Source organism: Pinus tabuliformis, chromosome 1_2 (assembly GCF_031772625.1).
Source record: "Pinus tabuliformis cultivar Carrire ecotype Pingquan chromosome 1_2, CPIR1, whole genome shotgun sequence".
Taxonomy (NCBI): Eukaryota; Viridiplantae; Streptophyta; class Pinopsida; order Pinales; family Pinaceae; genus Pinus; species Pinus tabuliformis.
In genome coordinates, this window is record NC_142298.1 from 1,164,569,019 (window position 1) to 1,164,641,107 (window position 72,089).

The 72,089-nt window shown below is 39.1% G+C and overlaps 1 protein-coding gene across 1 annotated transcript; it reads right to left on the reverse strand.

Moving 5' to 3' along the window:
* Nucleotides 1–9,320: 9,320 nt before the first annotated feature.
* On the reverse strand, nucleotides 9,321–11,963 carry LOC149210362 (uncharacterized). Its single transcript, XM_089394416.1, has 2 exons — nucleotides 11,455–11,963; nucleotides 9,321–9,884 (listed from the first exon to the last, which is right to left on the reverse strand). Exons 1-2 carry the CDS (start codon nucleotides 11,876–11,878, stop codon nucleotides 9,520–9,522), a joined length of 789 nt encoding a protein of 262 aa, XP_089250542.1. The 5' UTR covers nucleotides 11,879–11,963; the 3' UTR covers nucleotides 9,321–9,519.
* Between the last annotated feature and the right edge of the window lie 60,126 nt (nucleotides 11,964–72,089).

Below are 72,089 nucleotides of genomic sequence, written 5' to 3' on the forward strand. Positions count from 1 at the left end.
AATCCACTTAGAAGAAAAAAAACGCAAAAATAAAAGAGAAGTAAAAAAGAAATATAAAAGGGGCATACCACCAGAAGCGTACCTCATGTACCCCTCCATGGACACACCTTCCACTCACTCCAATATCTATTCACCCTCCAAGCAAAAGAAAGGCCACAGAAATTCAAAAACGGCAGCTACAAGATTTCCTATAGTACTATAGGAAACCTTATAGCAGCAACAGGATCCAAGCGCAACCTTCAACACCCATGCATTGGAAAAGGAGAAACACAACTACAAGAACCATGGCACCTATCCAAAGCTCAACAGCAACAAAGGAAGCTAGCACCTTCACATCAACAAAAAGACAACCTATCAGCAGAATAAAATCAACAAAAAGAGAGCAGTAGAGAAGATGTACCTGAACCATGAGCAGCACAACAAACCCAACCTTTAGCATGCATCAATAGAGCAAGGGAAGCTATAGGTATGTCACCTCATCCACACTCTCTCATAAGTATGAATATGATTAAAAGTGTAGGAATATATAAAAAGTTGGTTATATAAGCGAAGGTGGCTAGTTAACTTGGCCACCCTCAACCTGCTAACAAAAAGTTAAAGTGCTAGTTAACTGGACACGTGGCAAGGTCACATCAAAGGGAATGAATCAGAAAGATGGTCAAGTTACGTTGAACATGAGTGGGTGATGATTACAAGGAAGGTTTGCATGATAACTAATAGTGGGACCACTGGTCCAAAAGGAGAAATACGTACCCAGCTACCCAACACATTGCTTAATGAAATCGACCATAAATAAAAATATTCCCTAACTCTCATGCAAGGTAATGTTCATTTTGATATTGTGAGAGTTGGGACCACCTGGAGGAGCCATCGAAGGGAAAATATAGTCTCAGCCATCCTACAATGAGCACCTATAGGAAACACAGGAAAACTACAGGAAACAATGAGGAAAGCTAGTCTCGGCATCCTACAGTGAGCACCTACAGGAAAACTACAAGAAATAGTGAGAATTGTTAGAAATGCTGTGAGGGGGTGCCTAGGGCCCAACTATTCAATAATTCTCCTCAACCAAGGAATTGCAGTGAAAGGTAGGTGCCATATCCTCTGTGCTTTCATTTGTAAAGAGAAAAAGAAAAGAAATTGTCATTTCTTTTAGTGATTACAGTGTGCATAGAGATAGGCAGAATTGTGTGGAGGATTGTGTAGAGTAAAGGGAGAATTGTAGTCATCACCCTCCTAAACTCTAAACCCTCATCACCTGGGAAATCTCTTAAGCTATAGCCACTAAAAATTCATATAATTTGATTGACAGAGAGAGAGGATGAGAGGGGGTTTCAACAGAAGGGAACCCATCAAAGCAACTAGAATACATCAACATCCTCTTGTGGTAGAAATTTTTACAAGGCATCAATGGTTGGGATTCTTTGAGCTACTTAGGGGATATGATGATGATATAGCTAGGTAATTTGAAATGTCACTCATACCTCTAGCTAGAGTCAGTTCCACTGCTGTAGTGAGGGGGTTGTTAGTAACAATTACCCCTGAAAGTATTAGCAGGATCACTGCACTTCCTCTAGGTTTACAATGGAGAAAAGAGGATAAAGCTAGCAGCACTCTGGCCAAGAAGAACTTTTTCTTCGAAAGAGAGGAACCAATTGAGGAAAAAAATGAGATTAGAAGGGGAGCATTCCATATCCTTGGGATGAAGTAAGCTATCACATTCTCAAGTATATTTCTTTTGAGGGCAGGCTCAATATAGTCTATGGTTACCAGTTTAGACTCCTCCATGAGTGGAGATTTGGAGAAGTGTTACCTTCTCATAGAAGACTTAGTTTGCCCTACTTTTTGCTACAATCAATAATAGACATGAGAATCAAAGTATAAGAAGGAAGCATCAACAACTGACACATCATGGACTGATCAATCTCATACTCGAAGATGACCTAAGCAACTTAAGAATCCCTATTATGTGGTCAAAACTTGCAGACATGAACATAGAAGATGTAATTCAAGCCATTGAGTATGAAAGATACCCTACTTCTAGTGGTGAATAAGAGGAGGAAGAGCCTGAAGAAGAGGAAGAAGAGTCTGAAGAAGAGCAAGAAGAGTCTGAAGAAGAGGAAGAATAGTCTGAAGAAGAGAAAGAAGAGCCTAAAGAAGAGGAAGAAGAGCCTGAAGAAGAGGAGCATGGAGAAGAAGAAGAAGAACCAAAGGAAGAAGAGGAGGCATAAATAAATGAGACAGAGGATGAAAAAGACAGTAGGGAAGAAGCACAAAAGGATGGATCAAGTCATGAAATACATAGTAAGGAAGGAGAGGAATCCCCAAGAGTGTCTCCTGAGCCTACAAAGAAGGAGGCAGTTGTTACCTTTACTGCTCTAAGCACACCTATAAAATCAACAGGAAAGAGGCAGAGGAAAACTCCCTGTACTTCAGAACAAGGAAGAGCACCAGGATAAAACAAGGGAGACCTCAAACACCTACCAAGACTCCTATAATCATTGAGGACTCACCAAGAGAACAAGAAAATTTAGTCCCTCTAGGAATGAGAGGTGAAGAGGGCACATCACAATAGGCTTCCCCAAGGTCACCAATCACCGATATTAGGAGGTATGTCACCAAGTCAACCTCAGAAGAACAAATTAAATAACATTTGACCCCTTTTCAAAAATGGAAAGGCCTCCTACAGGAAACACAGATAGACCTCCAGGAAGCACAGACATTCCTAAAGGAATCTCTATCAAAACTATAGGAAGCACAAAAACAATAGCAAGAAGGACATCAAAGAAAAAGGGAGGGAAAGGAAACAGAAACACAAGCATAGGGGGAGATAGATACTTCAAAGACAGTAAAGGGAGAGTCCCAAGAGCTGCAAGAACCTAGCCCACATCCAAATCTTAGTTCCTATTACAGATTCATTGAGGGAGGCAAAGTAATACCACAAAAATTTACCATCCCTCTATTCTTTGAGCTTGAGAATGAGAGAGCAATGACACATCGCTGGATGGATTGCTAAATCAAAAATTGTAGAGGATATGGGTCATATGGAGGAGAAGCTGCTAGTGTTGGACAAAGAGTTGAGTAGGATAAGAGACAAGGAAAGAGTGATGAAATCTCAGCTAGAGGCTGAGAACACATCGCTGAGGAGGAAAGTACAGGAAACAAAGAGCCAATTGGAAACTATGGCAAGTATCTCCATGGAGGCACTTTAGTGCAAGATGCTATCAAAATCATATTCCTTATACCTCAATGAACAATGGCTGCAGTTTCAGATAAAAACCCTAACACAACGAGGGACTATGCCTTTCCAAGAATATTGGCAGTTCATTAACCTTTGTGACAAAGGCACCTTGGAGGACAGTGCCAAGATATTTGAATTCTACTTACATAACTTGGCCTTAACATACTTGAATGTGTGGGACCCCAATCCAAAGTTTGGGGACTTACAGTTGATGGCCTTCGTACCATGGATGAGTCATGAGGAGGCCATGGCTAATGAAGTAAAAAGGGTATTAGAAAGAGAAGAAATAGAGCCCCTTTACATCAGAGCAGAACAAGGAAATTCTATCGCTATCATTAGCAGCCACAACCTCATCGCCAATGATCCCCAGCTTGCACCAAGATACCTAGATACATAAGAGAAAGCAGTCACTCATTTTGAGGACACTTTGATATTGTTAGGAAATGAAAACCATCAAGCATGCTAAAGGAGAAGGAACACCTTACCCTACAACCTAAATATCAGGGAGTATCATTCCCCTGAAAGAATGAGGGATGCACTAGAAAGGATCCCATTGTATAATAAGGCATTGCAGAGACTCAAGGTCAACTGGATTGGCTTGAAACTCAGTCTACCATTTCACTTGGGTATGTTAGAAGGGAGAAAGGAAGAAGAAGAAAGAAATCAGTGTGAGGAAATAGAGAAGCATGTTGGATTTTATCCACAAGAGGAGGATACAACAACAAAAGCCTGGAATGTCAAGAAGGCCACCAAAGAAATGAAAGACATGGACATCGATTGAATTGCTCAGGGGATGAGCAACACTTTTAGTAGGGGGGTGATGATGAGGCTCATCAATGGGTAAATTATATGGACCTTAATGCCTCTCTCCAGCTTATTAAAATCAAATTTTATCACATTTCTTTAAATGTTTCGTTATATTTTGCTTAATGAGAAGGGCAAAGATGAGATGTCATGTATTGTGGTCTAATGTGCATTGATTGTAGGTTTTGGAGAAAATTTTGGCTAATTAAGGTGCATGAACTCGAAGTAGGAAACCAAGAGGGATTTTAGGAGATGGGATCTCCCTCCTTAACTCCTTACTCACTCGAAGATTCATCCACCTGATCTCATCAGCTCAAAGTTACAAGCAGTTGAGCCATTAAGATAATTGGAAGCCAAGCAAGTGATAGTTGAAGACTAGTTGATCTCGAGTTTGGGAGCCAAGCCTCCCTAAATTTAAGGAAGTTGTTGGTAGCTTCAGTGGTATAAATAGGATGGCCTAGAGCATCATTAGGATTCTACTTTTTTGTTGTATCCAAGAGGAATTTTCGAGCTAAGACATTGTGATTGATGACTCTTATGTATTTTTTATATTTGAAAGAAAATGAGAAGCATTCCCTTGATCCATCACTAATTTACTCAAAGGGCTGAAGGTCTTGGGTTAGGGCCCAACCCTAGCAGTAGAGGTTCCTCTTTTTATACTTGTATGCTTAGATTACATTAATAGTTAGTTGTTGAAGTGATTTTGGTTTTGTTAATTTGCAAGTATTTGGATAATTAATCAGTTTTCTTCCATTTCTGGATAGTTAGATCAGCGATATCATAGTGACAGAAGACACTCCAGAAAAGAGTGTGATAGTGGCTTTCACCTCATCTCCCTTATGGGATAATGACTTAAGGGTTCCATTCACACAACCGAAAAACACATTTGTTGCTTTACTACATGATCTAGGGTCTCTTGATGAGTAGTTCATTGTCTTTGAGTTCCTTAGGATTATTTTCAATTTTCATTTTGATCTCTTAAGTTTTGTTATGGTTTCCAAGCACTTCCATTCATGAACTTAGCCATTAGCTAATAATAACTTTGTTTTCCTCCACTCAAAGAATCTCTTCCATGTGTAGATGAAATTGTGCATAAATGAAGACCAAAGTCTATGTTGTTGCAGGAGCTTCTAATTTGCAGGGAGACCTCATCTCATTTGCCTCATCCATATCCTATCCACCCATGCTGCCAAAGAACACTAAACCCTAAATCCAAGTTCTTGTTTTATAAGCAAAATTGCCAATTCCATTGAGCAAATCCAACCATCTTGAAGCATGTGACTGAGATTTAGATAGTGTTCACCCCTTCATGCCTTATTTCTCCATCAGATACCTTTCTGACACTTCATTCTACCTTTCCTCCCATTAGCTAAGCTTTTGACGTGTTTCCTATAGTAAAACAGGGTATACTGTAGTAGAACTAGGACATCCTGTAGTAGTACTATAGGAAACCCTATAGTAGGATGTTTTAAGCCCAAATTTAGAAAAAAAATCATCTGAGCTTGGAATAGGTCTCTCCCTGACTTCCATACCCTTGAGACAAATCCATACCTCTTCCTCCATACATGTCTCCCCTACCAAAGAACAAGTGAAGATTAGCATTTGCATTCATAAAATTAAAACATCAAAAAAGGTCTTTTTCTATAATTCCTAAATAAGCACACGCATGCAACAGTCATAATACTTCTTCGATCAGATTCCATACTAAGTTAATCTAGATCATCACAGGTTATAAGCAAGGTTAAGCTAGGTTTCTTTTCCAAGAAAAATGTGTCAATGAGTAGCTAGAGGATTTCATGTCACTTTACAAGCATCTTCCAATTCAATCTTTCATTCCTTAAAGTAGGAAGCATTCCTTTTCTTTCATTAAGGATAATTTTCCTTCTCCATTTGGTAGTCATACTTCTTCTAGTCAATAGAAGACTGGTTTGAGAAACCCTAATGGTCTATTGCCCCAGTTGAAAAGTGACAAGAGTATACCATTACATTTACCGTGTATACAACATTGTCACCTCCAAGTTTGTACGAACCCTGGGTTGATGAAGTAAAGTTGGTAGCCCTAGGAGTTGCAACATTCTTGCTGCAATACTAGCACTCATCAATGGAACTTACAAAATTTTCTCCAATTAATTATCGTTAAACCATGCATAAATGAAACACATAAAGAGAGATCAAAGCATTGAACACAAACCAAAAAACCATGAAAACATTAACACTAGGGACACAAGTATTTATAGCGGAAAACTCTCCTCCAGGCAAAAAAACACCCTTGTTGTTATGCTACTCACAATATTTTATTATGTTAATAAAATTATTTACATAGAGATTCAATTGGCTACTATCAAATGGAGATCTCTTTCCCACACGGATCTATGGACAACCATCCACTAAATTCCACCATGACCAACGATTCTTATCCAGTTACTCCTGAACTATCATACGACTCTATAGACTCTTATATGTTGGAAGCCAACATGGAAAACAAGTCTCACCCAATTTATTTTGAACTATCCAACCACCATTGGATGAAGAAAATTGCTCCCTATATTGATTTCGCCAGAGTCATCCAACTCCACTCCTCTATGTGGTTCTCAATTCATACATTTCAGACTGGAACCGAGAACTGCTCAACATGAACACCACAACAACATTCTATTCAAGGCATTTAAACGAAAGCTCCAAAATAAAATGAATCAATACAAACACTGCATAAAATGCTCTGATGAATGCACCAGCAAAATAAACCTCTCCACAATAGAAAAAGTTGCACATAAAACAATTGCTTCACATAAACAACAAATTGGAGATTATATAAGTTGTGACCAAACACCAAATGAATCTCCAATTAAAATCTACTTCATCTCCTCTCTCATTGCACAAAATGTTGGCTGAAACATACTCCTGCTACCTGCTTCTACACTTGCAATCTGCATTAGAAAATCTATAACAACCCTCACACAGCTTGCACACACTCTATTGCACTCTCAATCTCACTCAACACATAACTCATCCAACAACAAAAAAATCAACTCAATACTCACACACAAATATATAGCAAATTATCCTCATCAATATTGAATCCAATACCAAGGGAAAATACTAAGGTAATACCAATACCAAGTGTAAATACTAGGCGAGCCAAAATACCAAGTGCAAATACCATGGTAATATTTTACTTGTGCAATACCAAGGGCAAATACCATGGTAATATTTTACCCACGCAATACCAAGGGCAAATAGCATGGTAGTATTTTACTCATGCAATACCAAGGGAAAATACCATGCTAATATTTTACTCACGCAATACCAAGGGAAAATACCATGGTAATATTTTACTCATGCAATATCAAGGGAAAATACCATGGTAATATTTTACTCATGCTCAATCAAATACGAAGGTAAACCATTTAGCTACCATACCAAATACCATGGAAAACATCGTTTGTAACACTGTATAACCAAAAAATCATATGCATAACCAATCCATAGCCAACCACCTCCAACACTTGTAGCAACATCGTCAAACCATCAAACAGTCTCCAACACCTACAAAAACATCTCCAACACCTGCAGTAGCAACACCAAGTCATCCAACTTCCTGCAACACCTATAGAGGCACCTCCAATACTTGTAGCAATATCAACCTATAACAAGCCATCATAAACATGCCCTGAAACCATTTCTACTCAGCCTCCAAATCCTACACTATTTCTTGCACTAAGTCATACCACAACCAAGTTGACATCAATGCCAACCAACAAGATCAACAAGCTGACCACTGTTGCAACCTAACACTCATCACACTCATCATGAGGAGGACTACCAACATCATCAGATTGACATAAGACATATGACAATCAACGCCATGACCCTGTTGACATCAATGGCAATGCTACAATGCCAACAAAAAGTTATTATTTTCTTGGGTTCTTGATGGGTTCTACTTACCTACATTGGAAGAGCATTATATGAGAAGAAAACTCTTGAAGCACTATTTAGTAGAAAAATGAATTATCTTTCTTATGTTGTATGGGAAATGGATGAGGATGTCATGACTTTGATGATTGGATGAGCTTCTTAGAGTGTTGAGCTGTGAACAAATTGGTTGTGCTTGAAAAGAATTGGATTGGATTAAGTGAGCTACAATTTTATAACTAGTTTCTTTAAGTTGAGTGGCACCTACACTAAATTTTCATCAACATTTCTCCCAACCACCCAAACAATTGAAAAATGTGTGTGTGTGTGTGTGTGTGGGTCAAAGGTATTAGTCAATTAGATTTAATTTAGGTTGTTTAGGAGAAATGTTGTTATCCTCCACACTTGGTTTCAGTTACTACACGTAACATGTTAAACTCATAATGAATATTTCTTGTAATGACTTCCAACCTTGTTATTCAATTGGGTTTACCTAGGGTGGTTGGGAGCAACTATTGTTATCCTCTCCAACTAGGTTCAATTCTTGCAAGTGACATGTTGAGTATTATTGTTATATAACCTTGAGCCCTATAAAATATCTTATACTTACGAAAGAAGATGTTACAACTAACTTATATATTTTACTCAATAAATTTTATTATTTAATTTAATTAACCATACATAATTAGATTAAAGATTGTGCAGGGTATATTTTAAATTCAAGACTTTTCATATTGAAAAATAGAAAACATATATCCATGAGAAAAAAAATATTTTTTTTTTAATTATTAATATACATATTATTTTATTATTATTTTTACTATTATTTTTACTGACTCAATTAGAATCTCAAGTAATTTCATTTTGCCTATTTTAGTGATGCTTATTTGAAAAAAAATAAAAAGAAGTAACTTTTCTAAGATTTTTTTGTCGGAATAATATTTGTAGCGATATGAGACGCTCCTCCTTCTGAATTATAATTTTGTGAGCTCAAATATACAGTGGTTTCATAGTATACACAACCGAAATCCCATAATCATAATATTTTGACCGCTCTTATATCTCACCAAAATCTCACATTTATAATATTTTGACCGCTCTTATATCTCATTTCTGTACCACTAAAGATATATGCATCTAAACAATTTTATGATGATCCAGTCTGAATGTTCATTGTTTTATATAATATTGTCATGTGTTAGATATTATGACACTTCGATTTCTTCATGTGACACATCTATCCCTACCCCTACTATGTCTACCCACCCATCCATTGAAGTATCAAAAAAACCAATTTATGAAGTGGCAACCGCTGTGCCAACACCATGGGAGCCTTGCATTCACTACTTGTAGATGTGGAAAAATTGGAAAGAATCTTATTCTCAAGCAAGAAAGTGAGCTACACCAGTACATCAATAAAAAAATTGGAATTCCTAACTATGAATACACTTAGAAATCCACCCATCCACAATAAGTTGCTCTCTGCTCTATCTTATATGACTATTTATGCATCTAATATGCTTAAAGAATTATATGGAAAACATGCATGCAAGCATTTTCTAATGAATGAATATAGGCAGATCAGCCTTGTAAATGGAGACGGTGACAGTGGATGGCAGTGATAGTGGATCCACACTACACTTGTGCTCTTCAGTCTCCAATTCCTCCGGATGGCTTCTCAGGTAAGTGAAGAAATCAGAAGCTCCAGTAAATTCTTCTGTACTACTGTTAGCCACAATGCCTGTCCCTTTTCCCAGCATTCCTCTGTCCTTCAGCAGCAGAAAGTCTGACAAATAACACTGATGGGAGTGATCCATGAATATGAACTCAAAGTATGGAACTCTCTCTTCTTCTAAAATTTCATCCAGTTCCTCCAAATTGCTACCCAGTGTTCCTTCCATCACCTTCACCTTTGATGACAGACCTGCCACGAAATTAAAATAAAATATATAAATTCAGCATCTATTGCAATGCATAATCACTCATATACTGCTGTGCAATAATCACTTCTACATTGCTATCTAAGGGAAACATGGCCTAGAGAAGGCTTTATATTGATTTATTTTAATTTCACAAAGCATTACATGAATGCTTTTGTGATGAGTTTGAAATCAAATAAGTTTGGGTAAACCTTAACAACTGCTGTGTTCTAGGGTTATAGACTGTAAGTAGTGAGTGCAAGCCTCCGATGTCATGGTGAAAAAGTGGTTAATTATGCCGAATTTATTGTAATTTGTTTTATGTTGGCTATTATTTAATCAGTGTTAGGTTATTAACCAATCCAAAATACGCCCATATAGCAGACATATTTGCGGGGAAATTTTAAATTTCACAGAGATCTGTGTAATCTGATCCATTAACTTTCACTAAATTATACCAGATAATTTATTGTAGTGCTTGTAACTCATGTCAATAACACTATGTTGTTTTAATTTATTCAAACATTGATTCAGCTAATGTGAAAGAGCTCTCACAATAAATTATTAACTGAGGAAAATTGGTAAAAGCCATGGACTTTCATTGCTAAGATCCATATTCAGATTTCATGCCCTAGGTAACCTTCCAAACCTGACTATTTGATAAGAGGCATAATGCATTTACAGTCACATAAAATACCAGGGAAATTGCTAAATCTAAATACAGTAGAGCATAGGAATAACGATAAAGTGAAATTATGCCAAATCCCAAATGATGGGCAACCGCTATATTTAAATCCAATAGAGCAAGAGGAATATGGACAAAGAAAGATTATGCTAAATCCCTTGTTATATCTAATAAAAAATTTCCCATCAATGTCCTCTTAAAAATAAAATTTCAACAATTTAATTACTTGATTATTAAATTAACATGATCCCTTAACAAACAGATATATGAACCAGATGAAAATAAACCAATCTCAACTTTGAATTTTTCACCAAAGAGTGCAAAATGGACTTTGCATAAATCAAACTGTAAGACCTATGTGAATGAGGGCCATTTAAGGATCAACCTATCAGCCTTTCTAATTATTTTGTTGTGGGAGGAACTTAATTGATAATCCTTGACCTTCTAAGATTTTATCCTAAGATGGTCATTCAGGACAAAAGGAAGACACTCATTCAGTACTAAGGGGTTGACTGGGACTACCAATCTCAGCGTCTTTTACTCTCATCTAAGAGTCCGAGCAACATGACCCTTGGAGAGTAACACCTATTTGAACTAGGACCATTTAAGAACCAACATTTTTAGTTATTTTGTAACAGAGGATCTTAATTGATAAGCATGAAAGAGTTTTTTTGGGGTTATGTTTCCTTTACGATTCTTGTTTTCTGCATGTGATTCATAAAATTTCACGTATACTGCCTCTAGACCTATGTCTAAACCTGTGAAATAACAAAGTATATGACTTCTAAATTGTGTAGGATTCTCAGATCTTGGCACACACACCCTGGCCTGAAAGGTCCTCAACATAACCATATCTATGTCTAAAAACGAAACAAAGAAGTTACTCTTACCTGCATGTTCAATAATTGCTCTGGCAACACTACAATTCTGTGGATTCTTTTCTATAGAGACCAGCTTGCTGTCTGGCTTTGTCATCTTGGAGGCAATTCTTATGGCAGAATAGCCACAGTAAGTTCCAAGCTCTAAGACCACTTTGGGATCAAATTTCTGCACTGCACCATCCAGCACAGAGTTCTTCTCCTTGCCTAAATTCATCAGCCAAGTTTGCTGAGCATGACTCTCAATGGCACTCAGCACAGACTCTGCATTTCCCTTCTCTGAATTTTTTAGAACATAGTTTAGCAGGACTGCCTCTCTGTCATCCGGGGATTGGCCTGGCAGCCTTGCCCTTGGGCTACACAGAAGTGCAAAGAATGACCAGAACCTTGACATGATTTGTGGGAACGCTATTCTAACGCTTCTCATGAATCCCATTCTCAAACAATTATATAGCAACACTATATATCTCGAAACCTTCGAAAGTTGATGAGTAATTGCAATAGATGCTTGTAGAAATATATAATATGTATCTTGGGATTTGTCACTTGAAAAATATAGTTCTTTGTACTGTTTTTTTTTATATTGATTTGATTGTTGTTGAAAAAGAGAATAGATTATTTGTAGGAACAAGTTATTCTCTTCAGCCTGAACTTTTTCTTTTTGGACTTTTAAGGCCGACCGAGGAGTCTTGTTGTCCTGGGCAAACCAGGTTTAATTCTTTAGAATAAAGATTGTCACTTGGTTGTTGTTAGGTACTTGTACAATGTATTGAGAATGCAAGTATGTAACAGTGTCAAACTAGTTTGAATTTAGTATGAAAATAGTTTTGGTGAATTTCAGCTCAACGTTTAAAGCAACCAGTGGTAGTGGTACTTACAGGTAAAGTGGGCATCATGCCCTACCGGGAGAATGATTGAATTACACTCCTGTCGTAATGCAAAATTTGAATTTGGGACAATATCAATCCATTCCAGTAGCCCACCTCCAGCTTTTTAATGTCAAAAGTGAAAGGGCTATTCAGTGCAAGAGGCACGTCAAGAATCAATTCTATTTGGCTCCATCAATTGTCAAGACCGCTCACTGTACCTTCTTTGAGCACACAGATACTAGTAGGATTATTTTCTTCAATATTTCTGTGAGGTTTAAGCAGTCGGTTTCACGATATTTTGTTTACAAGGTTGAGTTTTTAAAAGATACCTTGAATTATTTAATATTTATCAGGATGGGAATAAAGACCCACATTTGTACATGTAACATTAATGGTTTAATTTGCTTTGATTTAGGTAAATATCTTTGATGGGTTTATTTTTGTTTTAGAGACTTGGGGGGTTGCTAAAGTAAGGAAATATATGCCATATATCCTATAAATACTTTGTGTGAAGCTTATGATAATTGATGGAATATTTTTATTTGAATCAAATATTTTATGTGTTAATTTAGTTGAGCTTATAATTGTATAGGTGTAAAGTAAAGTAAAGGTTATTGTCACTGTGTTTAAGTTTACATTATTTTTTTCCGTTATTAATTTTAAAATACAATAATCAAGTTTTTAATAAAAGATTGAAAGGTTATGAATAAATAAATTTGAGTAATTCCAAAAATGTTTAAGGATGAATGAAGTGGAGATATGGTGGACATTAATGTGTTCCTCTAGTTTAAAGTAATTAATTTGGAAGATAATTATCCAAGAGCATAAAAATCTAATTTAGGAGAGGAAAGAAGTTCAATGGATTTGTCAATAAAAGAAAATCTTTAAGAGTTGGAAAAGATAAGCAATAAACTTTTGGACAAAGCTTGTTTCAATTATGAATATTGAGATTGGCTTGTATGAGAAAGTTAGAAAGCAAAGAAAGTCACTTTTCATTTTTATATTCATTGAAATTTTGAAAGAATCAATCGAAATAAAAGATGGTGGTGGCACTTCTAAACAAAATATGTAGTGAAGTGACTTAATAAACCACATCTAATGCTATACTAGTTTCAATCAATTTGAAATGTGAAACTTGACATAAATATATTGAGTATGGGTCTTGGGAAGTGCTTGAAAACTTCCATTAGATAACTAGTATGTTGCAAGTGTTTAAATTCATTGACATTGAAAAATGCATATGAAGATAAATGATAAAGTGTCATATCCAATGTAAGATAAATCACATTATGGATCAATCAAATAGAGATTGAAGCAACTCTTACAAGATTTTCATCACTTGATATTCTCCAGTAACTGGTGGGCCTCTATTTTGACACATTTTTAGACACCCTTTTCCCCATGGTTACCTACATTCTACCTAGTTCTTATCATTATAACCTCTACTATGTACATCCTTGGACAACTACCATAACCGTGAGCATGAAAAGGTAAAACATAATTATTTTGTGCATTTCCTTTGTCTTCAATGTTTTAAGGATGCTTAAATAAGATTTTGATAATAATGGTGAATGTAGAGGACCAGTGCCTATGTTAGGTGAAGACTTCTTTTTTTCTTAGATTGGTTCTTATTCCTACCTCATAGTTTGTCATATGTCCAGAAGTCATTGTGAGAATCGAGCACATAGGTTTTGTAGAGTAGAGGCCCAAGATGGTTTTATGTTGTTTTATTTTTGCTCAAGTCCTCAAGAAGAAACATGAAGCTACGATAAAAGATCTGTGTTGTGGGGAAAAGTATCCGATGCGGATGACCCTATCCCTACTCTAAAGGTGACAGTCTTTAGCAACAACTGAAAGTAAAGTTTTGATGTTCCACTTTATGAAAATACAGAGAGAACGAAAAGAAGGTCAACCAACCTGGTGTCTTTCGCTTAGTCGATCCTTGTCTTCTCTCTCTTTGTCTCTTGTCCCCAGCTCCTTGCTCTCTTTGCCGGTCCAGCTACACACAGATCCTGCACAAAACGAGAGAGCAAACTACAAGATACATGTACTCATAACTGAAGCATGGATTAGGGTGCATCAAATATACATGTAAACACAAAACATCTATGAGATACAAGTATATAGGAGAACATGCAAAACTTTATTGATAGAAAGTAACAGGGTTCTGAGAAGGTTACAACCAATGATGATGGCTCCAATCCAGCAGCACCTCCCCAGCAGCAAGAACTCTCCTCTTCACCTCTAGTAAAACAATCACCCAATAGCTCTGACTGCAAACCACCAGCACTTCCTTGCTTTAACAAAATTCCAGCCTCCTTAGACCTCATAGAAGAGCTCTATATATAGGGTAGAAGAAGAGAGGATGAGTCAGCTTGAGACTGACATGAAGCTGCCTTGTGTCCTCTCCCTCTTCAGTTAATCTTTAGTTCTTGAGTCCACTTGGAGATCCTTGCTTACACATGGTGATCAAGTACCTCTTACTCATCACAGGGCGAATCTCATGAACCAGGTGTCAGTTTGGAAGCTTCCTGGGCAGTTGACACCTTGCAGGATGACTGTGCCACTTGGCCAATCTCGCCCAGCGCAGGTAGCCTTCATTAATCTTGACTTCCAGCGCAGGTACAAGGAGGAACAGTTGCATTCCAGCGCAGAAGCTCAGTGGAGCAGCTGACATGATCCAAAATAAGCCTGTTTTGAAGTGTTTTCAGGTGGAGAACTGATTGGAAGTGCTGTTGTTTGATGACCTTGTTCTTTTAGGGGTAAGAACAACATGTTTAGGGACTGAGGATCCCTGTAATTATTGACATTCCATGCTCCTTGACGCGAGGCACAAAAATGTCTATAACAGTTGCCCCCTAAAGTATGAGGCCGTTTATCGGGTGAAATGCTTTAGCTAGAGGGTCTGAAGTTCATTCCAGTGCTGAGGAGAGTGCCCTGTAATACAATACAATACAATACATTATTTTTCATTCAATTTTCATGGTCTAGCTGAGGCGGGCATTCCCATGCTCAGCTTTTATAAATACATTTTGGTACATATGACAGATGATCGTCTGATGATAGACTGATAATTTTCTGCTAAAATTATCATCCTTTGATAGGATGATCATCTGCTGCAATGATGTACATGGCAAATGTTTTTATATTTCCTGAATATATATCGCAGCCCGGATGGATGAAACTAGATCCGGGGTCTTCAAACTCGTTCGATCTTCACTCTAAGTACAAGTCGATCCATGTGAGAATTGCGCTGAAGTCGAACATGGAAAGACATCGCTTGATTACCGGTCAATAATGAAAACCGTTAACAAGCGCGAGAGGAATCACCAATAATGACAATGACCCTCAAGGTACTGCAGCACAATTCACGTGGCGTGAATAAAGGACTTGGCGTCGAACGCCACGCAAAATCTTCTGGTCGAAGGTCATTGATGTATACCTGTCGCCGGAAGTGAGAAACTTGCCATTGAGGCATGCAAGCTTCAAAGTACTGATGGGGGTGTTCCTAGATCAACTTCTTGGATAATGAGCTGAAGTCGACAAGAAGCGATCCGTCAAAGGAGGGCCTTAATGAATCCCACATCAATGACACGGAACGGAGCTAATGATTTTAGTGGAGGTGAAAACAAACTGTGACATATGATTCAGGGTGGCGATCATGAATGGATGAAGGATAATGTATGGCAGTGGATGGGACACGGTTGACACTTTCAGAATGACCCCTCTTGAACATATAACGACACTGATGCGATGGATCGGTAGCATTACCCCAAATGTGGATGGTTTGGCGAGGACCATGGTGATGAGACCGGTGAATGAAACAACCCAACCCGATATGGTACGGAGGAAAAGTGTCATGTTCAAGAGTGACTTGCTACCTTTAAACTTTGATGTTCTCCCAATTTTTCCCCAGTCATTTCTGACCAGTACCTCTTTATTTTTGTCAAGCTTGAGGAGGATAACATATGCTTGTTCTATAACCTGCCCTTCGGGCAAGCCCATCGCTAAGATTTAATGAGCCTAGCGATAGGGAAACTCGTTCTCGTCTAAAGACAAGTTTGTCGCTATTTAATCATTTTAACGAGTCTAACGACAAAGAAAACTCGGTCCTTTTCATTTTTAGAGAGTCTGAAAAGGTACAGAAAGTTAACTCCATAATTCCTTTTTCGTCAGCTAATCCCTTAAGTCCGAAAAAGTATAAAACAATACAGAAGGGATGGCTGTTCGGTACTTTTAACGAGCCGAACAAGACAAGCGCTCGATCCTTTTGTGCAATAATCCCTCAGGTCCAAAAAGATTAAAATCTAGAGGAGGGATAGCGTTCCGGTCGTTTAACGAGCTGGAAGGCCAAAACTCGGCAAACTTTTCATATTTTACGAGCCAGTGAAAAGAGCTCAAAGAAGACTCGTCTTTTGAGGAACGAGTGATAAACAGGGATAGCAGCAGATTCCAGGTACAGGTTGGAATTTTCCAATCACGGCAGTGTCACAAGGATGGCTAAGTGACATCACTCTTCGCAGATGTTCCTCAAAATGGGTAAACACACAAATGGAAGTGAATGATCGGCCACCACCAAGCAACCTGGTTGTATCCTTTGATTGGAATCAACTAGGCAGACCCCGGTTACCAGCCACTATACCATTCAGAATCATTGTCCAGATCTATAGAATGATTATGGCTAGTACTATCATTGATAAAGGGGCGTCTGTGAGTATCCTTTCCTCTATTGCTTGGAAAGCACTGGGTTCCCCAGCGCTTTTACCTGAGTTGAGAAATCTCTCAGGTTTTGATAAAGGAACCAGTCGACCATTAGGAATCCTCCCCAATGTACCTGTTACATTGAAAAGGAAGACTGTCGAGATGAACGTGTTGGTCGTCCAAGGACCCTTGGATTATAACCTACTCCTTGGACGCGACTATATTTATTGCATGGGAGCGATAGTCTCCTCACTCTTTAGAGTAATGTGTTTTCCACACGAAGGAAGGATGGTCAAGCTCGTAGACCAACTTTCATTTCCGGGATCTCGCATCGCAAATAGTCAAATACCAATCCTAAATGGTCTGTTCACTCAAGATACGCCTCCGCCCCCGGTCCTTCTTCCCGATGAGCGTGAGTGATTCGGAAAGAAAGACTAGGACCCAGGGGGCATGCACCCTGGTCTGCTTCGGGCAGAAGAAACTCCGGGTATAAGGAAGAATTTCCGCAGAAGAATATGACTAGTCCGTACCCCGTCCGTAGGAAGTGGGGTTGTTCTGGAATAATAATCTTTTGTTAAAGTTATGTGTTTGACCAAAGAGTCATTCACCTTTGTCTAAAAAGTGGGCAATGCCCAGGTGGGAATTTCCTTATTGCAACAAATAGTAAACATTCTTGAATTCAAGCCTCGCCCATCGAAACATATGTTTTGAAGGATAAGCAGGGGCAGCCTACAAGGAAGGGGACTATATTGTTTTGACAGAAGGTAACCATCTTTGGACAACCCAATGATAGACACCGCCGAAGAAAGAGATTGATTTGTGGCAGCAAATCGAACCGTCTTTGGAATAATAAGAAAGAGGCAAGCCTCCCTCAATAATGCCAATGTTTTATCTTTGAGTAGTGTTCTTCTATTGTCATAAATAGCTGTTTGTTAAAAGTGGGCTGACAGGAAGCCTGAGTACTGCGTAAGACCCCTTAAAATAACGAGAAGACAAGTATTGTTAGCATTAGATTGGCAAGATGACAAGTAACTGTGAACACCCAAAGAAAAGCAGAAGTAGGGGAGAGGAGGGGCAGCCTCGAAATTCTATCCTATACCTGGGGGCATGCAAACCTTCTGGAGTGCAAGCTAGGGGCGGTTATTTATCTGGTTTTAAGATTAGCCGTTTCCAAACTTGCATGAAGGAAGCCTGTGGGGCAAAAGTAAAATTTGCCAAAATTAGAGCATAGCTGTGGTAAGGCATAAGCTCTATAAAAATTGGTCCTTACGAGAGGCGTTCTTCATATGACTGGTATATCGAGCAGTTTTAGCATATAGTTCATGCTCGTTAAAAAATAAACGCAAGTTCGAGCAGTTTTATGACTGAATCTATGCTCGTTAAAAAAAATAGAAAAGTGGAGGTGACGGTGCACAAACACGACCAAGGCTTTTATGGCTGATGAATTTACGATCTCAAAAGGTTATTTACCGGTACTGGGTTCATTTTTTAAAGAGCTTGAATGCGCCAAAACACTGCTCAAAAGCTTATGTTTATTTTTTAACGAGCATGAACTATGACGCTAAAACTGCTCGGATCTTTTGCATGCCCCCAGCATCATAATAACGCATGTCAAAGGAGGGTGCCCCCCAAGCTTCATTGCATTCAACTTGGTGATTGGAATGAAGGTTTACCTTTGAATTTTGAAAAGGGGATTTGTTTCATTTTTTAAAGAGGTTGACATAATAAAAGAACTATCCTCATGACTCCTTGTTTCATTTTTTAATGAGGTTGACACGAGATAAGAACCGTCCTCGGGGCCCACTGTATTTACAGTATTTCCATTAGGGTGACGATCCATGCTGACAAAATATTTAGGAATCTTCTGAATCCGTTGGATATGGAAGATTTTATATTGTAGGTTTCCACTGTGGCTACTTCCGCCAGATTACCTGCCGGCGGTAGGGCAAACGTACCCATTAAGGTTGGGTCTTTTAGGAGACCTACTCCAATATTTTGGAGCGATTGATTACTCTCATGGATCATTGTGCTGCTTCCCGTAACTTGAGAACTGTCGGGGAGAAATGTTTGTTGGTCGATGATTGTAATTTTTCCTTGAAAAGGAAATACAATCCTCCTGAAGTAGGTCAACACAACTGCGGCCATGGCATATATCCAAGGCCTTCCCAGTAGGATGTTGTAGTCGAGATTTCCGTCGATTACCTCCACATCAACTTCTACTGTTTTGCCCCCCAGTTCGACTTGCAAGTTACTTAAAATCCCGTATGGAGTGTACGATCGTCCATCAAATGCTTTTAACGTCGTTGACGATTTCGACAAGGGTGGTGAGCCTAAATTTTTCCAGCAATTCATTGACATAAGACATGTAGATGCCCCCTCATCAATAATTGTTCGATGAACAGTTTTGTTGAGGGCTTTCACTTGAATAAGGAAAGCTAGTTGAGCTGGCAACTTAGGGTCATATCCTTTATGATCAAAGGCCACAAGATTGGAATCCCTTGGGCCAATCCCACCTATTGCTGATAATAAAGTTTGCTCTTGGGAAGGGCAATTTTGCGGTACCTCAAGTGTCGACATAGCGGACGGCGATTGGGCCAGGTCCTCTATTATATTATAATTCTGTGCTACTTTGGCACGAGGATTAAATGTCGATTTGTGTACTACTCCCTTTGGCAACTTTATCATTGGTTCAGGAATGATGGGTGGCACAACTTTGGTCAAAGTTGTCGTCGAACTACTAGGTTGTTCATTAGCCTTGTTATTCGACAGCCATGGATTCCCGTAATCTTTATTCCTTGTCAAAGCATTATTCTGCTGCTTTGAGGTAGACAACATAAGCACTTGGGATCGGGAAGCATTTTGATTAGCAACCAGATTTTGACCAGGATTAGGAAACGGATCAGTCAACACAGCTGAGGTTTTCGGACTCTTAAAGAATCTTTTAAGCTCAGCTTTGTATGGACAATCTGCTGTCCAATGATCCTCATCGCATATATGACACCCCGAAGGGGGTTTCCCTTTCTTTTTCTTCTTGCCCCCTGGTTGCTTCAGTTGTTTGCCCTTGTCGTCCGACACTGCACTTACTTCCGAGGCAAGAAGTTCTTCATTTGCATTTTGATTCGAAGTCTTACGGGTTTTCTTAGACGAATCCCGTGTTGACTTTGCGTTCGCAGTGCCAATCACACCATCGCCGGCATGAGAGTCACTATTTGATCCAGGAGGGGGAGGAATTGAAAATTCCGGTCTAGGGGCGTCAGGTATCTTGTCATAGAGCGTGCCCGATTGAGTATATACTAAGTCTAAATATTGAGCACGAGCAATAACCTGCTCCTCTGCTACGACGCCTCCCTTGGCCACATCTTCTGTTATTGCCGGCAGAAGCGACTTTATAAACCACTCAGCTAATAGCTGATCTGGAACATAGGTTTTTACCATTCTGCGACGACGACGCCACTCATGTATATGATCATATATATGTGTGGCCGTTGTCTGCTTGAAATTGGTCAATATCTCTGTTCCAGTTTCGTACCTTATAGGTAACTGAAAGTGTGTTAAGAAAGTCGTGGCTAGGGAACTAAAATTATCGAACGAGGCTCTAGGTAATTCAATATACCATTTAGCCACCGGACCAGTCAATGTCCTCTGGAAAAGGCGAAGCCTTATTGAATCATCATTCAAGGTATTCGATGAACACCACAGATGGAATGTCATCACATGATTCGACGGGTCTTCGCCCGGATTTCCATTGAATTTAGGAATGTCCAAAGGAAGTTTGTGAGGAATCGCTGGCCACCAATGGGCATAGGCGATTGGATCGTTCGTCAATCGATGTAAATCTGGTAATTCTAAGGTCGCCACGAATGGCAACTGCTGATTCAGGTTTGGCGAGGCGTACCCAGGATACGATGGAATCGCCTGAGCAGTAGGTCTTTGCACACCAGTATAATGCAACTGATGTTGATATGACTGATATGGTTGGTGGGCTTGGCCACTGTAAAGTGGTTGGTTTAACCCGTTCTGAATATAGGGTTGCCCACTATTTGCAAAGATTTGTTGCTCAGACCCCTGGTACACCTGTTGAAACTGAGGTTGTTGGTATTGCACCATCCATGGTTGTGAAGCCATGTTTTGCTGTGCAACACTAACCGACGGACCAAGATGCGGGGTTATGATTCCCGTTTGTATCTGTGTCGTCCCAGCAGTTGGCGATTGTGGTTGTGTTGCAGGGTCAATTGGCTGTTGCATTACAACTTGTGGTTGACATACAACAGGCATCGATTGAACTTGCGACACAGTTACAATTGCTGGCGTCGTCGGGATACTGGACATAGGTACACATTGTTGCATAGAATATACAACTCTTGGTTGTTGGGGTATCACAGGTACCCAACTATTCGTCGTTACTTCAGTCAAACCTGAATTTGGTTGAAAACTGCCGTATGGGTATCCTCCCGGAAGAGGAAGTGAAAGGGCATATTGCCCCCCATACGGTAACAATCCGGAACTCACGGGCATTGATTGCCTTTGAGGACTGGATGGTCTAAACTGATTCCCAAAGGGATCAATTTGTCTAGTTTCAACATAAGAATTACCGGGTATTATACCGGTAGAACAAACTGGAACAGACCAAGTTGTCATAATAGTCCCTGGGTGGACTCCTTCTAGTTGATGAGAACTAGTTGGGACGGATGGTATGCCGGCAAACATCGTTGGAGTGACAGCAGGAGCTTCTGCTATCGCTGTGTCATTTGGCACAGTCCTAGATGTCGACGGTTGTTCAGACATTTTAAGTCTATCCAATAAACTTCCTAACGATTCTTCAGGAACTTCCGGTGGCGATAGACAAACTTCTGATGCAGGAGGAAAAAGAGGGGTACCTACTCCAAAATGAATTGGAGTATTTGCTTGCTGGTCCTCTAGGATTTCCTCTATTGCAATCAGACCAGGAGGAAGAGGAAGACCGTCAGGTCCGTAAAAGATTTCTGGTGCCGAAGAAGGGGTTGCTTCGACAGCGACAGTTGTTTGAACAACAAGACTCTGTGGACCGGTTTCAGATGGAACTGGTTCAGTTATGCAAGTACTTGTCTTCAGACTAGGATTAGTACAACTGTCCTTCTGTTGCTGTTGAACTTCTTCAATAGAGGCAGGGATTCCAGAAATATTGGGAGTGACCAGAATCTCAGATGTTGTTGGAACTTCTGTTCTAACTTTAAAAGGAGATTTTGACCTGGTCCAGCGAGATCGCTTCGCCCGTACTACTTTCGGTTCCGGAGACAAAGACGGTTGACTCGCGAGTCTCCCCGAACGACGGAGTTTTAATTGACTTTCCTCCACAGTTGCGGATTACTTGATCAACTAAAATACAAAAAGGGGAATTATGTTTCCGTATTGAATGAATTTTATTAGACGCTTTTAGACACAACTTTGCTTTTTCATGTTTTAAGAGTCGAGAAAAAGCTAAAGATGACTCTAGTCGCCTTCGATGTATTAACGAGCCCGAAGTGACAAATGCTCGGCTGGACCTTTTCAGTTATAGAGTTTGAAAAGGGCCAAAAGAAACTGCTCTGGAGATCTAGGCAGAGGGTGTGCCAAACCTTTCGCGAAACCACAGAATACGTTTTACGGTACGGGTGGTCGATCTTCGTGAATGCTGTGTTCACTGCATCGCGATCAGTAGGGCGGTCGACACGGCTTCCTAAGGATAAAGGATAATTGCCTATAGGGGTCTCCCAATATACGCGACGGTACGCGGGAGCTCAAATCCGTATTAGTGCTATCGTCCCACAGGAGGAATCACCCACCTTCGTAGAGATCGACAGTCACTACGTTTAACGACGCCGGAACACGTCTCTACCTAGACCTCTATTGTGAGCGTTATGTTAGAATGCGTTTTAGATTCATTCAATATATTTTAAGTTGATCTTGTTTATCAGTTTGTCTTTCAGGATCACCATGAGATGTATTGGTACAAATTCCTAAATGCAGCTAAAATGATAAGCAAGCTTTCACAATCTTTTTAGCTTTGAAAATCCTAGCTACTGAAGGGAGAGAAAAACAATATCTTTCCACACAGAGCACAAAGCACAAACTAATGCAATTTCTCCTAGATCAGACACCCAAACTTATCAAAAATGCAAATGCAAGATGCATGTATTTCTTTTCTTTTCCTTTAATGTTGATGTAGACAAAAGGAAATTGTTGTGTAACTTTTGAATTCAATTTGAAGCGTAAACAAACAAGTTTCGTCTAAAATGAAAAGACACCTTACAGGTACTCGTTTCAACACTAAAAATATATGAATTCAAACCATAAGATGAAAAACAAACAAACTCAAACAGCCATGAACAGTAATAAAACTAGCTCATAAGATCACAAAGACACTTTTACAGTTCAGGATCTAAGAGGCCACAGCTATACTGGTTCGCTTTTCACAATGGGAAACTGTAACTGAAACAAGAAATAGTGAAAGAACATTCACAGTTTCATCACACAACTGAGGCGGAATAATGTCAAGGAGAAGTGGTCTACAGCAAGTATAATGACCAGCAAGCAATCAGCAAGAAAAACAGTGAAAACAGGGCCAAGACACAAAGGGAAAGCTGAGCAAGACTAAGGCTAACTGGACCAGCGCAGGTTCTAGTCTTCCAGTTTCACTCTCAGCGCAGTTCCCGAAGGGAGCACCTACGCTGTAATGCAGACTGCCTGTGGACAGCCTGCACTGACACACGAGAGTTGCGTCTGCAAAGAATTCCGGGTCATAAAAAGCTCAAAAATGCACTGTTTTTGCTGAAATAAAAAGCTATAGGTCAAGTACAGGCTAAGGGATGATCAAGAGGATGAAGATCTATCACAAAGAGTAAAGAGTCTTTTGTAGATTAGCTCTTTAAATCTTGAATTTGCTCAGCAAAGGAGCAAGAGTAACAGTCCCTCTACTTCGCTTTTGATATAGTCAAAAGCTTTTCGATTTGGTACTCTTTTCTTCAAGAAATGAATAGCAAAATACTACAAACACCAACAAGATACTAGGCTCCCCAGCGGAGTCGCCAGTTTGTTGTGGGGAAAAGTATCCGATGCGGATGACCCTATCCCTACTCTAAAGGTGACAGTCTTTAGCAACAACTGAAAGTAAAGTTTTGATGTTCCACTTTATGAAAATACAGAGAGAATGAAAAGAAGGTCAACCAACCTGGTGTCTTTCGCTTAGTCGATCCTTGTCTTCTCTCTCTTTGTCTCTTGTCCCCAGCTCCTTGCTCTCTTTGCCGGTCCAGCTACACACAGATCCTGCACAAAACAAGAGAGCAAACTACAAGATACATGTACTCATAACTGAAGCATGGATTAGGGTGCATCAAATATACATGTAAACACAAAACATCTATGAGATACAAGTATATAGGAGAACATGCAAAATTTTATTGATAGAAAGTAACAGGGTTCTGAGAAGGTTACAACCAATGATGATGGCTCCAATCCAGCAGCACCTCCCCAGCAGCAAGAACTCTCCTCTTCACCTCTAGTAAAACAATCACCCAATAGCTCTGACTGCAAACCACCAGCACTTCCTTGCTTTAACAAAATTCCAGCCTCCTTAGACCTCATAGAAGAGCTCTATATATAGGGTAGAAGAAGAGAGGATGAGTCAGCTTGAGACTGACATGAAGCTGCCTTGTGTCCTCTCCCTCTTCAGTTAATCTTCAGTTCTTGAGTCCACTTGGAGATCCTTGCTTACACATGGTGATCAAGTACCTCTTACTCATCACAGGGCGAATCTCATGAACCAGGTGTCAGTTTGGAAGCTTCCTGGGCAGTTGACACCTTGCAGGATGACTGTGCCACTTGGCCAATCTCGCCCAGCGCAGGTAGCCTTCATTAATATTGACTTCCAGCGCAGGTACAAGGAGGAACAGTTGCATTCCAGCGCAGAAGCTCAGTGGAGCAGCTGACATGATCCAAAATAAGCCTGTTTTGAAGTGTTTTCAGGTGGAGAACTGATTGGAAGTGCTGTTGTTTGATGACCTTGTTCTTTTAGGGGTAAGAACAACATGTTTAGGGACTGAGGATCCCTGTAATTATTGACATTCCATGCTCCTTGACGCGAGGCACAAAAATGTCTATAACAATCTGGTCAAACCTTTCTTTAAACACAACAAATCCCTTCTCATACACAATAAAGAACTTTCCTAACTCATCAATAGTTTGAGGTCTTTGATCTCATTCCTATAAATGAGATTGAATGAGACATATTTGGGAGTTCCATGATTTGTTGGCCAACGAGATCTTTAGATTTAAGTATGGAAGCATATTTGGTGACTTTTATTCTATGGAACGAGATAGGCCAGTTCTTGTGAGACAAAGGAGTCATATTCAATAGCAACCAATGTGGGGCCTTGTGGTTTATGCTCGTTTTGTTTATGAATACATAACTCATTATTTCAATACAAGCCAAGGATGCTCTTTCCAATTCTATAGGGATTAAGATCAGGATTATAACCTTAAAATGTATGTAACTATTTGATCTTTGATCCATGAGATCAAAGACATTGATCTTATCCAAAGTTAAAGGATCTTCTTATAAATGTATATATCAAACCTTGTAATATGATAGAGAGGACAAAGGAGGGGAGATTATTAGCATATGTACGTAACCATCTTTTCTTAATATAATGATACTTTGATTTCTATCATCATATCGTTTTGTAGATGATAAATTTGTAGGATTTTATCATATATCCTATCATTAAGGATATTTGTTAAACCATTATTTTGTTCATGTGCCAACATATGGTAATAGGTGACTTAATGTGTTATTCATCTCAGTAGAATGTAGAATGGAAACATAGTGCCAATGAGGCAAATGGACCTTAAGGGCCATGGTTGCATTTCCCTCACCGAAACTAACTATGCCTCATTTACTATTCAAGTTTGAGAAGTAATTATTTCTTCAAAGTATTTTGCAAGTATGATTTTTAGTGTTTCTAGTTGTTATGATTTCTAGATAGGGCAGGCTTTAATCCTATACATATTGTCTTTGTACCTTATAATTCTATGAGCCCTTGGGTTGATGATTAATGTTTGAGGTTTATACGTATAAATAGCTCAACATTTTGGCGTTGTTGCTGAGGAAGGTGGTAAATGGATTAGAGGATAGGTATATAGCTCATCTTTTTACATTACACATCTTGAGGGAGGAGAAATGGTAAGATGCAAAGATTGTAAAAATTCCTGTAAATTCGAACTGCTAATTGTAATTTACTAAAACAATAGACTTGAATCTACTCTGCTCATCAGCGAAACAATTAAACAATCTATAAATCATGAAACATATAAGAGAAAGAATTCAATCAACACATTACACAATGATCTCCTAGGGAAAGCCACAACTAAAAACTCCTACTATTTGTATATTGAATTAGTCAAAAAATATGAGAAGATTACAATGCTTTTCTCAAGCCTGAGAAACCTCTACACTATCTCTATCTATTTCACTACTTCCTAGACAAGCCCAGACCAATACTTAACCAATTTGTTGCTTTCCCAAGTCCCTATTTCTTTGTGTTGTTTCCTTGGGAATTAGCCCCCTATTAATTAGGGAAATTCCTCAATTGGAATTGTGAAATCCTCATAGGCCTTCCTCTGACTACTTGCACCACCTATACAATTTGGATGACTATACAACTGATAGTACAATATCCTTGAACTCTAATCTCAACAGGGTAACTCTCAGATCTGACATGCTTTAGTTATTTATGAGTGAATTATTAGTTAATTGGTTGAACACAAGAAGCAACACCCCACTATATGACCTACTACAAGTTCCTCCATCAGTTGGAACTAGTTTAACTAACTTTAACTCAGTTACTAAATTAATTAATTACAACTCAAAATAAACTCAACTAGGGCTCCTATAACGTAGGAGACACTCTACATGACTCTAGTTAGACCCTCAACTCGAATTAACTAAGCTAACTAAGTCAAATTAACTTAGTTAACTTGTACAATTTGTCTTGTGATGTGGAATTACGATTTTTCTCCTAATTTAATTCAAGGACAAAATTAAATTAGGATTTTCTTGATGCATTTTCAACATTCCCTCTCAACAAGAAATGGATCATCAGATACCGCTATCCTGCCTCTATGGAACTCAAATTTGGCTCTTGACAGTTCCTTAGTCAAGATGTTTGCATCATGTGGATTGTCCTCCAACAACATGATTCTCCTTTACACACAATCCTGTAGATGGTGATATCAGATGTCGATATGCTTGGACCGATCATGAAAAACTAGATTCTTGTAGAGTTGGATACAACTCTAATTTTCTTAGTAAATCACTGTAGGATCCATTTATTGACCAAATAACCAAAAAAGGATCTTCCTCATCTAGATAGCCTCACAAGCTGGTTGACTAGCATCCATGTACTATGCTTCTACTGAACTAAGTGCAATTGATCTCTGCTTCATGTTGCACCAAGAAACTCCTCCTAACCTAATATTGTATATTCCCCCTGATGTTCTCTTCCTGTCGAATGAACTCCCTGCCAAATCTACATCTGTGAAGCCTTGAAGCTTCACTCTCTCTGTCTATTTGTCCCAAAGAACAAAATGAATGGTGCCTTTGAGGTATCTCAACACATGTTCAGTTGCATTCCAATAGATTTTGGTTGGCTTAACCATTGCTTGACTGAGTTGGTTAACTGCAAAACATATGTATGGTCATGTGTTCACTAAATACATAAGTGAACCCACAAGTTGCTTGTAAATAGTAGCCTCCATTACTTCACATGAAGTAGCATTTTCCTTCCTCCAATTTCTTGCTAAAGGAGTCTACATGAGTTTTCCTCTCACCATGTGGAACTTCTTTAGTATCTCGTTGGCATACTTTCCCTAAAGGACAAACAGTTCCTCGTCTCCTTGCCATACTTCCATACCAAGGAAATAATGCATGAGCCCCAAGTCCTTCATCTCAGATTCTCTTGCAAGATCCTCTTCGCAATATTTGACCAACTTCTCATCACCTATTAGAATTAAATCATTGACATATCATATTATAATCAATAATTTACCTTCAACCACAATATGGTAAAGGTTTTCATCTAACCTGGTGAAATAGTTGTCAATCCTCATGTACCAAGCACGAGGTGCTTGTTTCAATCCATACAATGCTTGCTTGAGTCTACACACATGTGAGTCTCTGTTTAAGGTCTCAAATCCTTCCAGCGACTTAATGTACACCTCTTTCTCAATCACTCCATTGACGAATGTTGTCTTCACATCCATCTAATCTATCCTCCATCCCATCGATGCTGAAAGTGCTAGAATAGATATGATTGAAGAGTACCTTTATACTGGAGCAAAGGTCTCCTCGTAATCGATTCACTCCACCTGAGAGAACCCTTTGGCCACAAATATGGCCTTGTGTTTCTCCACACTCGCATCCTCTACTTGCTTTACCTTGTAAATCCATATGGAACTCGCTATTGATTTTTATGTTGGTCTTGACACCACTTCCTAAACATTGTTTCTGATAATGGAGTCATACTCCTCTACCATGGCATCAACCCATACTGGTTATGCACTAATTCCTCGAATGAGGATGACTCAATCTCTGCACTCTCGCTCATCAAAACCATGTAGCCAGTGTATTGATCTAGTGACCTCCTCTGTTTGTGTTGTGATATGGGTGCTCTTGCATTTTCTCTAGCATCATGTATCAATTTTTTAGCCTCTCTCGTGTGCTTCCTTCCATCATTGGAAGTCTATGCATGAGTGGGTGCTTCCACTCGCTACTCCTCTGCATGTGGCTTCTCCACATCATCCTGTGGTTCTTCCTTTAGAGCTAAAAGCTCCTCATCTACATGTAGCTTAAGCTCCTTCTCAAGGGAACATCTCATGGCCTTCTCTTAATCAAACTTCACATCTCCACAAACCATTTTCATCCTGAGAAATGGTAGGTACACTTGATATTTTTGAGGTGTATCAGTGTACCCCACAAATATGCCCAACTCAGTTGTTGGCTCTAGCTTTTTCCTTACATCCTTGGTAACATGACAGTAAACTAATGAACCAAATATCCTAAGGTGTGCCACATCTAGTTTCTTGCCTAAAAAAACTTCTTCTAGTGTACGCATCCCGAGAATCCAATGAGGACTCTTGCTATGCATATATACAACTGTGTTGCATGCTTCATCCCAAAAGTGCAACGATAGGCCCTGATCAGGTAACATCTCCAGTGCATCTCCCACCATACTTTTGTTCTTCCTTTCATCCACACCATTTTGTTTTGGGTTATGGGGCGCTATTAATTCTCGTCAAAATTCCTTATGATGCACAAAATTTCTTGAATTCATTCAACACATATTCTCTATCGTTATCCTCCTATGAGCCTTCACTTTCTTGCTAGTTTATTTCTCAACAAGTGATTTAAATTCACAAAATTTTTAGAACATCTGATATTTCTTTTGCATGAAGAAAATCCACCACTTACGTGATAAATCATCTACAAATATTACATAATGCTTGTGCTTGGTCATGGAGGTTGTCGAGAATGGTCCATACAAATCTAAGTGAACTCTTTCAAGGATCGCTTGTGCTCAACTGTCCTTATCATGAAAGGTGGATTTGGTGTACTTCCCCAATGTACACCCTTTGCATGTATCTCTCTGCTCTAGTGTACCCTTGGGAAATCCTATAGAAAGTTGATGCATGATATTCAAAGCTCTGTAGTGTAAGTGACCCAATATTCTATTCCAAAATTCACCGATGTCTCAGCTTTGCGCCTTCTCTGCTTTTGTGCTCAAAGTAGCACAATCTTCTACATCCAATTTGTAGAGGTTATTCACCCACGATATGATTCACTTGTCTTCAGGTTGTGTAACAAAGGAAAGCCTTTCCTTTCCTAAATATCACATCGTAGCCATTGTCCTCCAACATATGAAATGAAACCAAATTTTTCTTCAAACTCACAACATACATGACATCTTTTAATGTGAAAGTAGAAATATAATCCCTCTGAAAAGTAACACTACCAATGTATCACGTTATAACTTCCATCATCTCCCATTTCGATGTGCATCTAAAGGTCCTTCTCCTCAATGTCACTGAAGAATTCTTTGTTGTTGTTCATATGGAATGAGGCTCCACTATCCAGATACCACACACTACCCATCACTGATGTCACCATGAAAGCAATGAGGGTGAAATCCAACTCGAATTGTGAAGAAAGAGCTTCACCTTCCACTCCTCTTGAGGGCTTCTTGTCAGCCTTCTTGTGTTGACATTCCGTAGCATAGTGTCCCAACTCATGATAATGAAAACATTTAAACTTTGACTAGTAATTCTTCTTGTCACCCTAACTGGAATCTGATTTGGAATAGGATGACTTCCCTTTCCCTTTCTTTGCCTTTCCATCCAAGGCATAGTTCTCCTCATCATCATGCTTGGATGAGGATCCATCTCTAGTGTTTCGCCAAATCTCTTCTTGCACCAAGTCAGACCACAAACACTCCCACTCTGGTAGCTTCTCCATCCCATTTATTGAATCTTGGTATTTGTGCCAGCTCTTGGGAAGGCCTAGAAGTGCTAGGTTGACCAGATCATCTTCATCAATTATAGCACCAACATTTCCAAGATCATCCTGACATTGGGTGAACTTGGTCGAGTACTTTGGTATTGTGTCCCCCTTCTCCATCTTGATTTTCTTGAGCTTGTCCTTTAGTGCCAAATTCCTATGGCCATTGTTATTCTAAAATAGGTCTGTTAAGGCCTTCCACATTTCATATGGAGTCTCCTTCTCGTGGAGGGTCGAGACAATATGATCTTGAAATCCTTCTACTATGATCCTTCTTTCCTTTGCAACACATTTTCTCCACTCTTCCAGATCTTGAGCATCAGTTGTTGGAGGCTTAGGAATATCAGTGTCTATGAATTCTTTCAACCTGATGTCTTCCAACACTGCATCCATCATTTCCTTCCAAACGTAGGTTTTAACCCCATACAGAAATTACCTGCATACAAATTCTAAAACACAGAAAATAAAAAATGCAAGAGTATAACACATAAAACACATATACATAGAGATTTTCCCCTGGATCCCAAAATCGGGACTACTAACTTGATTTTTCATTATGTTCCTTTCAATGTTACAATACATATTTTTACATGCCGAAGCATCCAATACCATGGAATGAAAACTATCGCGTCCAAAACCATGGACCGAAAACCATCGCGTCCAAAACCATGTGCGAAAATCATGCACAAAACCATAGGTATGTTCGCCAAACCTAACATAGGGTCCAAAACCAAAATTTTCCGGGGTGCTGCCCTCGACCCCATAGAGTGGGGTTACCTGCACCCCTCAAACCCCCTGTGACTCCCCCCGCTATGCAATCGGCGCAATGAGGGGCGGCTCCACCCCCCTTCTAACCCCCAGTTAACTACGTGGGCTAGTCGTGGAAAGAATATAACACAACCCAACATTCTCCCACTTGTTGTTTTCTTTCCACAGGGGGCCACAAGAGAGCTTAGTCATCTATCCAGCCCTGCAACGCCCATTGTTTCTCTACACCAAGAGAAATTCTCAGAGCTCACAGATTTTTTCAATGCATCTGTAGTATTCTTCAAATTGTCCACCTTTACCAGCAACACCTTTTTGTCTTCTATCATATCCCCCACAAAGTGATACTGAACATTAATGTGCTTTGTCTTTGAATGATATGCAGGGTTCTTTGCCAAGAAAATTTCACTTTCGCTATCACAGTCTATCCTTATAGCTCCCTATACTAACCCCATACTTGAACACAATCTCTGCAACCAAATTGCTTCCTTGCTTGCATGAGTGTCTGCCATGTATTCTCCCTTTGTAGTTGATAGTGCCACTACAATTTTTTTCTTACTCATCCAACTGACTACACCTCCAAATAGGTTAAACACATACCCACTTTTATATCTTCTCTGATCCAGATGTCCAACCCAGTCTGCATCAACAAAGCCATGAATATCCAACACTCTGTCCAATTCTGGTCTTCCTTGGTCACACAAACCATGATCACTAGTGCCACGCAAATACCTGAAAACTCGGTTCACTGGTGTCCAATGCTCCTTCCCTGGTTTTGACATAAACCTGCTCAATACTCCCACTACATGTGAAATGTCTGGTCTAGTATAGACCATTTCATACACCAGGCTACTGACTACACTTGCATATGGAACATGGGACATGTCCTCTTCCTCTTCTTGTGTCTTGGGACACTGTTCAACAGATAACCTCACACCTACAGGAATAGGAACCTTCACCGGTTTACTATCCTTCATATTAAACCTCTACAATATTTTCTCGACATACATTCTTTGGTTTAACCAGAGCTTCCTCTTTGCCTGGTCTCTTTTAATTTCCATGCCCAAAATATAGTTTGCAGCACCAAGATCTTTCATGCCGAATTTGGAGGAAAATTGGGTCTTCAAATCCTAGATAATTTCTTAGTCATTTCCAACCAGCAACATAGCATCCACATACAAGACCAGATAAATAACATGGTCACCAATTAATTTAAAATACACATAATGATTTGCTTTGCTTCTGGTGAAGGCAAGTCCCCGTATAAATATATCAAATTTTTTATACCACATCCTTGGTGATTGTTTTAACCCATACAAAGACTTCTTTAACTTGCATACTAGTTCTTTCTTACCCTTCACCACAAAGCCTTCAGGTTGCTTCATGTAGATCTCCTCTTCCAAATCCACGTGAAGAAATGTTGTCTTCACATCCATTTGTTCTACCTCAAAATCAAAAGCATCAGCAACAGATAAAAGTAATCTAATAGAAGATACCTTGGCAAAATGAGAAAAAATATCACCAAAATCAATTCCCGGCACCTGGGAATAACCTTTTTCTACCAACCGAGCATTGTATTTCTCCACCTTTTCTTCTTCATTTGTCTTCTTCTTGAACACCCATTTTCTGCCAATGGGTTTCCATCCAGCTGGCAACTCCACTAGATCCCAAGCCTCATTTTTGTGCAAAGATGCCATTTCATCAGCCATGGCCTCTTTCCAGAGTTTTCCATCCTTTGAATCTACTGCTTCCTTCACAGTTCTAGGATCATCGTCAGTAATAGATAAAGCAAAATTTGAATAGAAAGCAGATGGACTATACCTTTTTGGCTGCCTTCTTTCTCGAACTGATCTTCTCACACCTAGAGTTTGTTGCTCTTCATCTTCTGATTCCTCCTTTGCTGTAGAGTCTGAATCTTCCTCCTTAAGCTCAAACTCCATCTTATCAGGTTCCTTTGGTTGGACTTCATGTTTAATAACATATTTCACCTCTCTGAACACAACATTTTGGTTGTACACAACCTTCCTTGTTACTGGGTTCCAAAGCTTATAACCCTTTAAACCATCCTTATACCCAATAATTATGCACTTTTCAGATTTACTATCCAACTTTGTTCTTTTCTCCTTTGGAACATGTACATATGCATCACATCCAAATACCCTCAGATGTGAAAGAGAGGGTTTCCTACCAGTCCATCCCTCTTCTGGAGTCTTACCCTCCAACGCTGATAAAGGTGATCTGTTGATCGGGTAACATGCAGTGTCCACCGCCTTTGCCTAGAATTCTTGTCCTAACCCAGCACCATTGAGCATCCTTCTTGCCCTTTCCATCAATGTCTTGTTCATTCTTTCCACAACCCCATTTTGCTAAGGTGTATATGGAGTAGTCTTTTTCCATGCTATACAACACTTCTTATAGAATTCTTCAAATTCCTTACAACAAAACTTTCCACCGTTATCTGTCCTCAACACCTTTATCTTCTTCTCTGTCTAGTTTTCCACCAGATCCTTAAATTCTTTAAACCTGTCAAAGACTTCAGATTTATTCTTAAGGAAATATTGATCTGATAATGAGATCTTAAACAATTATTAAGGTATTACAGACTCATGTGCATGTATTTGCCTATGTTACTTTGTGCAATGGATCAATAAGATTGTGAAATACATAGGCAATGAAGTAATAAAAGAAACATAATAGACCACACACATAAACACAACAATTTTAATAAGGAGTTCACCCAACAACTCCTGGTCTAGCCTTCAGTGGTGACCTCTCTATTATGTCTTCAAAATAGAGTTTTACAAAGGTATGAGCTCAATTTGAGTCTCAACACCTAATAGATACAACAACAAGAGCTTTGTTTGAACCTATCAAGCCTCTCTGAGTAGACAAACTCTTTCTATCACTCTTTGTCTCTGTCTTTGCTCTGTCTCAGCACTGCCTTCCTATTTTCTATCAATATGTGGCTTTAAAGCCAATCTGCACTATCTATTTGTTTCATCTTCTTGGGATTTCTGTCTCCTGGCATTTGTCCACTCGAATCCCCCTTCTGAGCGTTAAATAATCATTGCTAACACCTTTAGGGGAGGTGGCCACCTGTTCTACAACGGAAGAGTGCATCGGGCCTTTGAAATCCCTGAAACAGCCGCTCTCTACTTACACAGAGAAATGCGTTCAAACAAAGGAAAAGTCTGCCAAAACATTGTTCATCGGACTTCAAATCTTCATAAATGCGCCCTATTCTCCCATCGGGTCCGCTTGTAAGTCGCGATCACATGTCGCAATGCCCCTTTCTTTGGCTTCCCTTCGTATTTGAAAAATACGTTAAAACATTGAAAAATCTCGTAAAAATGGCTTTGGGCAGATTTGAAATATTATTCATTTTGATTCCCAAACCATTTCAGGTCCAGTTTTCATCGCATTGGCACTTCCCTTTGTATTTCGTTTAATAAATGAAATACGTGAAAATACATTAAAAATGTGATTTGACAGATCTCAAATCGTATGAAATAGAATTTATATTTTTAGCGGGTCTGGTCTATCGCAATCTTAGTCATAATCGACCCCGCTCCTTTGCATAGCTCCAATGCGATATCACAATCACACATCGCTGATCCTCCCAGGCCATGCTTAAGTCCACATATCTCTATATATCAGCGATGCAATAGCACGATTGACTCTAGACCATTGATCTGCGTGCATAGATCAACGACTCTCGTTTGATCGCGCTTCCCATATAGCTGCCTCTGATCGCCTTTGTCGATTGCGATTTGCCGATCGGATCTAGACTGTTGATCGGCTAGATTCGATGGCTCCTGTGCATCACTCCTTTGACCATTGATAAAACTATTTTCCATTGTTTTCTTGGTGTTTTTGGGTCCCGATAGTGTTTTCCGCTGTTTTATGAAGGTTTTCTCATGCGATTGTTTTGACCTTTTAAGTGATTTTTGAAGACTTAGAGGGTATTTGGATCCATTTGGATCACGCCTTCCCATTGAAAAAGGATTTTGGACCACCAAAAGTTGGTTTTTAAGCATCAATCAAGTGAGGATACAGCTTCCTCACTTGTCCAATCTCTATCCATCTTGCACTACTTGGTTTTGAACCTTTGAGTCCAATTCTGAAGTACTCGACATCCCCTCTGTGCATAGTTCTCACCTTCCTATCGAGAATTGTATCTTCCTGCAACTCATTGAGATATTCAGGAAACAGATCATCAATAGAAGGCAACTGACTTTGCTCTTCGGGATCTTCAATCAATGAAGGTTCAAATAGTCTCAAGTTCTCTGCATTAACTACTGAATAGATGTGCATGTAAGCTGGCAAATCAAGGCGAAAAACATTCTCACCAATTTTCTTAAGTATCTTGAAAGGCCCATACCTTATTGGCTTTAGCTTCTTACCTTCACCTTGCATTCTGTCTTTGCTGATGTATAGCCAGACTTGATCACCAACTTGGAAGCTATGCTCAATTCGATGCTTATCATGCCTTGCCTTGTACTTGGCTTGGCTCTTTTCCAGTTGTTCCTGCACTGCCTGGTGAATTTCTTAGATCTGTTCAATGAACTTGGTTGCTTTGTCCACATCACTGTGTCCATCAACTGCTATGTCTTTACTAAAGACAAAATCCAAGGGAGACCTTGGTATAAAACCAAAACAAGTCTCAAAAGGAGATCTCTGTGTAGAAGAATGTTTAGCACGGTTGTAAGCATGTTGCACATAACATAAATGTTCATCCCAAAGCTTGGGATGTTTGTTGCAATAGCCACTAAGCAACTAGATCACTATCTTGTTGACCACCTCTGTTTTCCCATCTGTTTGTGGATGAAAGGTTGTGCTCTTCTTCAGTTTGGTGTCCATTAACTCCCATAGACTTGACAAAAACTTCCCAACAAATTGGGAATCTCGATTAGAGACAATAGAAGTGGGTAACCCAAAATGAACCCATACATGCTAAAAGAACAACTTTGATGTTTGTTCAGCTGTAATCTACTTATTACAAGGTATTAAAATACACATTTTGTTGAACCTGTCCACAGTAACATATAAGTAGTCATGACTTTTTCTAGATTTTGGCAGTCCCCCAACAAATTCCATGGAAACACTTTCCCAAGGATGAGAAGGAACTGGGAGTGGAGTGTACAAGCCTAGTTTTTTGTTGCTGGGCTTGCTTTTAGCACACATGGTACACCCTTTAATATATCTAGAAACTGTTTCATGCATTCTTGGCCAATAACAAAACCTTTGCAACTATGCAACTATTTTACTTACACCAAAATGAATATTAGAGAAGTGTGTGCTTCTCGGATTATGTTAACTCTTTCAGTTTGAGGAGTGCATAACTTTCCCAAATGATACAAGAGTTGGTCCTTAACATGATAATCCAATTCTTCTACTTGTTTGCCATGACTTAAGGTTGCATATACATCTTTAAAATCTACATCTTGAGCATATTGTTCAATGTAACTTTCATGCAATACTGAGTTATGCTTAAGTATAGTAGATGCATTTATAATTGGTCTGGATAACATATCTGCAACCTTATTGTGCATGCCTTTCTTATATCTGATGACAAGATGAAACTGTTGTAGAAAACCCATCCACCTATAGTGTCTTGATTGTTGCAACTTAGTTTGTGAGTGCAAATATTGAAGTAGTTGATGATCAATATGTATAACTGTTTATTTTCCCAATAGGTAATGTTTCCACTTTTTCACACTCTGTACTAATGCATACAATTCTTTATCATATGTGGGATAATTAACTACTGCAAAATTAAATGTCTCAGAGTGATAACATATGGGTTTATCGTGCTGCACCAACACTACTCCCATGGCATAGTCACTGGCATCTGTTTCAATCTCAAATGGTCTTTGAAGATCTGGCAATGCTAGTACTAGTGCTATACTAATATTTTCTTTCAAGGTGTCGAAGGCTTTCTGCTGTTTGCCTCCCCACTGAAACACCTTGTTCAATCCTATCAAAGCATGTAAGGGAGCTGCAATCAAGGAAAAGTTAACAATAAACTTCCTCCAATATTGTGCTGCTCCTAAGAAGCTCCTAAATTATGTAGCAGATTTGGGTTTAGGCCAGTTCACAATGACTTCAACCTTAGAGGGATCTATCTTCAATTCACCACCCCCTACAATATGACCCAAATAATTCAAATATGTTTTACCAAATTCACATTTTGATAACTTAACATGGAGATTTTCTTTTTTCAAAACATCTAGAGTCTGCTTTACATGATTCAAATGTTCTTCCCATGAATTATGAAAAACAAGAATTTCATCTAAATATACAATTACAAAATTATCAATAAAAGGCCTAAGCACATCATTCATTACTCTCATGAAAGTGGCAGGAGAATTAGTTAAGCCAAAAGGCATAACTAGCCATTCATACAGCCCTTGCTTTGTTTTGAAAGCAATGTCCCATGCAACTTGTTCTACTACTCTGACCTGATGGTAGCCACTATGCAAGTCTAACTTGGAAAATCAAACAACTCCTTTCAGCTGATCTAATAGATCATCTATGCGAGGAAGAGGATAATGATTCTTGATCATTATTTTAATCAGTGCTCTATAATCAATGCACCTCCTCCACGAGCCATCTTTGTTTCTCACAAAGACAATTGGAGATCCACATGGTGATGTGCTTGGCCTTATGAACCCTTTGTTGAGTAGCTCCTATACCTACTTCTTGATCTATGCATTCTTTAAAAAGGATAACCTGTACATTTCGATGTTAGGTAATGGAGCATCTTGCTGCAAATTAATATCATGTACAATTTCCCTTTTGGGTGTCAGACCTTTAGGTTCTTGAAATAGGATATCATATTCTGAAACAAATTTTTCTAAATCAGCTTTCTGTTTAGCATCACAACCTTCAAATACATTGGTTTTATCAGGGGTCTTTTCCTTTACAACCATTAGTAAAAATTTCTTGCATGAAATTACAATTCTTTTCATCTGCCCTGAGTTAATGAGAGTGTAGTTACTTTTGAGTTGATGAGCTGTTACAATATATTCGATTCCATCTTTTGTGAGTTGATACTTATTTTCAGTTCTATAGAAAATGGCTTTTCTATCATACAAGTAAGGACTTCCTAAAACAATACCACATATATCCAAAGGAACTATATCTAACTCAACCTCATCTACAAAAGTTGACCCAAAAGCAAACCTAAGTTTACATTGTCTAGTCACTTGTAGCTTTGCTTTCTCACATACCCAACCTAATGCATATGGCTTCTTATGAGGTGTGGTTAGTAGTCCCAACTTCTTTACAATTGCTTTAGAAACCAAGTTTACTTGTGAACCACTATCAAATAAAGTATCAATCTTTTGATGCTTGGAAATGACTCTAATATGAAAAAGCTCACGTCTTTTCCTCTCATTTTCTTCATTATCAATAGATTGTGCAAAATTGTTAGTAGATGCTTCAGAATTTTTACCTTTTATACCTGCAGCTATGACTATTGTTTCATCACCTGAGTCTAACCCCAAATCTTTTTGAATAGCAGCAGCAGTCTTCGTCTTCTTGCCATCAAATTTCTTGGGTTTCAGCTTCAGATGCAAAGACCAACAATGTTCATCATCATGTCCAACCTTCTTGCAGTGAGTGCATGAAGGTTTGTCTTTCTGTACAGCGTTTTTCTTCCTCTCTTTCCATTTCTACGTCTTCTTCTCCTTGTTCTTGCTTGCAGTGGGTTTTGATGATCCCCCAACCTCTAGGTTCACATTCTTGCCTCTAGCCTTTAGATGTGTAGCCTGAATGGATACCTCATCTATGCTAGTAGGGTTAAAAATGAGAATGGTGTGTCTCAATTAACTATGTAGACCACCTATATACTTCAACAAAGTTTCAGGTGAGTCTAGAGAAATGCCTAGAATTAAAGCTCTTTTTCTAAATTCCTGGGTATAACTTTGTACACCTTTCCATTTTAATTGGCGAAGAGTTTTCCAACTCATCATCGCTTGTGGCATATAAGCTAGTGGGTAGAATTGTTTTTTAATGGCAGAAACAAATTCATTCCAGGTAGAAAGAATTTTACCATGCTTCTTCAAATTAGCTTGTGTCATGCCTTCCCACCACACTAGGGTAGTTCCTCCAAGGCGAAGGTTGTCCAGTTGAATCTTTCTCCTTTCTAAATCAATGTTTTGTACCCTGCAATATACATCAATCTGTCTAATCCAATTATCTAGCTTTTCTACATTTAATTCTCCATCATATATTGGCAAATCAAATTTTACATCTAATTTAATCAAAGGGCTAGAAGGAGGTGTTGATAGAGGAGGCTCTTTTCCTTTTCCTTTGCCTTCTGAATGGCCATCTAGAAGAGGTTCCTATGTTCCTTTCTCTTGTTTGGAGGTTGAAGTATCTTCACTTCAACCTTTCTTAGATTCTCTATACATCTCTTCTACCTTGGCTCTCATGGTCATGAAACTGTCCATGAACTGAGAGTCTGATTCCAAGGGAGTTTCTTCTACCATTTCCCTCCTAGGAAAGACTCTTCCAATTCTGGGTTAATCTCAACCAGTTCTCCTTCTCCTAATTTGAGCTTTGACCTAATTAGCATTCAAAAATCAAACACAAGCTTGTCTAACCTTAGCAAACCTAAAGCTCTGATACCACTTGATCTGATAATGAGATCTTAAACAATTATTAAGGTATTACAGACTCATGTGCATTGATGTGCCTATGCTACTTTGTGCAATGGATCAATAAGATTGCAAAATACATAGGCAATGAAGCAGTAAAAGAAACATAATAGACAACACACATAAACACAACAAGTTTAATAAGGAGTTCACCGAACAACTCCTGGGCTACATCTCCTAGTCCAGCCTTCAATGGTGACCTCTCTATTATGTCTTCAAAACAGAGTTTTACAAATGTATGAGCTCAATTTAAGTCTCAAAACCTAACAGATACAACAACAAGAGTTTTGCTTGAACCTCTCAAGCCTCTCTAAGTACACAGACTCTTTCTATCACTCTTTGTCTCTGTCTTTGCTCTGTCTCAGCACTGCCTTCCTGTTTTCTATCAATACGTGGCTTTAAAGCCAATCTGCATTGTCTGTTCGTTTCATCTTCTCAGGCTTTCTGTCTCCCAGCCTATATTCGCTAGAATCACCCTTCTGATCATTAAATAATAATTGCTAACGCCTTTAGGGGAGGTTGCCACTTGTTCTACAACGGAAGAGTGCATCGGGCCTTTGAAATCCTTGAAACAAGCGCTCTCTACTTACACAGATAAATGCGTTCAAACACAGGAAAAGTCCATCAAAACACAGTTCATTGAACTTCAAATCTTCATAAATGTGCCCTATTCTCCCATTGGGTCCGCTTGTAAGTCGCGATCTCATCTCGCAATGCCCCTTTCCATGGCTTCCCTTTGTATTTGGAAAATATGTTAAAACACTGAAAAATATCGTAAAAATAGCTTTGGGCGGATTTGAAATATTATACCTTTTCATTTCTAAACCCTTTCAGGTCCAGTTTTCATCGCATCAGCACTTCCCTTTGTATTTTGTTTAATAAACGAAATACGTGAAAATACATTAAAAATTCCATTTGACAGATCTCAAATCTTATGAAATAGCATTTATATTTTTATCGGGTCCAATCTATCGTAGTCTTAGTCATAATCGGCCCCGCTCCTTTGCATAGCTCCGATGCGATATTGCGATATCACAATCGCATGTCGTTGATCCTCTCGGGCCGTGGTTAAGTCCACATATCTCTATATATCAGCAATGCGACAATGCGATTGACTCTGGACCGTTGATCTGTGTGCATAGATCAACAACTCTCGTTTGATCATGCTCCCTGCTATCGCGCTTCCCATATAGTCGCCTCCGATAGCCTCCAATAGCCTTTGCTGATTGCGATTTTCCGATCGGATCTGGACCGTTGATCGGCCAGATCCGATGGCTCCTGTGCATCACTCCTTTGACCGCCGATAAGCCTGTTTTCCACTATTTTCTTGGTGTTTTTGGGTCCCGATAGTGTTTTCCACTGTTTTATGAAGGTTTTCTCATTTTTAAGCAATTTTTGAAGACTTAGAGAGTATTTGGATCCATTTGGATTAAATATATCCATGTATTCCTTGAGAAGTCATCTATAAATGATACATAGTACACATAATTATCTAGTGATGGAACCTTCATAGGTCCAAACACATCACTGTGCACAAGCTCTAATATCGGTTTTTCCATCTTACCACCAGAGGGGAAACTCACCCGATTCTGCTTCCCATATACACAATTTTCATATAAATAAAAATCCAGAGAGCTATTACTCATACCTTCTACCATACCTTTACCATGAAGTATTTGAAGGCCCTTTTTTCCAATATGTCCAAGCCTTTGATGCCACAACATGGTCTTCTCTCCAGAGACCACTAGATTTTCTGCTCCACTTTCAGGAACCACAGAACTGTTGCACCCATCAACAACATTGCTACCTTGCAGCTTGTATAGAGTTCCAATCTGAACTCCCCGCATCAATACGAGTGCTCCCCGAACCATTTTGCAGGTATCCTTCTCGAACATTGTTTTTACACCTGCATCATCTAGCTTGCTTACGGAAATCAGATGTCTGGCCAATGCAGGAATATGCAGAACACCTGGAAGTGTTCTAAACCTTCCACCTTGCAACTTCAACTTTACTTTTATGTGACCAACGATTCTAGCCTTCCTGTCATCCGCCAAGAAGAAATCACCACCATCATATTTCTCATACTTGCAGAACAACTCTCTGTGGGGAGTGAAGTGAAAGGATGCACCTGAGTGAATCAACCATGCCTCATGATCTACATGTGTACTTGAAGAAGCCAGGTACACATCCCCACCTTCATCTGAGGTGGTTTTCACCTCTGCAGAAGGAGAATCATCAAATCCCTTTCCTTTATCAGGAGCTTTAGATTTACAATCCCTTTTGTAGTGCCCTTCCTTTCCGCATTTCTAGCACACCACCTTTACATGTTTTCCTGGAGATTTAGATCTCCCTCTAGATTTATATCTCCCACTCAATGACTTATTTTTGTTTTTGTTCTGGGACCGTCCTTGTATAGACAAGGCATCACCATTCTGGCTCTCCATATTTTTCCGTCTCATCTCCTCTATCAGCAAGGATGAGACTATTTCATCAAACTGCAAGGCAGTTGCATTGCTACCTATTACAATAACCAGACTATCCCACAAATTTGGTAAAGAACATAACAAACTAATTCACTTATCTTCATCTAAAATTTTGATATCAACAGATGATAATTGACTTACCACAGTATTAAACGCATTCAAATGCTCTGTCACCGAGTCTCCATCTTTCATCCTCAAGTTATACAGCTTTTTCCGTAGGAACAGTTTATTCACCATAGACTTAGATTGGTACAAAGTCCCTGACTTGTCCCACAAAACCTTCTTCGTAGCTTCCCTTGATACCTTCAGCAATACTAAACCTGAAACACACAATCGTATTGTGCTCTTTGCCTTTCGATCCAACTTCTTCCATTCTTCATCAGACACTCCCGTTGCTTTAGTACCCGGATCAACCGTGATCCACTGATATTTTTCCACCAACAGATCCTCCATCTTGAGTTTCCACAACTCAAAGCTCTGAACATTAAATTTCTCATCTCTATCTTTCCACTGCTCGCCATCTTCTTTTACCACTAGAATCGATCTCGTAGATCTCCCACTGAATAGGGTCTACCACAGGCCCGAGAGAAACCCCTCAACAACAAAGGCGTCCCCTTGAAGCCAAAACAACTCTGATACCAAATGTATTTTTTAACCCCGTACAAAAATTCCCTGCATATAAATTCTAAAACACAGAAAATAAAAAATGCGAGAGCATAACACATAAAACACATATACACAGAGATTTTCCCCTGGATCCCAAAACCGGGACTACCAGCTTGATTTTCCATTATGTTCCTTTCAATGCTACGATACATATTTATACATGCTGAAGCATCCAATACCATAGACTAAAAACCATCGTGTCCAAAACCATGGACCGAAAACCATCACGTCCAAAACCATGTGCGAAAATCATGCACAAAACCATAGGCATGTCCGCCCAACCTAACATAGGGTCCAAAACCAAAATTTTCCGGGCCGCTGCCCCGGACCCCATAGAGTGGGGTTACCTGCACCCCTCAAACCCCCTATGACTCCCCCCGCTACGCAATCGGCGCAATGAAGCGGGGGCTCCGCCCCCCTTCTAACCCCCGGTTAACTACGTGGGCTAGTCGTGGAAAGAATATAACACAACCAAACACAAAACAATATAGTTTGAACTACCCTCAAGGGTATATTTGAGTCTCAATTTGTAGAACAACATCCTACTGGCTCTGAAGAATGATACTACAAATTTGATTTCACCTAGAAATTAAAAAATCGTATTCTCCTCTTATAGAGTGATTTATGCTTTAATACCATGTAGAAATTCCTTGTAGATTCAAACTGGTAATTGTAATTTACTAAAAAAATAGACTTGAATCTACTCTACTCATCAACGGAAACAATTAAACGATAGTGAAATCATGAAGCATATAAGAGAAAGAATTCAATAAACACATTACACAATGATTTCCTATGGAAAGACACAACTAAAAACCCCTACTATATGTATATATCATTAGTCAGAAAATATGATAATATTACAATGCTTTGCTCAAGCCCGAGCAATCTTTGTACTATCTTTATCTGTCTCACTACTTCCTAGACAATCCCAGGTCAATACTTAACCAATTTTATGCTTGCCCAATTCCCTATCTCCTTGTGTGGTTTCCTTGGGAATTAACCACCTATTAATTAGGGAAATTCCTCAATTGGAATTGCACAATCCTCATAGGCCTTCCTCTGACTACATGCACCACCTGTACAATTCAGATGATTATACAAATGATAGTACATTGTCCCTGAACTCCAATCTCAACTGGGTAACTCTTAGATCTGGCATGCATGAGTTATTTATGAGTGAATTATCACTTAATTAGTTTAACACATGAATCAGCACCCCATTGTCTGACTTCCTACTAGTTTTTCCATCAGTTGGAACTAGTTTAACTGATTTTAACTCAATTAAACTGAATTAATTAATTACAACTCAAGGTAAACTCAGTCATTGCTCCTAAAATGTAGGATACACTCTACATGACTCTAGTTGGACCCTCAACTCAAATTAATTGACCCAACTAAGTTAAATTAACTTAGTTAACTCGTACAAGTTGTCTTGTGATGTGGATTTACAATTTTTCTGCTAATTTAATTAAAGGACAAAATTAAATTAGGATTTTCTTGTTTCATTTTCAAAACTCCCTCTCAATAAGAAAGGGATTATTAGATACCCCAATCTTGCCTCTATGGAACTCGAATTTGGCTCTTGACAGTGCCTTAGTCAAGATGTTTTCATCATGTTACTCTATAGGATTGTACTCCAACAACATGATTCTCTTTTGCACACAATCTTGTAGATGGTGATACCAAATGTTATTATCCTTGGACCGATCATGAAAAATTGGATTCTTGTAGAGTTTGATACAAATCTTATTTTCATAGTAAATCACTATAGGATCCATATGCTGACAAAATAACCCGACAAGGATCTTCCTCACCATATAGCCTCACAAGCTACTTGACTAGCATCCATGTACTTTGCTTCTGCCAAACTGAGTGCAACTAATATCTGCTTCATGTTGTACCAAGAAATGACTCCTGACCCAATACTGAAGATTCCCCCTGATGTGCTCTTCCTGTTGGATGGACTCCCTGCCCAATCTGCATCTGTGAAGCTTTGAAGCTTCACTCCCTCTGTCTGTTTGTACCAAAGGCCAAATTAAGTGGCGCCTCTAAGGTATCTCAACACATGTTTAATTTCATTCCAATAGATTTTTGTTGGCTTAACCATTGCTTGACTAAGTTGGTTAACTGCAAAACATATGTCCGGTCATGTGTTCACCAAATACATAAGTGAACCCACAAGTTGCATGTAAATAGTAGACTCCACTACTTCACCTGAAGTAGCATCTTCCTTCCTCCAATTTCTTGCTAGAGGAGTCTCCATGGGTTTTCTTCTCTCCATGTGGAACTTCTTCAATATCTCGTTGGCATATTTTCCCTAAGAGACAAATAATTCCTCATCATCTTACCATACTTCCATACCAAGGAAATAATGCATGAGCCCTAGGTCCTTCATCTCAATTTCTCTTGCAAGATCCTCTTTGCAAGATTTGACCAACTTCTCATCACCTATTAGACTCAATTCATCGACATATAATACTATAATCAATAATTTACCTTAAACCACAATATGGTAAAGGTTTGCATATGCTTCACTTTTGGTGAAGCCCAACCTGGTGAAATAGTTGTCAATCCTGGTGTACCAAGCATGAGGTGCTTGTTTCAATCCATACAGTGCTCGCTTGAGTTTGCACACATGTGACTCTCTATTGAAGGTCTCAAATCCTTCCAGCTACTCAATGTACACCTCTTTGTCAATCACTCCATTGACGAATGTTGTCTTCACATCCATCTAATGTATCTTCCATCCCATTTGCATTGAAAGTGCTAGAATAGATCTGATTGAAGAGTACCTTGCTACTTGAGAAAAGGTTTCGTTGTAATCGATTCCCTCCACCTAAGAGAACCCTCTAGCTACAAATATGGCCTTGTGTTTCTCCACACTCCCATCTAATGCTTTCTTTACCTTGTAAATCCATTTGGAACTTTCCACTGACTTTTCTATTGGTCATGAGATCACTTCCCAAACATTTTTTCTGATAATGGACTCATACTCCTCTACCATGGCATGAACCGATGCTGGTTGTTTCACTGCTTCCTCGAATGAGGATGGCTCAATCTCTGAACTCTCTCTTATCAGAGCCATGTAGCCAGTGTACCGATCTGGTGAACTCCCTATCTGTGTTGTGATGGGGGTGCTCTTTCATTCTCCCTAGCATCATGTATCAATTTTTCAGCCTCTTTGGTGCGCTTCCTTCCATCTCTAGAAATTTATGCATGAGTGGGTGCTTCCGCTTGTTGCTCCTCTGCATGTGGCTTCTCCACATGATCCTGAGGTTCTTCCTTTGGAGATAAAATCTCCTCATCTTCATGCAACTGAAGATCCCTCTCAAGGGAACATCTCATGGCCTTCTCTTCATCGAACTTCACATATCTACGAACCATTTTCATCTTGAGAGATGGCATGTATACCTTATAGTTGTGAGGTGTATCAGTGTACCCAAAATATATGCCCAACTCAGTTGTTGGCTCTAGAATTTTCCTTGAATCTTTTGTAACATGACAATAAACTAATGAACCAAAGATCCTGAAGTGTGCCACATCTAGTTTCTTACCTGAAAAATCTTCTTATGGTGTACACATCCCGAGAATCTGATGAGGACTCCTAACCTACACATATACAATTGTGTTTCATGATTCAATCCACAAGTGCAACAGTAGGCCCTGATCATGTAATATCGTCTGTGCAACTCCCTCCATACTTGTTTCTTCCTTTCAGCCATCCCATTATGTTATTTGTTATGGGGTGCTATTAATTCCCATCGAATTCCTTCTAATGCATAGAATTTCTTGAATTCGTTTGACACATATTCTTCATCCTTATCGCTCCTAAGAGTCTTCACTTTCCGGCTATTTTCATTCTAAACAAGTGCTTTAAAGGCACAAAAATTTGAGAAAATCTTATATTTCTTCTAAATGAAGAAAATACGGCACTTATGTGAGAAATTATCTACAAATATTACATCATTCCTGTGCTTGGTCATGGAGGTTGTCGAGAATGGTCCATACACATCTGAGAGAACTCTTTCAAGGATCACTTTCACTCCATTGTGCTTATCATGAAAGGTGGATTTGGTGTTGTTGGAGGCTGAAAAATCTTTGCCTCAACATCGGGGAATACCACCCGGTCGGGAACTTAATGTAGCTCCTTTTTCATCGGAAATGGTGGGTTTGATTCAAGATAAAGGGGCTAGTTTCTCATTTAAAGAATATAATAGAATAATAGAAACAAAATGAGACTAATGGAATGATTTAAAATCTAGAGATGATATTAATAAGTAAAACTTATCCTACTTACTTCCCGGGAATAATATCTCTTTATATCTAATTCATAGAACGATTTCACAAAGAACGCAACAATATAGATCATCAAACACTTTATCAAGGGAAAACAAATAAGATAAACTAAATTAAATAGATAGTTAATTAATTTAGTTGATTAAAACTTAATCACATATAAGAACTCGTCATCTCATATACAATCACAAATGATACAATCCTACACATCAATAGTGACAATGTATGATTGGTTTCAAAGCATTTATATAATGAAACAACTTATAAGAAATTCATTATCTATTTCAATGAAACATAATAATAATATAAAGATAGTAGTACTTGATACATCATTTCTCTTCTCATAAAAAGATAGTTTCAGGTTTCGCTTCTAAATAAGATAACTTTGGATTTAAACAATAGTGCAAGTTCAAAGTTGTCTTTCAAAAATTCAGAACCCCTGTCTAAATGCTTGAAAGTGGTTTAAATAGCCTATTAATATTACAAAAATAGTAAACTAAATATAAGTCTTCATAAAAATTTCACAAATTAAGCTAAAAGTAAAGCAAAACTAAAGATAGCAATCTATTGCAACAAGAAATTCATGACTGTGCTCCATGCTGATTCTTCATTCGTTCTCTGAGTCCACATATGCCCGTCATTGGCTTTAGTTGGGGGGATGAATTAGTTGCATGCGCATATGCCTCGTGAATACTGCATCATTGAGTGCTGGAAGGAGTTGAGCCATTGCATTAGAGAGACAGCTCCACACTAGCCACTCACTATGTGGTTTCACTAAGAAATGCCAATAACCTTCAAGGTTCACTTTTGATAAATTTTGGATATCTTTGACCCTCTTGTTGGATGCTTCTTGCCATGACTGCTTCAGAGTTTTGACATTAGGCAAAGTGTCCTTCGGGCATTCTTATATTAGATTGGTCAACAATACGGTATCACTAATATATTCGGTTAAGTTTGAAGCAAGATTTCTCGCTCTGATAATAACCATTTCTGCTTATTTCATTTTGATGTCCCAGTCACCGAAAACGATATCCTTTTGAGATTCTTTGATTTGAGGAAGATCAGTTGATATTCCTTCAACACTATCTTGCCAACCTATATGCTCAAAGGTTTTCTCTTCAATTTCTTCATATAATGTCTGCAGATTGGACTATTGGTTAGCTAAAGAATCACTAGTTTTACACAAATCATGAATTAAAGTTAATTTATGACAAAATAAAACTTCTTGCTTAGTGAGGAGGGTATCCATTTCTCTTGCTTCCTTTTGGACTTCATTTATTTCTAGATTATCCTTCAACTAGTTAATCTTTCGTTACAGTTTTTGTACCTGTGCATATTTGTCTTTGATTTCAAATTAAAACTGTAACTTTAAGTCATTAAAACTTTTCTGTAACTCAACAAGTTTTTCTTGCCCTTGCTCAATCACTTGTCTTTAATTCTGGAAATTTAACTATAATTGAATAATCCTCTAGTATTTTTCCTTCATAAAAAGTTGTATTTTTGCTGCTTTGTCAATAATAACACTAGCATAAGCTCCTACAAATAGTGAAAACCTATTTAATTCTTCATTAGGAGCTGTTTGGGCTCCTTTCCAGATAACTTGAAAAGGAGTCTCGTCTAAAACTGATGCTTGTGCTTGTTCTAGCTTTCTCTTCTTTCTTGACCTGCTCATTACTCCTTTATGTTTTGGACTATAGAATACATCTAGAGGAGGAATCTCTTCAATCTTTAGGACTATTTCCAATGTGGGAAATGTCGGGATAATTTCCATATCCTCAGTAACAATAGTTTTATTGGTAACCTCATCAACATTACTTTTTTCAGGAGTCTCAGGAATAGTAGTCTTTTTGGGAACCTCAACAGTGAATGAGGTTGTCCCTTCAGTTTCTATGACTTGCTTTGTTTCTTTGTTGATTGTTGTATTTACATCCTGAGTTTCTTCAATAGATAAAAAATTATTAAATTCCTCCCATACTTCATCCAACTTATTATTTTCATTAATTTTCATCATTTACTCAACAACTGCAGTGGCTGAGGGAGAAAATGGGGGTTCGAATAGGTGGTGAAACCCTAGGTTGGCGGCTTTACAACGAATGGGAAGGTTAACATGTTTACTCTGGTGCGGACAGGAGGGGTTTTACCCTTACACCTGGAGGCGGAAACAGTTAAGCAAGGAGGTTTATGGAAGACAACTATTGGGAGGTCTAACCCTTCAGGTATTTTAGTTGCGGTTGTAATTTCTGGAAGATATTGGACTTGTGGGAGATCAGGGTCAACAACTTGGGAATCAAATGGTGGAGGTTGTCGATTAGCTGAGTTGGGCCCAGCATTTGTCGGGGGGACTGAGAACAAAAACTTAGGGACAATTAAACAATGTTTGCATGGATGAGGAATTAGTGGATTACTCATCCAATTCCATGGATCCATCCCAAATATGGGTAGAAGAGCCACATAAGCCACAAGAAAGGGTTCCACCAGAACCGCACCTTTCACCAGAGGCCCAAGTTGTAGCTTATAACTCGGAAATGGAGGAGATGGAGGCTACCCTAAATGGCTTAGGGCTTACATAGCTAGTAAAGTTGCTAAATGAGGATCTACTCAACCTAAGGGAAGAACAGGCTCAATTGTTTTTGAATATCCCTTCACCAATAGAACTACAGTATTGGGCACACGAGCAGTAGGGTTTTATGATGAATATACAAGGAGTATAATTTAGGGCGGACAGAGGCATGAGAGGTTCAGGTAATGAAACTTATGGTGTGGTAAATCTGACGTTTAGCATACTAGGCGCATCCAAAGTTGATCCCCAAAGTTCGAGACCAACTCATGCAGTTCACATTTCTGGATGTTTCGATGGAATCACTTGAAAAGAACTATGGCCTGAGGAAAATAGAGCTTCAAGCTCGGATGATAACCAGTAGGTGGAGGATGAGCAGTGACTGGTAGCACAGGCTCAGAGGCCAAAAGAGAATAAAAAATCAAAGTGCTCCAAGGTGCGTGAATGGGGGAGTCTGTTGGTTTTTGGTGAAGGAATCAGCATGGCCCAAGCTGCTTTCTTGGAGCACAGTGCTATTTGGAAGAGTTTAGGGCTGAAACTACACCCCTTCATGATTAAAAAGGTGGACAATGGAGATCTAGGGCCATTTATTGGACTAGTTGCCAATGGTCTTAACCATGACTAGGGGATGGTTTGCACTCATCTTCACGCAGTTAGAACCAGTAAGATGGGTTCTAACAAGATACTGGCATATTGAGATGACACCAATGCTTCTCAAGAGGTTCTTGTCTCTTTTCGACTAGGAGAAGGAAAAAATGGGGGTGGGGTTGACTTGGGTTAGACTCCAATGGCTGTCGTTACAACTCTGGTCCAAGGAAATTTTCAAATGTATTGGGGATGATCTTGGACTATATCTAGACCACGAAAAATCCTTCATTGAATCTGGATGTCTTTCCATAGCTAGGATACTAGTGCACTTGGACACAAGAGAAGGTTTGGTGGAGAGTTACCAGCTCCAACTTGGGGATATTATTCATTGGAAAATTCTAGATTATGAGGGGATACCATTTCGATGCAAGAGGTGTCTTGAGGTGGGACACTTGTATAAATATTGCCCACTTACCACCATGAATCATCCTAAGTCCCTAAGAATATTTTTCTTTGTGGGTACCCAAACAACTTCGGAGGTTGAATCAACTCCTGCACCAAGCACTGAGGAACCTCGGTCGAGGTGAAGAATGGATGTGGAGGCATCTCAACAAGTGGGCTCCCAGACTCCTAATGCTCGGGTCACTCGCTCACATTCAAGGGGCCCTGAATTATTTTCGGGTACTCTTAATTCCTCTACCCACGCTTCTCATAATTTAGTGAATACTGGAAATGCATTGTTATCATTAGTTGTTACTTTGGATGTAAGAGGGAGATCCGGGGATGTGCTTTGGGTTTCAACAAAAATACTATCAAAATAGAGAATATTTAGGGGGGTGAAGGATATTTAGGGGCTCATTTCACAACCATTAGTATTGATACATCCCTAAGACTGATTAATATATATGGTCGCTGCCATAATAGGGAGGCTTATTGGGACAAGCTGATGAATGTAGCTTTCGTGCAGATAGACAACTTAATCATAAGAGGATAACTAAATTTCTCTCTGGGTCATGCTGAATCTTAGGGAAATAGGGCACAGACTAACCCTTTGACGACATATTTTGAATATCTGATGGACTCCAATAACCTCATGAACATTGACTCGGCCAAGATTCTGCCGACTTGGAGGAATAGGAGAATAGGAGAGGATGCTCTGGCCAGAAGACTAGACCGTTTCGTTATTAAACCACCTTTGTTGTCCAAGTTGGACAGAATTCGACAATGGGTAGGATCGAGGGAATATCTTACCATTCCCTGATTTATTTGGAAATTATGAACTCCAATCACAAGCCAAACTCCCCATTCAAATTTAATGCCACTTGGCTAGCAAAAGTTGAATTTCATAAATTAGTAATGGATTCTTGGACTCACTATGGTCATGACAACAGTTCTTCTCCAAATGAAGTGATTGCGAGCAATTTAGCTCATAGTAAACACAAAGCCATTAGATGGGCCAAAGAAAAAAAGAAAACGGAGGAGGCCACTATTGAATCTGACATTTCGAAGCAGGAAAACATGGGTATTGCAAGTTATACATCCAATGAAACTAAGGACCATTTGATAAGATTGGAAACATAAAATATTCATCTCTTAAGACAGTAAGAGAAGACATGGATATTGAAGAGCGAAGTGATTTGGCTAAAGGCTAGGGACGAAACTCAAAGTTCTTTCAACAATGTGCCACGGGGAGGAAAATAAGTAACTATCTGGACTCTAAGGGATCAGACTGGTAGGGAACCCAACAATTTCAACCAGCTTGCAGATATGGGTATTAGACATTTCTCAGTAATGTACAAATCACCTAGGGAAGCTACCATTACTAAGATACTCTACATTGCTGACTCGATACCTATATTTGTTGAGGCAGATGATACAGAGACTCTAAATGAACTAGTGACTTTGGGGGGAAATGAAGCAGTTCTGAAATGGTTCAAAAGAGATAAGAGCCTGGGACCTTAAGGATGGCCTATGGAATTCTACCTTACCTTCTTTGAACATTTTGGGCATGATCTTCTTTTGGCTATTGAGGATTGTAGACTTTCTGGTTAGATGCATGAGGGTTTCAACTCGACCTTTATTGCTCTCATAACCAAAGCCGATCACCCTCAAAACCTTTGATGAACACCACCTCATCTCCTTATCAAATTGCATATACAAAATAATTTCAAAAATTATTGCTATTCGCATTAAACCTATTTTATCCAAGATGTTCCAAGGAACAATTCGCTTCCCTAGAAATCAACTCCAGATACATGAATCCATTGGGACAGCACAAGAAGGGATCCATTCGATCAAGCTTAAGAATATTAAGGGTATCATTCTAAAGATTGATCTATCAAAAGCATTTGAAAGAGCTAGTTGGACATATCTTCAGCTTATTCTTACTCATATTGGCTTCCCTCACTCTTTCATAAAATTGATCATGTGTTATTTTACATATGCATCATATAGCATTCTCATCAATGGGGTTGCATCTAATTTTTTCCATGCTGAACGTGATCTGCGATAGGGATGTCCATCATCACCTTTGTTATTTATTTTGATCATGGAGGGGCTAAGTAGACTATTAAAAAAATATTGTGTTGATGGGTCTCTAGGTGGTGTAAATATATTTGAAGTTTCCATTCTTTCACATGTATTATTTGCATATGATGTAATTATTTTTTTAAATGGTTCTATCCATGATACCACTTGTTTCAAGAATATTCTATCCCTGTTTTGTGAAGCTATAGGTATGGAGCCCAACTTCAACAAATCCACAATCTTGTTGGTGTCGTGCTTACTAAATGAGAAAATACATGCTCTACATCATTTTCATTTTGTTAGGCAAGAACTAGAGATGGGTCTCAAATACCTTGGATTCAGGCTCAAGCCAAATGGTTATCGTATTGTGGACTAGACTTTGCTTATTGCAAAAATTTAAGGGTGCACCAACATATGGCAATAGAGATGCCTTTCCAGAGTGGGCAATCTCACTCTTACCAAATAGTTTCTAGAGGCCATCCCAGTTTATTGGATGGCCCTTGCCTGGATCCAAAAAGGCATAATCAATAGAATTCAACATATTTGTACTCGATTCTTATGGTAGGGGAAAAATGTTGGGAGGACCTTTTCTTGGGTTCATTGGGACAGAATTGGGAAACCAAAAAAATGGGGTGGATGGGGTATAAAGGATCTATATTTATTTGCAAAGGAACTTGTCGTGAAGACGGAGTGGGAATGTGAATGTGCCAATAAACTATCCATATGAAAAATATATTCAAATTACAAATATCACATAACATCCATAAACTAAAAAAAATGTTCATGTACATCCTGTTAGGGCCTAAACCTACCTTAGGCTGAGAAAGGCAGGTCTAGGGTAACATCAAACCACACTTAACCTGGTAGCTAGCCCTACCAGGTCGGGAGAGGGATCTCTCCTTGTCAATATCAGGAAAATATAGCAAATGAGGCCTTAGATGACTGATATAAAGACTAATTTTAGGCTAGGTATATGCTCAGAGGAGTTTGATTGAATTTTATGTTGGTTTGTTGGATCAAATGTGAAAGGCAGTTTTAGGTCCATGGAATGAACTCAGTCTTGCAGAGGTTTATGTGGGGCGAGGTAGGAAAGTGCTTTAGTACTTCAAATTTAGGTGTAATGGTGAGTCTTGAGACCGGTTAGGAGTTGGAGAGGGCATGAATGTGTCATGATTCCTCTTCAAATAGTAGAAAACATGTAAAACTAATGAAACCCTAAGGTAGAGCACTGCAACACCAATGATTTCCACCTTTATACTTGATTCATTTAGTTAAGAAAAATAGAGAGAAATAATGGCACACATAAACATATGATAACTTGAATTACAGAAGGAAAAAATACTAAGTCACCTTGCCACAAGAATCCCACAAAATGTTGCAAACCCTGATCTGTTTCCTTGCCAAACTGCAGAGATGATGTACAATAGTGCTCAAAGAATTCACAAGAGTCCAACCTTGAAAAATGACTAAAAAAACACATGATATAAACCTCCAAACCACTTGTGCTATCCATCAGGGGTCGAATCCATGAGAAGAGGGGTGGTTTCAAACATATCTAAACTAGAAACACAAAAATAGGCAGTGGAACAGCTTGCCTCTAAAACCTAGGAAACTGATTCATTCAACTCTAAACCACCTACGACTGATGTATCTACCTTATTAAGTCAATTTTTATAATTTTTACATCATATTACATCAATTTACATCATGTCACATCATGAATTTGACCATAAGAGAGAAAAAGTCAAACTTGAAGAAAACTAGGCGAAAAACAGAGTTTTTGAGCAAAATTGGCACTTTTTCATCCTGTGCGTAGCGCCATTTTTTCTGTGTAACACTTTTTCCAAGCTGAATTTTGAGGCCTTACTCTTCACCAAATTTTCTCCAAGATGGCTTGTTGGAAATTTCTGTCTATCGAATTTCTAGGACAAGTGGAATTTTTGAATTTGGTGTCCATTTGCCCCTCCAAAATTGCAATCTCCCAAGACTGCTTCCTATGTGGCCAAAAAGTGGCAGAGAGGGCATTTTTTGGGTGTTTTTGGCCCTTTTGGAGACCCAAAACTTGTCAAAATTTCCTAGTAATTTTTGAGCATGCATAACTTTTCATAAGGAATCCAAAAATTCCAAGTTTTCTTCAAATGGAGGTCCCTATCAAAAGTGAGCACCGGTGGCGCTACGCACCTGCCAGAAAAACCTGTTTTTTGCCTGAAAAATTCAAAAATGCCAAAAAGTTCTCCAAATTTCTTGAAATTTGGCATGAGTGATCTATGTCAGGTGCTATGCTAGGCCAACGAAACTTCAGCCAATATTTTGAGCTTATCTTGCTCCTTCTTGCCGCTCGAAGTTCTCCTTAACTTGGCTTTTAGGCTTCTTATTCTCGTTTTACAAATTTTGTTCCGGGCCAAATAATGATGAGCCATGTGGTGCAACATCTTTTTCTCCTTGTTGGCCTTGTCCAACAACTTCTCAAGGTGAATATTGACTCTTTCCAACCATGATTCTCGGTCGGCCTCTATTTCTTGCTCTAGTGAAGTTAGCTTGATTTTCCTCTTCTTTGCCAATTGTCGGTTTTCTCTTATGTTTTGCAGCTCCATGATTGTTTGTTTGTCTTCTAGCTGCTTGTTCCATTGTTCAAGGTAATTAATAATCCATTTAGCCCTCTCAATGTTAAGTGATAGGCTTTTGATCTCAGTTTCCTGCTCCTTGATGATCTCATCCTTGAGTGAGCCCAAATCAGTGTCCTCGTCCTCAATCAAAATGAAATCCTTGTCTTGGCCTTTGGAAGGCCCTTCATCATGCAATGATTTCTTTCCTCTATCCTATACCTGCTCTGCTGTAAAATAAGGCAAAGCCCCTTTCACCCCAGGTGAAGATAGCATTTGCCTGTTGTCTATTGAAGGAAACGTGACCCCTTCCATCCCAGGTGGAGATAATACTTGTTTGGCAGCTGCAAATAATTTCCTTGTGCCTTTTTCATAAGTAAAAAATGTTGGAACTCCTGTAGCTTGAGTCTTATGAACCTCTGGCTGATTTGAAGGCCCTCCTTCCTCTTGAAACACTGATGGGGTCACCCGAGGGCCTTTGAAAACCTCATGTGAAATGAAGGTATCCCAAGAAATATTCAGCAAGCTCAACTGATGCAAAACAACAATTTTGATCAATGAAAAATGATAAATGCTATTAAACTGTTGAGGAGGAGGTTTCCTTTGCACCAATGTAGCCATCTTCTCAATATTTTTGCATATGAAATAGGGGAGGTTCATCATCCTCACTCTAGTAAAGTGCATCAGCAATCTAACATGGTAAGTGTACAAGCGAGAAAACCTCCCTTCACAAGTGAAATATTTGATAATGAGCTTCATGAGCAGAGCATAAGTGTCCTGTAGGTATCTGAAAGGAAAGACCCTACTGATTTGCTTTTGATAACTAGCCTTGACATAAGGCTCATAATACTCTTTGCCCACAAGCTGTCCTTTGTTCCATTGTTCACCCACATTTGGAATACTTGTTGCTGCAGCTATGGTTTCAGGTGTCAAAGTGAAGGAAACACCTGTTGTGTTCACCTGGCCATTGTGAAGATGAAGGACAAATAGCCTAGCAAGTTCATGTTGGTATTTCACCCTCTCCACCATCTCACAAAACGGGTAGCAAAACCGATGTTTAAAAAATGTTACTGCAAGAGGACAAGCTAGTAACTCTGTGAGTGTGGGGGGCTCCTCCCGGATGTGTTTTCCTCCCTTATGTGGTTTTCTTGGTGCATGAATCTCTTGGGAGGAATCACTCACAGTCTCCTCATCCCTTTCATAAGCTGAATCTGTTTCCATATTTGCCAATGTATGGTGTAAAATGATGAATATGAAGAGATTTTCTCAAGAATAGGTGACTGTTGTTTTCTCCTTTGGGATTTGATGAGTGGACTAAAAATATAAGTGGAAATGGAGGTTTTGATGTTGGCTGTAGGGTTACTAGGGAATGATAGGGTTTTTGGAATGAAGATTAAGGTTTGGGAATAGTGGGAATTAGGTGTAGGGCTTAGGGTTTGGGGATAGGGGGTAGGATGAGTGTCAATGAGAGGGGGAAAGGGGAAGAAAATTATGGAAATGTAGTGGAGAGGGATGGGATATGGAAAAATTGTGCAAGGGATTATAAACAGCAAGAATGAAAAAAACCGTACAAAACCCTAGACAGTTTTGCAAGACAACTGTGCAACAATTTAGGGTTTGAATTTTCACCTTTCAAAACACCATCAAGGATGACTAAATCTCTTTTTATGGAAAATGGGAGGGTTTACTTACTTGAAGGGATGGTATTTGAAAAATTTGGAGCTTTAGAAAGTCGATTGAATGAGTTTTGAACTTGGTTGACTGGTGCGTCGTGCCAATGCCCAGGTGCGTCGCGCCAATGCCCAGGGGCATCGCGCCAAGGAAAAAAGACTTGAAATTTGCTGCGATTTGTCCTTTCTCTCCTCAAACACGATTTTCCTCCTATTCTTTCTTTCCTTTGCACAAAATGATGTCTTCTACACAAATGATCTCTTTATATACAAGTGACTTTAATTTTTCATTTAGAAAACCCACTTTCTAAAGTTTGCTTTTCACTTTGCTTTTTTTTTTTTTTAAACTCTGTTTTGCAGTTTGGCTCTCTTTTTTGTCATTTGATGGACTCATGCTTGGATTTTCTTGTCTCTTTTGCAGGAGCTGGAGTGCTGGAGTTTGGAAAGATAATCCAGGGCTGCAGATGATGCTTTATTACATATGAAAACAACAATATTACATGAAATTTGTACATGAAATGGAAAAACCCTATTTTCACCTCAAAACAGAGTTTTGAGGTAAAAACCCTTTCTGAAGCAAATCATGAGAAAAATTTGTGATTTTATGAACTTATTGAACATCCTCATATGACTACTGGCCTATTATTGAGCTTTTGAAGATCATGGTGGTAAACCCTAGACCTAATGAGACTTGAAAACCCTAAAAAAAATGGCTTTTACAAATGTAAATGACAAAAATGACTATAAATGACCTTAACTTGTGAAAATAGGCTAGCAAGTAAAGACCATGAGGGAAATTTGATAATGAACCACTTCCATCAATTGATCCATGACCTAATGGAATGCAGCTGATTAGATGAGACACCTAAAATGCATGCAAAAAGAGAATTTGATCACTGATGGAGGGATGAAGATATCGACACTAACATTGGCTCCAATGGGGATGGTAGCTCCTGGGGGGTGCCAAGAACTACAGATATCTAGAAGGAAGATAGTGCCTCTTCCGTTGGGATACATGGAATCAATATCTTCAGCAAACATATGACCAATATCTTGACTCAAAACTGACTTAATCACAAGATTGAAAACTGACTCAAAACTGACTCGAACAATCCACACTAAGTAATCAAAAAATGACATCAGACCTTCAGTTGTATAGCCTTCACTTCGGGCCCCAAACTGAATGAATGACGATAGTACACACTTTCAATTAAGGAAATAAAATGGTATGTACAGTGGCAAAGTATGACAGTAGAAAATTTCTCAAAGATAATACCGTTTCAGCAGCCGACCATTGACCGACCCTCCTAGACAATCTTCCCCATTCATTTCTTTGAGGATAAAAGCATTTTGACCACGATATGCAACAATTCTATATGGTCCCTTCCACAGATTCTTGAACTTTCCGTGCTTGCCTTTGTCCTCATTTCTAGCATCCCACTTGAGCACTATGTCTTCAATCTGAAACTTATCTGACTTTGCCTTCCGATCATAGATTTTCTTGATTCTCTCTTGCAGCCTGAAGGTATTCTGGAAAACCTCCTCTCTCATCTACTGTAAATGGATCATTTGGTTTATCCTTCGCTGAAAATGATCCTCTTCGCTGCCAGCTTCCTGCAGAAGTTTTACCACTGAGACTATGAGAGATGTCGGGAACACCGTGTCAACACCATATACTAGTTCAAATGGAGACATGCCAATTGATTTCTTCTGACTTACTCTATCTGCCCATAGTGCATTAACAAGCTTCTTGTGCCAGCTCTTTTTGTTTGTTTCTAGCAGCTTTTTGATGATGTTAACCAATGATTTATTTGAAGATTCCACCAATCCATTACCTTGCGGATAGTCCCAAGGTAATTTGATATTTATTACAAAAATCAATCATCTTTTTAGATTTGAAAACTGCTGCATTAACTATAATCAGCTTGTTAGGACAACTAAAACGTGACAAAATATTATTTTCGAGAAACTGAATTATTACCGCATTTGTGGCCTGCCGAGTGGGGATTGCCTCAATCCATTTTGTAAAATAATTCGTCTCTATTAAGATCCACTTATGCTGAGCTGAAGATGTAGGGTGGATCTCTCCAATAAAATCAAGGCCCCACTACTGAAATGGAGCACTTACTTCAACCGGCTTGAGAGGTAGTGGCTGTAATTTTCTCCTTCCCTGAAAAATTTGACATTCGTGGCAGCTTGTAACAGTTTTATAAACATCAGCAAAGAGGGTAGGCCAATAGTACCCTACTCTCAAAATTTTATTTGCCGTCGTCTTCCAAAATAGGTGACCTCCACAATCTCCCTTGTGAAAATCATCCATGACCTGTTTTGCTTCTTCCTCAACCAAACAATTCAGCAACATACCTTTGGGATCTTTCCAATACAATGCATTATTCATAATACAAAATTTAGCAGCCTTTAATTTCAGAGTTCTACTTTTATTTTTAGTGATTCCCGGTGGCGGTTAAATATTTTGGAGCACATATATAATATCTGAATACCAAGGGGAATGGAAAAAAAATTTAGATACCTGAACAAGTGAGATGTCTTCATCTTCTTCGAACATGGCATCAATCAAGTTTATGTCCAAGGCATGCAAATTAGACTCTGCGATTAGTTTTTCCAGACCTTGCCCCTTGATAAGATTTGTTGGCTTTATCTCCAAGTCATATTCTAACAAAGTTACGATCCATTTGCCTCGTCTCCCTTCTGGATCTGTCTGTACTAAAACATCTTTGACGACTGCGTTAGGGACATAAGCAAGAATATGAGAATGCAAAATATATACTTGGAAACCTTTCAAAGATTTCACCAAGGCAAGAGCTTGCTTCTCAATAATGTTATATTTTAAGGCTGCATCTCTTATTGTTCTGCTGAAAAAGGCGATTGGCTTCTCGAGCTGATTTCTTTTCTGCATTAAGACCACTGCCATAGTATGCTCTGAAGCGAATGAAAATAAAATGAAATCTTGGGAATAATCTGGGCTGATCAAAATTGGAGCTGAAGAAAGAGCCAACTTTACCAAATTGAAAGATTTGATAGCTTCTTCGGTCCACTTCACTACACTATCTTTTTTCAACATGTTTGTAATCTCCCGCAAATGCTCAGCTAGATTTGGCACAAAATGACGTAAGAAGTTCATCTTTCCATTGAATGCTTGGATCTCCTTTTTACTACGAGGAAAATCAATTTTCTGAATAGCTTCCACTCGAGCAGTATCAATGCAAATGCCCTCCTTGGATATGATATGACAAGAAGCTTCCCTTCATCCATGGCAAACAAACTCTTTTTGGGATTAAGAGATATGCCATACAATCTGCACCGCTGAAAAACAACCTTCAAATGGTAAAGATGTTCCTCATCTGAATTAGAAAAAACTGTTAAATCATCAAGATAAGCTACTAAAAATACATCTTCCTCATTTGCAAAGGCGATATCCATAGCCTGCTGAAAAGTTGCACCAGCATTCTTTAATACAAATGGAATCTTGGCATAATGGAAAGTCCCCCATGGGGTGGTGAATGTTGTTTTGTCCCTATCATCCTCATGGACCAAAATTTGGTTATAGCCAGAATACCCATCGAGCAGTGACATACGAGATGCCCCAACCACTCTTTGGAGTATGTGGTCCATCTTTGGCAACGGATAATTATCTTTCAAAGACACCTTATTTAGATTTCTAAAATCAATGCATAACCTAATCTCACCTGTCTTCTTCCGCACGGGAACCAAATTGGAAATCCATTCTGAAAACCTTATTGGAACAATTATACCATCCTTATATAATCGGTTCACCTCCTTCTCTATTGATGGAAACAACTTAGGATTGATCCTTCTTAACTTTTGGCGAAATGGCTTTTGGTTTGGCTTGATTGGAATGATGTGCTGAATTATACTTTTATTGTACTCCTTCAAATCTGAATAGTCCCATGCAAATACATCAGTAAATGAAGACAATAAACTAATGTACTTTTCCTTTACCTGAGGAGATAAATCCTTTTAAACTTCACCATCTTTGGATTTTCCGCTGTTCCAATATTCACGTCTTCAACTCCCTTTTCAGTCAGCATCAAACTTGGCTTCCGGGCTACATCATCTTGGTCAAATAATTCCTCTAAAGGTATAAGGCCTTTAGGGATGACATTGTCTTTCAGCTACAAAACTTCCATCTGATTTACTTCTAAGTCTGGTTCGCCATTATCTTGCTCGCCATCTATAGAAGTGTCTTGATATTTGCCTTCATTTCGCAGAAATTATTCAATCTCTTTGTCATCCTGAAACACCTGCCAATATCTTTGATTATCAGGGACAACTGGGTGATGTTTCACATGAATTTCAAACTTATTGTTTGAATTCATTGGAATCTTCAAGTTACTTGCTGCTGTTGCAAGGGAATCTGCGATAACATTCTGTGCATGAGGAACACATGTCAAGGTAAAATCTGGAAACAACCTCAAAATGTCTAAAACTGCATTACGGTAGGCCCTCATTCGAGGATGTTTTGCTTGGTATTCTCCCTTGACTTGCTTAATTACTAATTCAGAGTCGCCAAAAATTGAAATTCTTTTTGCATTCATCTTTTTGAGGATTTTCAAGCCTACAATTAGTGCCTCATATTCAGCTTCATTATTATAACAATCAAAAGCCAACTTGTATGAACAAACTCTTACATTACTCGAGACTTTATTTGGTGAGAAAACAGGGCTATGTATCCAAATACCAATTCTGGCACCTTCCCTACCTACTGCTCCATCAAAGTCCATACTCCACAAACCAACTTCTTCTTCCAAGTGCTAGAATTCTGCCTGTTTTTTTACCTTTGGCTGTTATCCATCTTTTTCTTGCTATTGGTGGGATGTTGACTGTTCAGCGGTACTTTCAAGCCTTTGCCTCTCTTGATGAAGTACAACTCTGAAATTTTCTGTAATCTTGGGTATATCTTCAACTTCAACTAATTGACTATTTACATCATTGAAACCACTGTCAGAATAAAGAACAAAAGACTCTAAATCTGTATGTACATAATTAATTGGATGATTCATAGGTTTCTCCTTGCTCATGATCATTTACTTCATCTTTTTCTCTCTATATAACTTCCTCAATTGACCAAAGATGGGAATAGTAGCATAGGAGAAATCTAACTGCAATGTCCCTTTGAGTTTTGTACCCCATGATCTAGATAGAAGCATGCCAAATCTAGGAGGAATGTCGGCCACCACTACATCCATAAGGACATTTTTCACTGGAATCTGATCCAAAGTTACAACCAAATCTTTAATGAGACCAATACATCTGACTCTACCAGAATCAAAGGAATAAAGGTCATGGTACTTGTGGGTGATGTCCAAGCCTAATTTCTCCATGATTTCCTTTGGCATGAGGTTATGAGACGCTCCTGAATCAAACATGGTGTTGTGCAAAACATAATCATGCAATCCAAGGATGATGTAAAAAGGAGCTACATCACTATCCTCAGATTGGCCTTCTAATGCTGGACCAAAGATAAGTTTAGGTTGGTCATCTTTCACATTTACCATATCAGACAGAGGATCTATATTCAAAATCTTTGCCACTTGACCTTTATAGCTGTTGTTCTTCATTGATTCAGTCAAAGGTATTGACACTTTTAACTTAGCAATTTCATTTTCCAAGCTAAAGGTTGTAGTTTTCTCTACCTCTTTGACTGGAGCATCTTTCTTCTCAGTCTTCTCCTTTGTTTCACTTGGCTGAATTGACCTTTCATTTGCTAGATTTCACTTTACTAGAAGTAGGGTCTGCTAGCTCCTTTCCCTTTTTCTACACATTTGAAGAATCATTCTTTGGTGGTGTTGCTTCCTTCCGCTTCTAAATTGGATTGATAGGTACATCCCTACTCCTGGGTGAGTATTGTCTTTGTTGCACTGTCAATGCATTCATGTATCCTCTCTGATATTCATCTGATTCCTCTTCTAGAACTGTTTCATTTGCTAATATAAAATCTTCATCTTTTTGTACAGCTGAACTTTCTGAATACTCTTCATCTTCAGTGATATAAATTGGAAAATCATGTGGTGTAAAAAATTGATTCTCCTCTCCAATTGGGGTCTCATCCTCTTCTGATTCAGTGCCATGGACATAGTTCTGTTGTAATGGTGTTCAGACTTGCTGTTGAGCTGATGGATCTTGAGCTCTTTGCTCCCGTTGCTTGATTTTCAACTGTGGTTGCTGCTGACTACGGAAATTTGGATTTCTGACCTGTGTCTTGGGCTTATCTGCAATGGTGAATCTATCAAACATCTTCTCAATCTTATGAATCAAATGATCCGAGGTAGAAGCTTCTTCCTTTATAGTCACCTTCTTCTCGGTCTTTTTTCTAGCTCTCTTAGCTAACAAATTTGCTTCAACACTTACCGCAATTTTCTGCATGTCCTCCAATGTAGCCGAGTCTCTTTCTCTCAACTGATATGCCATATCAGGATCAAAGCCATTGGGAAATTTGATCAAAGCCAGCCCCATAGGTGGCTTGATATCAGCTGGAATGGCATTATAAATAGTATTGAATCTAACACAATAATCCTACACAGTTTCACCAACATTCCTCTTTATGTTTTCATATTCGGAAAGGATTTGAAGTGGATTTTTCTTTACCTCCCAACGATCCAAAAATTGTCTATGAAGGGCTACCAATGAATTGATAGTTCCAGCAGGTAATGCTCTAAACCACTTTCGCACTTCGCCTCCAAACGTTTTCACAAATAATCTCATAGTCACATTCTCTACATCTATCTCGTGGAGATGAAAGAAATCACTCATCCTATCGACATGCTACTATGCTGTGATACCTTGGGAAGCATCAAACAATGGGATTTTACTTTGGTAATTAGCAGGCATGGCATCCAAGTTTTGTGGCAGAACAAGAGGTGCATATCTAGCAGCCATTGCTCGAGGTGGATTTACAACTGACCTTGGGGATGTAGGAGGAGTTGGAACAACGATAGCAGCTTATGTGACCGATGTATGAGGTTTCGAAGGAGGTGAAGAAATTCTTGATGTTTGAGGTGTAGAAGGAGTGGATGGGGGTGAAAGCACTGCGGATTTTTGATCAGATATGATGGGCTGCACGGGAATGGTGGGAATAAAAGGAGGCTCAGTAGGAATTTCTGAACTAGACACAACAATAGATGAACCAAGAGTAGCAGATGCAGATTCTAAGAACTCGGGAATATTGTTAGCCACAATTGAAGTTTGAATATTTAGAATATAACCATCAATTGATCTATTTTCTCTTTCAGTTTCAAGATCTTTAACAAACTCTAGATTTAGAACAATAGCACCAACTGCACTTTCAGACTTAGTTTCAAACAAAGATAGCTCAAAATTTTCATCAAATGGGAGATCTTCAAGATATTCAAAAAAAACCGGGCATGAATGAGATCTAAACATAGGAATCATAGAACTTTCTTGGCGGAGAATTCTTGGAATGAGATTTGGGTTTTCATACATGGGAGGAGGATCAGGATCAAGATTGGCTCTGGTGTATCGTCTGGAAGCTAGTGTGTTGAATTATTTCCAAAAATCAAATTGACATTACAATCTTGTCAGCCTGCTGAATTCTAAACTCATCATCCAAAAGTCTAGAATTATTTAATGTACTGGGGCAATTTGCAAGTCAAATGTTTAGTTTATAAAACTAAACTGGAGATTGACTAAAGTAGCATTCATCTACTTATGCACTCATAAAGCAAGAGCAGTTCGAAGGCTACCTGGCTAACTTCAGGCTTTGTTTGTAGTTTATAAAGCAAAGAACACTAACAAACAAATAAAATTTTCTTCCCCAGTGGAGTTGCCACAATGTTAGGGCTTAAATCTACCTCAGGCTGAGAAAGGCAGGTCTAGGGTAACATCAAACCATGCTTAACCTGGTAGCTAGCCCTACCAGGTCAGGAGAGGGCTCTCTCCTTGTCAATCTCAGGAAAATATAGCAAATGAGGCTTAAAATGACTGATATAAAGACTAATTTTAGGCTAGGTATATGCTCAGAGGAGTTTGATTGAATTTTATGTTGGTTTGTTGGATCAAATGTGAAAGGCAATTTTGGGTCTGGGGAATGAACTCAGTCTTGCAGAGATTTCTGTGGGGCAAGGTAGGCAAGTGCTTTAGTACTTCAAATTAGGTGTAATGGTGAGTCTTGAGACTGGTGAGGAGTTGGAGAGGGCATGAATGTGTCATGATTCCTCTTCAAACAGTAGAAAACATGTAAAACTAATGAAACCCTAAGGTAGAGCACTGCAACATCAATGATTTCCACCTTTATACTTGATTCATTTAGTTAAGCAGAAAAGAGAGAGATAATGGCACACATAAACATATGATAACTTGAATCACAGAAGGAAAAACAATACTAAGTCACCTTGCCACAAGAATCCCACAAAATGTTGCAAACCCTGGTCTATTTCCTTGCCAAACTGCAGAGATGATGTACAATAGTGCTCGAAGCATTCACGAAAGCCCAACCTTGACAAATGACTGAAAAAACACATGATATAGACTTCCAAACCACCTGTGCTATCCATTAGGGGTCGACCCCATGAGAAGAGGGGTGGTTTCAACCATATATAAACTAGGAACACAAAAATAGGTAGTGGAACAACTTGCCTGTAAAACCTAGGAAAGTGATTCATTCAACTCTAAACCACCTACAACTGATGTATCTACCTTATCAAGTCAATTTTTATCATTTTTACATCATAGTAAATAAATTTACATCATTTCAAATCATAAATTTGACCATAAGAGATAAAAATTCAAACTAGAAGAAAACTAGGCGAAAAACAAAGTTTTTGAGCAAAATTGGAACTTTTTCATCTTGTGCGTAGCGCCATTTTTTATGTGCGTAGTGTTTTTGCCAAGCTAAATTTTGAGGCCTTCCCCTTCACCAAATTTTCTCCAAGATGGCTTGTTGGAAATTTCTGTCTATCTACTTTCTAGAACAAGTGGAATTTTTGAATTTGGTGTCCACTTGCCCCTCCAAAATTGCAATATCCCAAGACTGCTTCCTCTGTGGCCAAAAAGTGGCAGAGAAGGCATTTTTTGGGTGTTTTTGGCCCTTTTGGAGACCCAAAACTTGTTAAAATTTCCTAGTAATTTCTAATAATGCATAAATTTTCATAAGGAATCCAAAAATGCCAAGTTTTCTTCAAATGGAGGTCCCTATCAAAAGCGAGCACCAGTGGCGCTATGCACCTGCCAGGAAAACTTGTTTTTTGCCTGAAAATTTCAAAAATGCCAAAAAGTTCTCCAAATTTCTTGAAATTTGGCATGAGTGATCTATTTTAGGTTCTATGCTGGGCCAATGAAGCTTCAGCCAATATGTTGAGCTTATCTTGCTCATTCTTGCTCCTCAAATTTCTCCTTAACTTGGCTTTTAGGCTTCTTATTCTCGTTTTACAAATTTTGTTCTGGGCCAAATAATGATGAGCCATGTGGCACAACATTTTTTTCTCCTTGTTGGACTTGTCCAGAAACTTATCAAGATGAATATTGACTCTTTCCAACCATGATTCTCGGACGACCTCTATTTCTTGCTCTAGTGAAGTTAGCTTGATTTTCTTCTTCTTTGCCAATTGCCGGTTTTCTCTTATGTTTTGCAACTCCATGATTTTTTGTTTGTCTTCTAGCTGCTTGTTCCATTGCTCAAGGTAATTAATAATCCATTTAGCCCTATCAATGTTAAGTGATAGGCTTTTGATCTCAGTTTCCTGCTCCTTGATGATCTCATCCTTGAGCGAGACAAAATCAGTGTCCTCGTCCTCAATCAAAATGAAATCCTTGTCTTGGCCTTCAGAAGGCCCTTCATCATGCAATGGTTTATTTTCTCTATCCTGGACCTACTCTGCTGAAGAAGAAGGCAAATCCCCTTTCACCTCGGGTGAAGATAGAATTTGCCTATTGTCTGGTGAAGGAAACGAGACCCCTTCCACCCCAGGTGGAGATAATACTCATTTGGCAGCTGCAAATAATTTCCTTGTGCCTTTTTCATAAGTAAAAAATACTGGCACTCCTGTAGCTTGAGTCTTATGAACCTCTGGCTGATTTGAAGGCCCTCCTTCCTCTTGAAACACTAATGGGGTCACCTGAGGGCCTTTGAAAACCTCATGTGAAATGAAGGTATCCCAAGAAATATTCAGCAAGCTCAACTGATGCAAAACAACAATTTTGATCAATGAAAAATGATAAATGTTATTAAACTATTGAGGAGGAGGTTTCCTTTGCACCAATGTAGCCATCTTCTCAATATTTCTTCATATGAAATAGGGGAGGTTCATCATCCTCACTCTAGTAAAGTGCATCAACAATCTAACATGGTAAGTGTACAAGCGAGAAAACCTTTCTTCACAGGTGAAATATTTGATAATAAACTTGATGAGCAGAGCATAAGTGTCCTGTAGGTATCAGAAAGGAAAGACCCTATTGATTTGTTTTTGATAACTATCCTTAACATAAGGCTCATAATACTCTTTGCCCATAAGTTGTCCTTTGTTCCACTGTTCACCCACATTTGGAATACCTGTTGCTGCAGCTATGGTTTCAGGTGTCAAAGTGAAGGAAACACCTACTATGTTCACCTAGCCATTGTGAAGATGAAGGAAAAATAGCCTGGCAAGTTCATAGTGGTATTTCACCCTCTCCACCATCTCACAAAACTAGTAGCAAGACTGATGCTTAAAACATATTACTACAAGAGGACAAGCTAGTAACTTTGTGAGTGTGGTGGGCTCCTCCTGGATGTGTTTTCCTCCCTTATGTAGTTTTCTTGGTGCGTGAATCTCTTGGGAGGAATCACTCATAGTCTCCTCATCCCTTTCATAAGCTGAATGTATTTCCATATTTTCCAATGTATGGTGTAAAATGATGAGTATGAAGAGATTTTCTCAAGAATAGGTGACTGTTGTTTTCTCCTTTGGGATTTGATGAGTGGACTGAAAATATAAGTGGAAAGGAAGGTTTTGATGCTGGCTGTAGGGTTACTAGGGAGTGATAGGGTTTTGGGAATGAAGATTAGGGTTTGGGAATAGTGGGAATTAGGTGTAGGGCTTAGGGTTTGGGGATAGGGGGTAGGATGAGTGTCAATGAGAGAGGGAAAGGGGAAGAAAATTAGGGAAATGTAGTGGAGAGGGATGGGATATGGAAAAATTGTGCAAGGGATTATAAACAGCAAGAATGACAAAAACCCTACAAAACCCTAGACAGTTTTGCAAGACAACTGTGCAGCAATTTAGGGTTTGAATTTTCACCTTTCAAAACACCATCAAGGATGACTAAATCTATTTTTATGGAAAATGGGAGGGTTTACTTACTTGAAGAGATGGTATTTGCAAAATTTGGAGCTTTAGAAAGTCGATTGAATGAGTTTTGAACTTGGTTGATTGGTGCGTCGCACCAATGCCTAGGTGCGTCGCGCCAACGCCCAGGTGCGTAGTGCCTGGCAGGTGCGTCATGCCAACGCCCAGGTGCATAGAGCCTAGCAGGTGCGTCGCGCCAACGCCTAGGTGCACCGCTCCCGTTAGAAATCCTTTTTAAATCCTGCACCCGGTGCGCCGCGCCAAGGAAAAAAATTGAAATTTGCTGCAATTTGTCCTTTCTCTCCTCAAACACGATTTTCCTCCTGTTCTTTCTTTCATTTTCAAAAAATTATGTCTTCTTCACGAATGATCTCTTTATATACAAGTGACTTTAATATTTCATTTAGAAAACCCACTTTCTAAAGTTTGCTTTTTAGTTTGCTTTTTTTCTTTTTTCTTTTAAACTCTGTTTTGCAGTTTGGCTCTCTTTTTTGTCATTTGATGGACTCATGCTTGGCTTTTCTTGTCTCTTTTGCAAAAGCTAGAGTGCTGGAGTTTGGCTAGATAACCCAGGGCTGCAGATGATGCTTTATTACATATGAAAACAATAAGATTACATGAAATGGAAAATCCCTGTTTAAAAACCCTTTATGGAGAAAATCATGAGTAAAATTTGTGATTTTATGAACTTATTGAACATCTTCATGTGACTGCTGGCATGCTATTGAACTTTTGAAGATCATGGTGGTAATCCCTAGACCTAATGAGACTTGAAAACCCTAAAAAAAATGGATTTTGCAAATATAAATGACAAAAATGACTATAAATGACCTTAACTTGTGAAAATAGGCTAGCAGGTAAAGACCATGAGGGAAATTTGATAATGAACCACTTCCATCAGTTGATCCATGACCTAATGGAATGCAACTGATCGGATGAGACACCTAAAATGCATGCAAAAAGAGAATTTGATTACTGATGGAGGGATGAAGAAACCGACACTAACACATCCATAAATTTTCCATGTATTAAAATTATTTTGAACCACGTTTTTTATTATATATATGAATCTACTAACCTTAGTTGATTCTAAATGAAAGTCAGATAGAATGGGCATCTAATGAATCTGGGTTCTTTCTCCCATGCCTATGGCTCAATGATTGGGGCTTGCATCGATGGACCCACATCACTAGTGCCTCTATACCTAACATCTCACTCATGTGTCCACATAACTATGACATCAACAACACTCTACAAATGGGCTTTTCTATACAATGGCAAGGACAAATTATGATTAGTATACGAATTATTTTTTTTAAACAAGAATGAGTAGTTTTTTTATATAAATAAAATGTGCCCATTCGCGAACAAAATCGACATTTTACAAGGTATTTTCAAGCCTACTGAGGGTTTTTGATATGTCGTTTGTTCCAAATTCCTTATATAAGAGTATTCACTGTGATTTTCACAAAATTTCCTCATTCCAGAGATCCTGTAACTATATATTCGAAAAAACTGGAAAAGTAAATATTTACATTTTTATTGTGTCATTAAAAAGCAATAAGTAAAACAGAGAACCTAAACATCCATTGGTGTTTGATTGTTCAGATCCAGGCCAGTGGAGACTTCTTCATTGCTCCTATTCAGATCCAGCTTGGTGGAGTCTTCATCGTTACTCTTGCTGCTCTCCTCCACCTTGAGCTTCAACTGCTCAATTGGTTACAACAACACATCCACCTCATTCTCCTATTGCTAATGTTGGATTCTACGCTACAACATAACCAATCCTTCCCGTAACTCCAAGTGGTCCTGCACACAATTGATGCAGGTTTGCCAATTTCTACCTCCAACTAGTGAATTTCCCACCCGCAACCCCCCTATCCTCGACTTGCGACGACCCCATGAGCTCGAAACAGAGCTATCCTCAGTGCTTTGCACACTCCTATCCATCTACAAACTTCACTCATCCATCTTCTCAAAAATGCCACAAACCCCTCTATCGCGCCCCCTCGACTCCGGGATACCCTCAACCCACCGCTCCAGGAACCCACCATCCTCCAAACCAACCTCCACATTGGCCTCCATAGAGGCCCCAAGGTTCTGATCCAAAACCCCCTCCCAGTCTAGCAAATTATCAACACTCCCACCCACAGCTTTCTCAATTGCAGCCGCTCTCAGACAGACATCCCTCTATGGTTCAGCACTCGAATTATCTCAAATTTTTTGTTCCAGAACCCCCTCCCAATCAAGAAAAATAACTACACCTAGCCTAGCAGTCCTTACCCAAGAAACTAAACTCATACTAGCATCCCCCTGAAGATTACCACTAGAATACTCAGGCACACCGGATGCCTTGAGATTCTTCCCTTCAACCCATACCCAATCACTGACTCTCAACAAATTCAACTTCAGCCCCCATGCCTTCACAGAGGCCAGCTAAGTAGAAAATAACCTTAAACCATAAAAATTGAACATATTGTTATTCCTTAAATAGAAAATGCAAGACTGTATGATGATGTACCTTGATGTACCTCCATAAATTCCCAGCAGTCTGCCATTATTTCCTAGCTCTACTCCTAGTCTGTCATTCCCATCCTCAGCTTCCTCCCACAAGCGATCAGGGTATTTCTAAGCACGAGAATTAATTGTTGCTATGAATTCCCCATTATCTTGCAACCACTCGAGATTGTGCGTTGGCGTTTGCACCATGATCAAGGGAGTGGGAGCTTGATACACATGCATTGAACTCTTCCATGCACAAGTGTTGTACCAAGGTGGTGAACACAGACACGTCACAACCACAAGAAAAGGAATCCCATGCCATGAGGCCCTAGGATAGGACAAGACTCATATGGAGTGATGCAACAGGGCCCAAGGTGCAAGGGGATGAAGTGGATGGGAGAGGGGAACGTGATGGAAAGTAGGGGAGGCAGCATGAAACAAAAGAGGGAACAATAAGGAGAGAGATAAGATAATGGCGGAGGATAAGGGCGGGAGGGTTAAATAGGAAAGAGGTAAAATGGGGGGAGGGGAAGGGGGGGTCAAAAAGAGAGGGAGGGAAGGGGGGGGGGGGGGGAGAGAAACCAATTAGCCAACTTTAGATACCAAATTGCTTAGTCCCCATTTCTGATATTAACTAACTTCTTAGCTAGACCAAGATTAGTGTCCTCAACCCAGAACTTGAAGCTCATAAACTCAACTATTGGATGCTAGTTGTGCCATCGACCTCGTTCACAATACTCCTTTCTTCTCTCAACTGCCAGGCTTGTTTTTCCCATTTGTCAGATTCTTGGTTATTCCCTGTGATAATATGGAAAAAGGAAACCAAATCAAAGGAGGGGATAAACCCTTGAGATCTCTTAATAATTTGGT

Excerpts from the sequence above, each read along its gene's own strand:
- LOC149210362 (XM_089394416.1), bottom strand. The coding sequence starts at position 11,878 with ATGGGATTCATGAGAAGCGTTAGAATAGCGTTCCCACAAATCATGTCA. Across the intron at positions 9,885-11,454 it reads AGCAATTATTGAACATGCAG|GTCTGTCATCAAAGGTGAAG; the intron begins GTAAGAGTAACT and ends ATTTCGTGGCAG.